The sequence below is a fragment of the Telopea speciosissima genome, chromosome 5 (assembly GCF_018873765.1).
Source record: "Telopea speciosissima isolate NSW1024214 ecotype Mountain lineage chromosome 5, Tspe_v1, whole genome shotgun sequence".
NCBI lineage: Eukaryota > Viridiplantae > Streptophyta > Magnoliopsida > Proteales > Proteaceae > Telopea > Telopea speciosissima.
In genome coordinates this window covers 8779067-8837746 of record NC_057920.1, presented here as the reverse complement: position 1 = coordinate 8837746, position 58680 = coordinate 8779067, and the positions used below count along the sequence as shown (strand labels likewise).

The following is a 58680-nucleotide window of genomic DNA, read 5'->3' as shown; positions in this document are numbered from 1 at the left end:
CAATAACGGATTTAAATACAACATGAGACAACTATCTGCTCTACAATTATTTAAAAGAAGATAATGACATCTTTATCTTGGTCATTAGTCTAGAAACAGCAGATGCAGGTGGTATACAATTAGCAATCAAAACTTTGATTCCAACTATTACCATTTATTAAATCATTGACCATCTAGCCTCTCAGGGCCACAAGGATTGGGGTCTACTGCTGCGTGCGGCTGCCCCAACTGCCCTTCTGTGCAGACACAGCAAGGCACAAAATGACTGCCTTAACCCCACTCGGCAGTTGGGGCAGCACAGTAGACGATCAGGATCCAGTTCACAATGACTGGGAAAGATGGTATCCAGGGGTCAATCCAAATACATGTATCCGGTGGTGACCTGGATTCCTCAAGATTTTGCAAATTAAAGAAGTTGAAACGTGTACTTACTACAGTGAATCCAAGAGGGGTGCCAATCTAATGAAGCTGAGAGACCCTGAGAGAAACGAACAAGCTAATGATCGGATTATCTTGAGCACCCTTTGCTTAATTGATAGATTTTAAGGGTGCGTTTTACCCGAGTTTCATTAAGTGTAGAAAATCCCTTGGGGAAGATCTTAATTCATACGTATGTTCTCCCGTGGAGAGGGAGATTATTGGGATTCCATGCAAAATCAACCGATCCCAGAGATGATACCCCTTGTTCCCCTACACTCTATAGACACCACACAAGCCCATCGCTTGACTCTGGGTGTGAAAAACTCGGTCCTTATCTTTCTGTCTCCCCCCTCCCTCAATCCCTCTGGGGCCATTCGCTGTGGAAGCGCACAGGATTTCTAGTTTGCCACCATATAAGAACTAGGTCCAAAGCTAGGCCGTTTCCTTCTAATTCTGCTTTGAAACATGGCTGCAACCTTTGGATCCTGCTCGAGCATGGATTTGGTTTGAGCCTGTGGTAAGAAGAACTACAGACCAACCAAAGTGACTTAATGATATAATAAAGCTACTGTCAATAATGATAATGTAAGATCAAGACATGCCACAGGTTGTATGCTTGGCAGAATGAAGAGGGGCTATAGTCATAAGGAAATCAATGGCATGAGAGTATATTGTGAATATCATAACTGATTGGAGTTTTTCTTTGGTGGGGGAACGGGGGTTGTGTTGGGCAGGGGTGTCAATCGGTACGGTTCCGGTAATACGGTATGGTTTTGGTACGGTACAGAAACCAGGTATCAGATATCGATACCATACCGCATAATATTTACATTCTAATATTGATACCGTACTAACTCGATAAGGTTTTTATTCGGTACAGTATTGGTATTTAGTATTCGATATGTTATATTTTATATATAAATTAATAAAATTTATATATATATATGAAATATATTATATTTAGTATGTTGTATTGTATACATAAATTAATATATGTATGAAATACATATATATTGTATTTATATATATATGCATTCAATTCGGTACGGTACCATATTCGGTAATTTGGTACGGTATCAGTATGTACCGACGGTTGCAACCTTCATACCGATATCGTACCGTACCGAGTACGGTACCATTTTTCCATATTGATACCGTACCGAATATGTTTGTTATGGTACGGTATTGGTAATATGGTACAGTTTCGATTTTGGTATACGATATCGGTACAAAATTGATTCCCTTAGTTGGGTTATCTCAGAAGACCATTTCTGAAGTGTCTCCAAAACATTCAATGTGTTCCAGTTACCCCGATGAAAAATAACACGATTCCTTTCGAGTCTACAACGCATACAGTACAAGTGTTCCCGTGGATAACAACTGGGTTTTTTCGCCTTTGGAAAGTTGGAAGACAGTAGTAGCAGGCAGTGTCAATGTCCCCTGATTATGTGGTTGAGAAGACCACAATTGAAGAATGTTCTATCAACCCTGTTTGTTTGACGGATAAAAAGGGATGGGAAACTTGTGAGGGTGAGTCCACATGTTGTGGTTGGGTTGACAAGGAAAGGAAATAATAGAATATGCATTTTGTAGTGGGGTGGGATTTAGTGGCAGAGGGAGGAAATGGACAGGGGTGAGATTCCCTGGAAAAGAAAAGAAATAGGAAGAGTATTAAAATCTTCTGCAGTACCGGCGGGGCGACAGTGTACATCCGACGGCATAGCAGAGGCCATATGAATAATGTCAACTTTGAAAATGAATGGGGATGGAAAAAAAAGAGGGATGTCACTTTACCAGACAAGAATAAATGCATTTAATGAGCTTGTCTCAAAGTTTCTCACCCCCATTTAACCAAACAGTCACATTTGTGTTAGTTTGTGGGAAACAAGTACAAGTTTCTCACCCCTTTTCTCTTTTTCCACTTTTCTCCGTCAAACAAACAGGCCGGACACAAGGAATGAATGGTTTAGTGGAAAAGTTGGATCTTCAGAATTTCGGAAATGACATGAGTTAGGAATAGAGACACAAATAGTGAATCGTTCCCCCGACGTTTTTTTTAAGCCATGGATCTGACCAAATATTAATGTCAACCCCATTCCTCCCACCCAACTATCCTGTTTCTATGGGTGGGTTGGACTCTCACCAGACTTCTCTAAACCATGAACAAACCCTATGAGACTTGGCATCTAGAATGGAGTTTCCAGGGAAAACCAATAGGATTGTAGCCCATAAACTTTCAGGCTGTGAGAGTAATCTCCAACCAGGCTTGAGGAGAAGGGCAGTATTATGGTCAGCACTTCTTTGAAACTTAAATACTCCTTTTTGTGTATGCAGATTCTGTTCCAAGCTTTAAGGCTCAGTTCGTTCTCGTTGGTGTTTGAACGCCAACTTTTAGATTTGGGGAGAGGAAAGAAGATTATAGACCTGTCCATAGAAGGAGAAAACGCTTCCCATTTGCTTTGCTGTGAACTAAAGCTCAGTACTTCTGGTTAGCCTGTACTGGTTTCCCTTGAAAACTAGCAAAATCTGGCACTTTGAAACCCCTAGGCAAGGCATATGCAGTATCAATCCATAATGAGTAGAGCCTCCTATATAGCCTACACATGTTTGGGCAATTTTCTTGTTGAGTTTGAACTTCCAGAGCTCTTGAACTAAAGGAACTAAGGAAGGTTTGGAACCCTAGCCAAGGATTAGTCACTGCAACTTATCCTGCATAGGATGAACAGAGTGAGAGAACCAAGTTGTGGACATCCAGTATGTTGCAATGGATAACATGACTGATTTGATAAGGGTGAATCTGCCAGCTGAGGACAGCAATATTATTTCCTAGAAGCCAGTCGGTTCTGGACCTATCAACAATGTGTTTGAACTGGCTCTTTTTAGATCCACTATAGAAAAGTGTCCCAGTAACTTCATGGATGCCTCCATGCGTTTCATACCCAGAAATCTAGATAATGAAGAACACATAGATCTCTTTTGATTGTTAATCCGTTGACCCAAAAGATAATCAAACAACTGTAAGAAACATTTTTTTTTTTCCGGTAATAACTGTAAGAAACATTTGAAACATCCAGTTGTCTAGCTTGTAAGAAAGGAATGATATCGAAATCATTTTATCAAATTTTTGGACTATATACCAACTAAAGCCGCCAAGGGAAGGGACAAAAGCTTTCTTGGCTCAACCATTACATGATCTCATAAATTACATCTAACAAAATAGAACACCACCACTAGAAAGAAAGATGACAACTATAAGGTTCTCCGAGTCTCAGTTTGCCGGTTCTCCAAGAAAAAGAAAAGAAAAAACATGATAAGATAAAAATCAAGACAAATTCCAAAAAAAAATCTTTTCTTTTCTTGACATCCAAACATAGCCTTAGAGAAGCCATGAGCATAAGGACACTATTCTTTGGCATCGAAGAGATTGACACAGGCCCCAGTTTTTTCAGAGAACTGAGATGCACACAACACCAATCCAGCCCCACTCTGAGATCTAAAAAAAAGGATAGATGTCATTAGACTAGAGCTAGTCGCTGATGTAATTAAGCTTAATCAGTATTCATTGGGGGGAAAAATGCAGCTTAGCTAAATTTTGTCGTCACCAGTCCTTTTTGGCCACTCCACTAATGGGCTCGCAAAGCAGTCTACCCCTCCCCCCATCTTTCCCTCGGCCATTCCAACACGACACAATTAATTCACTGCCCACCCAATTCTGCAACCCCCTCCCCACAAAAACTGTCCCATGGAAAATGATTCAAAACAAGGTCATTTTCAGCTCCACATAGAGGCAAATTAAAGCCAAAAAGGATAAAAAAAATAGAGATTAAAGCACATTGATTTACATTACACTGGTACAACAGAAAAAAGATGGCCCCAACAGTTGAAACTCTTGAAGGATCCTTTTTTCTTTTTCTTTCCCCGTTAAAGATATTTCTCCTTCTCCAACTTCTCTTATCTCATGCTATCGTTCAAGGCATTACAGAAGAAAGTGTCATGGGCATGGTTTTTCAAAGATTAGCGGAACACACCTTACTGGACAGTAGAAGGTTCCAATCAAGCAAGGCATTGGAAGAATGAAAATAATGACTGGGAGATTGGCAGAAAAGCATGTCTTCTACAAAATCCAGACTCTTGTAACCTGCTTGCGGCAGGAAAATTCAGACCACTCTCCTATGCCCTCCAAAAGCCCATATCTGCCAACAAAAAACAAATTCATATTTTTTTCTCTGTCTGTTAAAGAACTTAAAAATACCTTAGCCACAGATTGATTGTTCTTTCCAACTAAAAGGCACATGTAAATGCACACAGAGAATAGGAATCCTAGATTTTGAGAGAAACTTTCAACACTTACAAATTATACTTCAGAAAGAAAACTAAGAAATGATTCAAAAAAAAAGTGAGACCATGCGTACCAAATGCTAACATCATCAGTCTGGATGAATAAATATGCATGCACAAGTAATTATACATGAATCTACAAATATGCAAAAAGATGTGCAATAAGTGAGGCTACAGTAAATGATGCACTTCATTCAGCAAAAAAAACTCAAGATGGGTCAAATGCTGACTGTCACATCTACCGGCACCCAGGTTCAAAAGATTGACCTTACACGTCAAGATGTATGGATATCGCCAAGATGTATGGATATCATATCACTTGTTGTGCAAGTGCTAGGCAAGGAATCCATCAAGCCTGGCATGGGTACTAAAAGATTCTCAGGGTGACACTGATTTCTTCATCCAGAATGGATACAACATCAAGCAAGTCTAACAGGATGCCTAACCCCCCCCCCCCCCAACACACACACACAAAAAGAGAAAGGTCCAACAGGATGAAAATTGGGTCATTTACTCTGAAAAAATGGTTTAGTTTATAAAACATTATATAAGATATCTCAGCAGGGTTGTGGAAAACCAAACCTTCAGGTTTCTATCCCAACTTCCTGTACATAAGGCACTCCCATCAGCTGACAAACCTAAACATGTGATCCGGCCCTCATGAGAGTTCTGCAGAGACCCCAGGTTCAGAACTACCTGCGGTGAAGAAAAGAGTTAAGGTTACGACCAGAATCTAGCACACAACCAAATGAAGATCTATTCTGACAAACTAGGAAATTCTACATATTTTCCCCACAGGTTTCTGCCTGGGTGGAGGGTCCTGCATCCAAATATCAAATTTTCTTATAGACAGCAACACTGGTGAAATTTTAACAGCTTTTGTTTTCCACCTTGGGTTTTTTTTTAATTTATTTATTTTAAAAAATATATATTTTAGGTCTCTTGTTTATGCAGTCATGCTGAATCTATAATCTCATATACCCACCTTTGAGGCTTTTCACAGTTGAAGTCTTGATAGATATTTTAAGGGAATTCAATTTAGAACATACAAGGCAAAACAATTTAACCTTCCTACAGGAGGATTGGGATAATTTTTTGGGGAAAAAAAACGACAGAAAAGTGGGATAATCAAAACTTTTATTCAAAAGACAGGAAACTTAACTCCAGGGCAGTTAATTGATGTATTCATAAAGAAAAAAGAAACAAGCTCTTAAAAGGCCCCACAGAATCAACAAATTAAAATTTCTTGGAGGCTTTAGAGTTTATACAAGATTTATCCTTGGGCCTCCAACTCTAGGGTGTGTTTGGATTATGGAATTGCATAGAATTTCAAATCCCATGAAATATGTTATTCAAATAATGGGGATGTTTCTTCCAGATCTATTCCCTCAGGAATTAGGGATTCAACAGAAACTTGACAAATTTTCCCAGAGTCTAACTCTATTCCACTATGCAGGGTGTAAAAAAGCTTCTGTCAGAGCTGATCTATGTAGAATGGATCCAAATACAAGTTGGGTCATGAGAGAGAGGGGGATCCCTCATGGATATAGGATCTCAATCGGGCCTCGATCCAATAAAGATCCAAACTAACAAACCAAATCTCATCCAAATGATAAATCAAATCCAGTCTAAAGATCCAATCCGTACTAATTGTCTTCTCTAACCCACAATTCTTAATTAAGTCAAAACAGTAAACTTCTAAATCTGGATATAAAAAAAAAATATTAATGTAACACAATTTTCAAAATCCCGAATTTTAATTCAGCATTTTAAGAATTGTAACCAAATCAAAATCCAGAATCCAGACACACCCTAAAGTAATTCAAAGGAATCAGTACAGCAAGGACTCTGAGAGAATGCCACTCTTTATGTAAATTAGGGGCTGTATAGCTCTGGTATTTAGTGGATACAGTTGCACTCTTCTCTATAAATCAGTAAAATTTCTGGCTCTATAAATCAGTAAAATTTCTGGCTACCTCCCTCTCCCCCCCCCCCCCCCACACACACACACACATCAACACCATGCAGCTATGAACTCTAATGGGCTGAAAACACTATAGAAGTACCTTAAATGTGCCAGGTTCAGATAGTCATTATTCTAACTGACACACCAGATATGAATGAATGCCACACCTTCACACAAATAAAACTCTAACCCTTTCTCGAACATAGGGCCATGCCACACAAATTGTGCATGATGCATCCAGAAAACATGCCAACACAACACTTTTTGAAGAAAATTGCGGACATATGTCATTTTTATTTGTATTTGAATTATATAAACATTGTTAGACAATTGTGCATGATGCATACCTGGAAACATGCATAGCTTAGACATTGTATCTAGTATGACTTTGCATAGAGCTGATTGGAGGGCAAGGATACATGCAGCCAACCCTATTTAGTTGGGATAAGGCTGAGTTTGTTGTTTTGTTGTAAACATTGTTAGACAAAGGTTTCTCCTAAAAAATACATTAAAAAAATTGGACATCTATCAACAACAGACACTAATATGAGTTGTCAAACATGATAAACTAAAAACCCTGATAAAAGTAATATTATAATAGTTAAATGAAGATATGAATTAGTGTATTACTATTGTAAGATAAAAATCAGTGGTCAGAGCCTTGCAGAATAAGAAGAAAAAAAAAAATATTAAAGACACAACAAATTATGTTGACATACAGAAGAACACCATAAACAGAAATCAAAATGAAAGAATCAAAACATAGTGCACAAAATGCACTATGTTGTGGTGAATCAAAATCAAAGACTAAAAACATAGTGCACAAAATGCTCAACCCCCCCCCCCCCCGGCAGGTACATGTGTGATTTACGTGTAATTCATATTTGCCAAGGCGACTAGGTCCAAGGTGTTGGAGGAGTACCAGCCAGGCCCCCTAGGCATGCACCATATGTAATATAGCAATGATAATTTTATATAATTATGCTTATATGCAACATAGAAACCATATCAATGCAATATGATATAATTATGCTATTAATGACCTAATATGATAAAACCACCATATAATAAACAAGCCATAGGATATAATACAAGCATATTCATCAAAAAACAAAGCAATAAATATAAATTGAAGTAAACTTGTTAAGTGTCAAAATTGACAAGGCTACATGATGAGGATCCAGAGTTCCGAAAGCCCGAATCGGATCGTTTATGGGCCCACCCAAATATCAAATACCAAGTTGCAAGGAAGGAGTGGCAAATTTGTAATAAACCAGAATTTCAAGGATTACTTAGGATAGGACGGTGGATGTGGATTAGAATACAAAGGCCTTATATAGTTTTTGTATGGGGACAGAATTGGAAGAAAAAACAAATAAGGATATGGGGGAATAATTGAAGTAGAGGGGCAAAATGGAAAATAAAGAAGAAAAAAAAGGTTAAAACCCAACAAATCGTGGGAGTCTTCTTCAACCTCTAGCCATCGCACAAACCAGCGACAAAAGGGAGACTTATGGCAGTAGGACTCTCTCGGGAAGGCTCCTAAAGGCCAGGAATTGCAGGGAAAATGCCTGAATAGAGTAGCTCTATCGATTACACACCCTCAACAGTTAAAACAAAAAGGGAAGAAGCCTTCCGATCTCAGTAGTTGATCCAGGCGATAGTTGCAGGTCAGATCTGTTTCAGGTGAGTCTCTCCCAACAAGGTTGCTTGTAGGAGGAGGGGTTTTGGAGTGCAGGTCACCTAGAGTGGAGAGATTCACATCCCAAGACTCAGTGCCTCAGGCCAATCGATTACGGGTTAATGATGCAGCGAAGCTTCTCCTGAATCTGGTAGTACCACCCAGCAAAGAGGACTTCCAAGAGGAAGAACTCAAAGGAGAAGAAAGGTTCAGAATAGAAGAAGAGAGAGAAGAGAAAATCAGGAGAGGAGAGAAGAGCTCACATGACCTTGCTTTGTACCAATCTGGTAACAAAACAACTCAAAACTTTCATTCATTCAATCTGAGTATCGTTTGATTACAATCTGGTATTTAAAGAAAATAATTCAAGATTCCTACCTACACTCTAATCCTATGATAGAATTAAATTCTAAGACTAAAAGATAGAGTTCCAAGCTAATTTGGACTCTCAACCCTACGTAGCTAACACCAATAACAAATAATTCAATTAACTTTAAATTACAAATATCCCATTTAATAGAAAAATATCCCAGATAGCCATACCAAACCACAAAACAAGGTTTGGACCTGACCCGTCTTGCACCAGGTTTCCAGACCGAGTCAAGATGATCCAACCATGGATGTGCACCTGCATCACGATGCCTAGGCCAAGGCATCCAAGGCGGTCACCTAGAACAGGCCAAGGCATCCAAAACGGTGCCTTTCTTGCACCAAGTAAGGTGTGCAGTTGCCTAGGACCAAAGAAGGTGACTGAACACCTAGGCAACACCTTGACAACTATGGTGTCCTTGTCAAACAGTGAATGATATGCTAACTGACTAATACAGTGCAAAACTAATCTCGAACCAGTGAGCAGATAAGCTTGCGATGGGATCACATGTAAGGACAAAATGAGATTTCCAAAAAAAATTAATAACAAAAAATCAAGGGTTTGATTTCAGTATTGAATAACAAACCTAATGATCAGTTCAGAAATCTGAGATCAGAGAAAACAGAATTTGAAAATTGATTAAACTGAAATCTGATTGGGGCTTGTCTCAAGTACGGCCTTGAATAGAGCTGATCCATGTAGCCGACACATTTAGGTGAGATATTCCTAAGTTTTTTTTATATTGTTGTGCTCTTTTCTTTTTACTAGTATGCTTAAGGGTTTTATGTCTTGGTAAGGATCCATGTAGCGGACCCCATTCAGTTGGGAACTTGGGATAAGGCTGTGTTGTTGTTGTTGTTTGTTGTTGTATTAAACCGAAATCAGATTTATAGTAGGAAAACAGGAAATCAGTTTCATATTCGAATTCGATACCGTAAGGTTCAAAACAGAAAACAATTGCTAAGTATGGAAGCAGAATTGAATCCAATGCTTAGATTTGAAGTTTCAGAAAATTCCTAGTTGGAGTAGGAATTCAAGCAATTAGGGGGGAAATTGGATTTTTATACTAAAAAACAGAATCAGGACTAGATATTGATATGAAGAGGAAGAGAATTGCAGAAACTAACCTTGTAATCCATGGAGAAGAAGCAAAGAAGAGAAGAGAAGAAATCAGGTCTAAGATACCAATCCTGTATGCCAACTGCCAATTAAAAAATACTCATATTCTTTACTCAAATCACCTCCAATTGATGGAGGTGTATTACATAATAAAGACCTCCTAAAATTCCCAAATTGACTCATAAAAGGACCCGGTCAATCACTTATACTGACGAAGTAAATAGACTTAAACAGTTAAAAGCTATCAAGTATCCTGATCCAACCCAATTACTTAATTACTAATCCCATGTACTAACTTTACCCCCACTTTATGGCTTATAAATTAGGTCTGTTTCAATGAAATCCAAGAAATTAAAAGGCCCAACCTATAAAGCTTCATTTCAACCCATTGTACTGCCAACTGCTCCTTGGGGCCTTCTAAACTCACACATAGGCATCCATACGGGATTAATATCGAATTGTAACTGCGCATCACAACGCCAGATGAATGAAGAAGCTAATGTGAATGTCAAATCATTTGCAATTATTTATAAGAGGATATGTATTGTCCATATGAAACAGAGTAAGACAGCGGACTTGAAATTTATAATCTACACACCTTTGCCACCAGAGTATCCCATACATAGCAGTCACCATTAGAGTATCCAGCAAATAGAAGCCTCCCTGATATTGAGAAGGCAATTGAGGTCACCAGAGGAATATCATTGCCACCATGCTGCTGTTGATAGACTTGAAGCTCATGGCCAGTCCTCATGTCAAATAACCTGCAAGTTCCATCATCAGAGCCCGTCCCAAATCTGTTGCCGTCTGGGAAAAATTTAACTGTGTTAACATCTCCTGCATGGCCATGATATGTCCGGACTGCTCGACTTGCAATGCGGGTATCCCATAACCGCGCTGTTGCATCACATGAACCAGAGACAAACATCTTTGAGTTTGTTCCGTTTATTGATACACTGCAAGAGAACAAGGCATAAGTAACATGCCAATAATTATCAATTTATAAAGTACATGCCTGACATGCAAACAGAATATAGATAAAACCCCATAATTCTATTCAAGCATCTAGAACTGTCATTAACCACTTAGCATATTTTATGATACAATATCTTCTGCAAAAACCAAAGTTTTAGCCTGTCATAGGCTCCATTGACACTCATTCAAAGAAATGGTTGTGCTACATACCTTCACAAAAGTTACAACAAAAACCCAAATATCACAATGCAACCATGTTGCAGAGGTTCAGGTTTCAAGGTTGGGAACTAGTGTAGTACCAATTGTCAGATGTGATGGATATCAAAATCTAGAAGTTTATTTGATAAGTTTTAAAAATTAAGAACTCGTACTTCAATATTTTATTGAAATAAACATTTTATTGATTGCAAATAAGTAACTACAGAGCAAAGAGATGATACAAAGAGAATACTCCACCCAACCACCTAAAAAAGAGAGCTCAAAGCCCGTTACAATGGTAAAGTCATGGTAAGCACACAAATCTAAAATATCAAATATTAATTGTCTTTAAATCTTCAAATATTGGGTTGATTGTGTTTACTTCCTCAACTGTCGGTTCTTATCGTACAGTGTTTTAGAGCTGGAAACAGAAAAAGAGTTCAGTGTGCTGAATTTAAATAGAATAACAAGTTTGGTATTGGAAGGCAAAGATCATGCATTTATGCATTTACTTGGAGCATATTGATATCTTTCTTGCTGCCCTTGCTGTCAACGAACCACCACTGCTAATATTTGGGATCCATGTTTTGTTCATCACTGTACAAATTGACACAGGTTCTCACGCTCAACAGTATTTATTCTTGTGTACTATTTACTAAGTGTTTCCGTGGATCCATCTGATCTTAGTTCTGAATATTTATACTTGTGTTCTTGGTGGGGGACCAGTAGGGAAGAAGGGAATTTCAGAGGTGCAGGGGAGAGGGGAAATCACATAAGAAGAAAAAGGGGTGGAGGGAGAAGGATATCGCACAAGCCACAGCCACACAGGCACTTCAAACTCAACTTTCAATTCGTTCTCAAATCTGAGTTGTAATTGCACGGTTACATGTACTTAAATAAAAAAGAAACCCAACGTGAAAAGGAAACCTACTCTAATTTGGAAACTCAAATTAATTAGGAAAATAAATCCTAGTAGCTATCTCCTACATAAGCTATCAAAATAAAATATGCATGTTAATCCCAAAATAGAAGTAAATAAAAATCCTATCCTACTAGCCAAAGACCCAGATTGGATCCAGTTCATCTTCATTTGGATACCCAAATGGGTTAGGATCGGTCCAAGGTAGTGCACCTGCATCAATTCCCCCGGTGTTGAGAAAAACTGGACCTCAAGTTTTGTAAAATGAGAGAATCAGCACCACTCGATCAGCATCCACAAACATCAGTTTTGATGGGACGATGATCCAGCGATCTCATGATCCACCGTCAAGATCTTCTGATGTTCGTTAATAAACAACATCTCTTCGATGGGAATCTGATTGTGGGATTTCACAACTGAAATTGGACCATCAATCAATTCTTCAACTACAACCTTGATTGGACAATTCACTTTAATCTGATCGTTGTCCACCTCCGATCTGCCTTCTGAAGATTCAATCATGCTTGACATCTTTGTTAACTAGTTGCCTTATATTGTAATTGCCCTTTTTTTTAATCTTTTACCTCCCTAGGGAGGTGTATGTAATTTCTTTCATATTATTAATGAACTAATTTAGGTGTGAAGGAGTAACTCTCCAACATACAACTTTCCACCGAATTCTCTTCCTCTCCATTTCCTTGTCTTCTTCTTCTCTCATCTTCTTTCTTCTTCCTTACATCCATTACCTAAATTCCAACTTGGTATCAGAGCTCTACAGTTTGAGAGTCGTTTTTCTTTTCTTGTCTTTCCTCCCCTTGGAATCCTAGGGCACAAAGGATTCCAAGGGGAAGGTTTCTATGTGAATCGATTGAAGTAATATGAGATAGGCCTTCTATAAAGCCTACATGAAGATTTAAAGTTCTCTTCTGAGTTTTTTTGAAGTCTACATGAAGTTTTTAAGCCCCTAGAGTTACCACCAGCTTCTGGTTGCAGTGCTTCTCTCTCTCTCTCTCGGCAAGTGTTTGTGTTGTGGTATGGCTCATTAGAATCGTCCAGGGATCCTCTTCATTTCCCATATGGTCTCCTTGGTTGAAAGAAGGAGCTGTTAGTTCACAACTCTTCTTCGTGTTGACTGCCAGATACAGCCAGTTTCAATTTTTTCTCTTTGTTTGCATATGGAATGCAATGTATGGTGCCTCTCAGCTATGAAATGGTTGTGGAATGCCTCATATAGTTGTTTGAGTTGTTATGAGATGGTGTAACCCTTCGGAGGGTTTGTTTGAGTGAAGTTCTTCACATTTGGAGCTTTTTTTTTTTCTTGCTGGAATTTTTCATTTTCGAAGATAGATTGTGTATTTGGGTTGAGTATGATCTCCCCATTTGATTTGGATATTGTTTTTTCGAAGTGGGACTGCTTGGGGTTAGTGAGGAATGTTATTTGAGCTTCTAGTGGTGTGTGATGAAGCTATACTTTCAAGAATATCATGATGTTTGCCTTGTTTGGTTGCTAGACTATGTTCACCAGTGTTTGAAAACCTTTTTTGGGTTGAGAATACTCCCCATTTGTCTTTGGGTATTACCCCCATCTTGTAAGTGTGTTTCTTCAGCCTGTCTAGATCAGTGCATCGACAGAGGTTGTTTGGAGAAGTCTTACCTGAGAAGAACTATCTCTGTTTGGGTAGAGTGTGTACTCCCCATTGGATTTGGATATCATCCCCACTTTTTTGTGTATTCCTACATTATGTCAGCTATTGGAGGAAGAGGCCAGGTTCCACCCCAAGGAAATGACAGGGATAGATTCAGTTGTGATCACTGTGGGAAATCTGGACACACTAGAGAGAGATGTTGGACACTTTATGGTTGTTCCCCTAGTATGCAAGGCAGCATGAGAGGGGGAGCCAAAGCACGCACCTTGATGACTAAGGTTGCACCTATGGGATCTCCATATGGACTACAGACAAACACCAGATCTCTCACTCAGGATGATATTGTAGCATTTCGTAGGGTTTTGTCATATTTGAATAGCTCCATTTCTACACCTGCAATGCCAGATTCTTCAGCTTCCACTTTACAGGGCTCTACATCTGCTATTTCCACTACCTCTACGTGGGTCATTGACTCTGGAGCCACTGACCATATGACCGGCATATCTCAATGTTATGACTCCTACTCTATGTGTTCTGGTATGGGAAAGGTTAGGATTGTTGATGGTTCCCTTTCTTCTAGTTTTGGTAAGGATAGTATCTGTCACTTCTTCTATCTCCCTTGATTATGTTCTTCATGTTCCTCAGTTTAACACTAACCTCCTATCAAGAGACATTTACTCCTGTGGCTAAGCATAATTCTATAAGGGTCCTCTTATCATTGGCAGCAAATAGAGTGTTAACAAAACACAATTGGACTGAATGTTGGAACCGCTTCCTCTAAAAGACTGACCTTGTAGGAAAGGGAGGAATCAATATGTATATTATACAGGAGCTCTAACACGACGGACTATCCAAAGGGGGACATGGGTGGATAAATAATTCAACACCTGCCCGCTCCCAGGGGGACTCGATACCGTGATCCCTGCCTGCTCTGATACCATGTTAACAAAACACAATTGGACTGAATGGCTTGAATGATCAATGAGATGAGTCAAGCTCTCTATTTATAATAATAATGAAAGAGATTACAAAGGGAAACTGTTGAAATAGGTTACTTATCCCCTATCCGATTGGGGTAAGCAGTCCTAATTCTATTAGGACTGCTTCCTAACCGATTGGGGAAGTACCCCTAGTTAGATTAGGATGTTTCCTTATTATTCCCTTTTATTTTTCTCTTTTATTTTTCTCCTTTTTTATTGTTTATCTCCCTCAACCGAATCCTAGTTTGGTATTCCTAGTTGTACTAGGAATCCCTAATATGATTAGGACTGAGGTTGATTCCTATTTGTACTTGGATCCTTATCATTCTACTTAATATAAATACAAGGCCTGTGTGATCTAAGGATCTACAGAGTCTTACCCTAATTCAATTATCTCAACATGGTATCAGAGCTAATCTCGAATTAGGGACCATCTCCCACGATATTTCAGTTTTTTTTCTTTTTTTTTCTCTCTTTGTCTCTCGGTCTCTCCTTTCTCTTCTCCCTTGTTCTCTATTGTCACATAGGGCAGCACTGATGAGGTGATCTTTCGATCCAGTTGCTGCCCCCATGATGTAGCCTAGGTGAAATAAATCTCACTTAGGACCAGGTTCTGTTTTAGGGTTGGCCGAATGGGCAGTTTAGGGTAACTAGGGCAAAATTAGGGTTAGGAATGGGAGATTGAGTTAGGGTTTTATTGGGTAATGGTCTGCAGAATTTTAGGAGTCTATTAGAATAGGTTTTAATGAGGTTTGAATAAGAAATAGAAATTCAGAAATATTAGGGTTAGGGTTTTGGGTTTTCAGATTTAGGATCTAAGCTGAAACTAGGGTTTAGGAGCAGATTTAGGGGCTGGGCTTTAGGTCGAGTTTTCCTAGCAGGGAGGGGGTGGTTCGGCTGGACTTTGGTGGGGTTTTGATGGCTGGTTAGGTCTAGGCAGATCTTAGGGTTTCTGGGTTTTTATGTTGAGGGAGGGATTTAGGGTTTGTAGTGGATAGGTGAGGCTGCAACTGAGATCGAGTGGGAGGGTTACTGTGATGGACCTGTGGTTAGGTTTTGAGTGTAATCTGATGAGGGAATAGGGCTGTGATGAATGTAGATGAAGCTAGGGTTTGGGGAAGTCGATTAGGTTAGATGGAAATAAGAAGAAGAGATGATAAAGTTGCAGGAAATTGTAACTCTTACTGGAATTGCAGAATTTCAGCAGCAGCAACCTTGAAGAACTTGAAGGAAGAAGAAGACGAACCTCCCGATCTGCAAGATGCAAGGAGTCGCCGGATTACTCCAGCCCTAGCCCTTGATATTACTCACAAGGGGTCTTGATATGACACACAAGACAGACAAGCAGCAGCAGTCATGGCGGCAGCAGCAAGAAGAAACAAAATTTCAAACATAATAGGTGGGGGAGCCTCCCACGATTCTACTATTTATAATAATAAAGGGGGGCCTAAAGGCCTTACAAATAATCAATCTAAAGCAATCCTAATCAGATTAGGAGTTGGGATTCCTAATCTGAATCCTAATTATAAAACATAGAATAGACTTATACTCTAAATAGGAGTATAAGTGTAAACAACTAAAACAAATCAAATAAAATACTAATCCCTCTAAAATCCTGGAGGGGAACTAAGAAGATAAACCATGAAAAAGACTGTTTTAACCCTAGGCTAAAAAGAACAAACAAATAAAAAGGCTCCAACGAAAAATCAACGAACAGCCAAATTAATCATGGTTTCGGCTTCTGCATCACCCCATTACCTCATGGATGCTACTACATAATTCTGCTCGATAGGAACCAGCACTTCCAGCTTGCGCAAATTGGAGCTTCAGTTCTTTGAGGATTGCTTCTACTTCTAATACAAGGCATCATCTTCTTTTTTTGAAGACCAGAAACTGCAGCAGGAATATCTTATTATTGCTTCATGTTCCTATCTCAGATCTGATCATAGTTTCAAGACCTCCTTGAGATTGATATTTACCAAATCAGGGTTTTTTTCCAAACCCTGACAATTGTCGATCTAGGAGTTTGAGCTCACTACTGTATCTGATTTTTTGAAGGCTTCTTCTCCACCTATTTGGACCCACTCGACAGCAATTTGGGCTCCCACAGTTCAGTTTTATTGAAGAGGACCTCCTTGAGATCGATATTAGCAAAATTAGGGTTTTTTTAACACCCTACCTCTATCGGATTTAGAGCTACTGCAGTTTTTGGAATCTGATTTCAGGAAGATTTTTCTCCCATTCTCAAGGGCTCCTTATCCTCAGTTCAAATCCATTCACTGCAGGTTTTTTTCAGCCCCTTGGATCCTTCATCGATTTCATCAAATTCAGGGTTTTTTCAAAACCCTGACCATATCGATATAGGGTTCTTATTGGCTGCTGGTTCTCATATTTGGGATATCACTTGAAGATATTTTTTGGCATTCTCTGCTGCCGGTATGGGTGACTCTACCAACTCTACAGCTACCTCGGATCATGATAGCAACCACAAGACAGATTATCACAGTTTTTCACCTAACCCTATCAAACTGGATGGCTCTAATTACCTTCTATGGTCCAGATCAGCCTCCTTTGCCATTGCTGGCCGTGGTCTCACAGACCATATTGATGGCACTAGTGTGAAGCCCAGTGATAAAGGCCCTGCTCAGACTAAGTGGCTTGCCAATAATGGTGTTCTCATGTCATACCTCATAGGCTCTATGACTTCAGAACTACAGCATAATTTTCTTCTTTTGAATACTGCCAACCAGATTTGGGCTGCTTGCAAGGAAACCTACGGGCAACTTGGTAATGATGCCCAAGTTTATGAACTTCGACAAAAGGTACTTCACACTACTCAGGGAGACCTTTCTGTTTCGAAATACTATGCTACTCTCCGCAGCCTATGGCAACAGTTGGACCACTTCTCTGATTTTCACCCTACTACAATTGATGACATTGCTTCCTATAAAAAGCATGTGGACAAGATTAGGGTCTATGACTTCTTGGCTGGCTTAAATGTGGAATATGATCAGATTCGTGTTCAAGTGTTGGGCCATAAACCTTTTCCCACACTTGAACAATCTTATGCCCTGGTGTCCTCTGAGGAAAACCGTAGGGCTGCCATGTTGCACCCTCCTACTACAGATAGATCCGCTCTCAGGGCTACTGCCCCAGCCTCTTATGCACCTAGTGGCACTGCTTCTCTTGGTGATTCTACTACAGGGAATGTTGTTTGTGAGCATTGTCACAAACCCTATCACACCAAAGAGAGGTGCTGGAAACTTCATGGGAAACCGGCAGATTTTGAAGCTAAGCAGGCTGCCAAGACAAAGATAAAGACAAAGCCCAAGGCACATCAGACTGCGACTGTTACTGCAGCCCCTGCTACTGAAACTGGTCTATCCCAGGATGATATACAGGCACTCCTACGTATGCTCAGGTCTTCTGCTGCCCCTGCCTCTACTACATCAGCGACTGCCAATTCTTCGGCCCCTTCAGGTTCACACTTTGCCCGGTCAGGTATTCCTTTTGGAGGTCATTGTGCTTCTGTGGCTTCCCATCCTTGGATCATAGATTCTGGAGCCACAGATCATATGACTGGTTCCTCTAGTCTGTTTAACAGATATTCTCCCACTTCTGGGAAAGATAAGGTCAAAGTGGCTGATGGTTCCCTTTCCTCCATATCTGGAACAGGAATCATACAATGCACTTCTTCTCTTCCCTTGACTTCTGTTTTGCACATACCTAATTTTACTACTAACCTCCTTTCCATTAGTAGTATTACTCGTGATCTTAATCAAAAGTCACTTTTTTCCTTCTCATTGTGTATTTCGGATCCGGACTCGGGAAGACGATTGGATTGGGTAAAGTGCATGGTGGCTCAGACGCTTGATGACGGTCGCTTCTCTCCATCACCACTACCATCTCCGCCGCATCGAACTCCTTGGTCTCTTCTGAACTCTACCAGTGGCACTCTCGGTTAGGTCACCCCCCATTAGGCATTTTAGCTCATTTATTTCCTAGTTTGGTCACCCTACGTACTAAGGATGACTTTTTTTGTGAGGCCTGTGTTCTGGCCAAACAGACACGTTCCAATTATCCTATTTCAAATAAAAGAAGTTCTACTTGTTTTAATTTGGTACACTCTGATGTTTGGGGCCCTAGTCGTAAACCATCTATTTCTGGTCATCGTTGGTTTGTGTCTTTCATTGATTGCCATTCTAGGAACACTTGGGTTTATCTTTTGCACACTAAAAATCAGGTTTTCTCCTGTTTTCAACATTTTCATAAAATGATACAAACTCAGTTCCAGGCTACTCTCCAAATATTGAGAAGTGATAATGGAACTGAGTATACTGAGTCCCAATTTCAAAAGTATTTGGCTGACCATGGCATTATTCACCAGACTAGCTGTGTTGATACCCCTGCCCAGAATGGCGTGGCAGAAAGAAAAAATCGTCACCTCCTGGAAATGGCCAGGGCTTTGATGTTTGCGAGGACTGTTCCCTCTCAATATTGGGGGATGCGAGTCCTCACTCTTACTATCTTATCAATAGGTTACCTTCTCGGGTTCTTGGTTCCGTACTCCCTTTGATATTTTATTGGGCCATTCCTCCTTTATTGTGCTTCCCAAAGTCTTTGGGTGTGTGTGCTATGCTAGGAATACTAGCTCCCCTGGCAAACTTGAGCCTAGGGGGCTACGTTGTATTTTCTTGGGTTTTCTCCGACCCAGAAAGGTTATAAGTGTTACCATCCCCCTTCCCGCCGTACCTTGGTTAGTATGGATGTGGTTTTTCATGAGACGCTTTCTTTCTATTCTTCACCACCTCTTCAGGGGGAGAGTACATGTGAAGATGTGCCTTTTGAGATTCCTCCACTGGAGGTTCCTCTAGCTGCTGCCCAGCCCCCTTTGGCTACTGCCCAACCTCCCACAGCTGCTGCCCAGCTTCCTTTGACTGCTGCCCAGCCTCCCACGGCTGCTGCCCAGTCACCTTTGGACATTGCCCCACCTTCTCTGACTGTTCCTCCCTCACCTACTGGGAATCCTTTACAGGGGGAGACCATAGAAAATAGTGATGTTAATGTTCCTATTCAGGGGGAGCTGACTCCAATGCAGAGAACTATTGGTGAATTTCAGAAGAGAATTGACAACTCCAACATACTCACCTACACAAGGGGCAGAACCAACAGAGGGCAGATGCAATCCACTTTAGCACCAATACCCATTCAATTGCCGGCTCCAGATCCAGATCCTCCATCTCTTGGTAATCCCTCCTCCTCCGACCTACCTATTGCTCATCGCAAAGGTACTAGGACTTGTACTTTACATCCTATATCTCGGGTTGTCTCTTATAGTTCTCTTTCTCCTTCTTTTCGTGCATTTGTATCTTCTCTCTCTTCTGTTTCGATTCCTAAAAATTGGCAGGAAGCTTCTACAGATGGAAAGTGGCAGGCAGCGATGTTGGAAGAAATGGGAGCACTGAATAAAAATAATACATGGGAACTTGTGAATCTTCCTCCAGGAAAAAAACCAGTTGGATGTAAATGGGTCTTTGTGGTTAAACAGAAGGCTGATGGTTCTGTGGATCGATATAAGGCATGTCTGGTTGCAAAGGGGTTCACTCAGACTTATGGAGTTGATTATCAGGAGACCTTTGCACCCGTGGCAAAGCTCAACACCGTCAGGGTGCTATTATCCTGTGCTGCAAATCTTGGGTGGGATCTTCAGCAGTTAGATGTCAAAAATGCCTTCCTCCATGGAGAGCTTGAGGAGGAGGTATACATGGACATTCCACCAGGATTCTCTAATGACAGGACTAAGGGCAGGGTTTGTAAATTGAAGCGTGCTCTTTATGGTTTAAAGCAGTCACCTAGGGCTTGGTTTGGCAGATTTCATAAGGCCATGATCTTAGCAGGTTACAAGCAAAGCAATGCTGATCACACGTTGTTTATCAGACGACTTGGTAACAAGGTTACTCTTCTCATAGTCTATGTGGATGATATTGTGGTCACTGGTAATGATGATGCTGCAATCAGGGATTTGAAAATTCTTCTTGGCCGTGAGTTTGAGGTCAAAGATCTTGGTTCCCTAAAATATTTTCTAGGGATAGAAGTTGCTCGATCTTGAAAGGGCATCTTTCTTTCCCAAAGGAAATATGTCCTTGATCTATTGACGAGACAGGCTGCTTGGTTGTCATCCTTGGATACTCCTATGGAAGCTACTACAAAACTTAGGGAGAAAGAGGGTGAACTGTGTGACAAGGGTGCTTATCCGGTTAGTGGGCAAACTAATCTACCTTTCTCACACACATCCCGACATTGCGATTCTTGTAAGTTTGGTGAGTCGGTTCATGCATGATCCCTATTCCTCTCATCCGGATGCGATCAGTCGTATTTTGAGGTATTTGAAGTTGGCTCCGGAAAGGGAATTCTTCTATCTTCCAATGGTCACTGAAGATTGAAGCCTATCTCGATGCCGATTGGGCTGGTTCCCCTAACAGAAATCTATCTCCGCTCTTGTTCCTTTGTGGGTGGGAACCTTGTCACATGGCGTAGCAAAAGCGAATGTTGTGGCAAGGTCTAGTGCTGAATCCGAGTTCCGTGCGATGGCACAAGGCATTTGTGAACTTCGTGGCTTAGAAGATTATTGCGGGATATCGGTGTTGCTGTCCATCTTCCTATGATGCTTTATTGTCACAATAAAGCAGCCATTAGCATTGCTCATAACCCTGTCCAGCATGATCGTACTAAACACGTGGAGGTTGACCGACATTTCATCAAGGAGAAGCTTGAAGCTGGCCTCATTTGTGTTCCCTTTGTGAAGTCTCTTGATCAACTAGATGATGTGTTCACTAAGGCATCGAGTAGCAAGTTGTTTCATCCTATATTAGTCAAGTTGGGCATGCATGATATATATGCTCCAACTTGAGGGGGAGTGTTGAAATAGGTTACTTATCCCCTATCCGATTGGGGTAAGCAGTCCTAATTCTATTAGGACTGCTTCCTAACCGATTGGGGAAGTACCCCTAGTTAGATTAGGATGTTTCCTTATTATTCCCTTTTATTTTTCTCTTTTATTTTTCTCCTTTTTTATTGTTTATCTCCCTCAACCGAATCCTAGTTTGGTATTCCTAGTTGTACTAGGAATCCCTAATATGATTAGGACTGAGGTTGATTCCTATTTGTACTTGGACCCTTATCATTCTACTTAATATAAATACAAGGCCAGTGTGATCTAAGGATCTACAGAGTCTTACCCTAATTCAATTATCTCAACAGAAATACTATTCACGACACTGGTCACGTGAACAATGTCACAGCCCTAATTACAATTCTACCCTTGTTCAAAAGTACATAAATATAACATAAATAAAATACCAAAAATACCAGAATACCCCCACGGTATTCTGGTATACATTATTCAACATAGAGATTGGCCACTATACCAGTTGTATGTAAAAAATGCTTCCCTCCATGGTAACTTACAAGTGGAAGTGTACATACAGCCCCCTCTTGGCTTCAAGTTTCCTTTAGCTAAAAGGAAGGTGTGTCTCCTTAAGAAGGCTTTATATGGTCTAATACAGTCTCCAAAAGCTTGGTTTGAGAGGTTTAGGCAGGCTATTCTGAAGAATGGATATTCCCAGAGTCAAGCTGATCACACCTTATTTACCTGACGAAGTAGTGGTACTATTACATCCCTTATTGTCTATGTTGATGACATTGTAGTGACTAGAGATGACAGAGCTGAGATAGCTAGGCTGAAGACCTACCTGGCTCAACAATTTGAGATTAAAGATTTGGGTACCTTGAAGTACTTCTTAGGAATTGAAGTCTCAAGGTCCAAAAGAGGAATCAACATATGTCAAAAGAAGTTTGTTCTTGATCTGTTGAAAGAGACAGGGATGTTGGGTTGCAAACCAGCAAGTTCTACTATTGAGCAGAATCATAAGCTAGGAGAAGATTGTGGTCCTTCTCTTGTTGATGCAGGTAAGTACTAGAGGCTAGTTGGGAAGCTCATCTATCTGTCTATGACTCGCCTATATATTTCTTATTTTGTGGAGTGGTGAGTCATTTTATGCATGCTCCCAAGAGTGGGCACTAGGATGTTGTATACCACATTCTTAGATACTTGAAGTCCTCTCCCGGGAAAGGACTATTAATGCCACGAACAATCACTTGAGAGTCAAAGGCTTCACAGATGCCGATTGGGCTAGATCCATCTCAGACAGAAGGTCTACATCTGGCTATTGCACATTTGTGGGTGGTAATTTGGTCACATGGAGAAGCAAAAAAACAGCCTGTTGTAGCTAGATCCAATGTAGAGGCAGAGTTTAGGGCAATAACTCATGGAGTTTGTGAACTCATATGGTTGAGACGATTGGTTCAGGAGTTGGGGTTTGATACTGAAGAACCTATGCGGCTCTACTGTGATAACAAAGCAGCTGTAAGCATTGCTCACAATCCGGTGCAACACGATAGAACAAAGCACATCAAAGTGGACCGGCACTTCATCAAGGAGAAGATTGACTGTGACTGCATTTGCACTCCTTTTGTGAAGACTGGTGATCAATTGGCAGACATATTCACCAGAGGACTTACTTCTCTACAGTTTGGTACTCTATTATGCAAGCTGGGAATGCATGACATTTATTCTCCAGCTTGAGGGGGAGTGTCAGAGTGATGTAGATCAAAACCTGAAGAAAAAGAGGTCAAAACACTATTCACGTTACTGTTCACATGAACGGTGTCACAGCCCCTTATTTTGCCTTACTAGAATATTATTAGAAGATCTTGTGGGGCCCTAGACCAGATCATGTGAAGACTTTTTAGAAGGGTCAATTTTGTCTATGTGTGGGGAATTAGAAGTTTAGTTTAGTTTCTATTTTTATGCAATATTTAGTTTCTATCTATTTCCAAGTAGTTTCTATTTTTGTAAAAGCTTGAGATGCAAGCTATGCTTTATTTATGTGTAACAGCCCTTAGAGGCTCCCCACGATTTGAATGAAGAGTTAAGATTGCTTGTGCAAGTTTTATTGTCCCAATTGTGAAGACGAAGGGCAGAGGGCCTGGCTGAGAGAGCCGAAACCTTAGAGCCAAATCTCCTCATCGCTTACCTTCTATTTTCCTATCCTCTTCTTCTCACTGTCTTCTACACCCAACCGAACCATATTACTACTGTGTTCTGTGACTTCTATTGTAAGCAAACAACTGTAGCTGTTAATCATCACCAGAAGAAGAATAGAGGTGGAGTTGGGAGATATGGGGATAGCACTAAAATAGAAGGTTAGGTTCTGCAGATCAAACCAGCCAGCAAACTGGGCTGGAATTGGGATCGAGTGGGCCTCTTGTATGGTTTATTCAACCCTCCAAAGTTCTACTGGATCAAGGCTCAAGCTTCAGAGAAAAGCTAGTTCGATTGTTGCAGGCAGCAGGACAGAAAACAGATCTGCAGAGGTGAGCCTCGATTCTTCCTCTAGTGATATGATTAGCAGCAGCAGTTGTTTGCTCACAATAGAAGTCACAAAACACAGCAATAATATGATTCGGTTGGGTGTAGAACACAATGAGAAGAAGAGGATAGGAAAATAGAAGGTAAGGGATGAGGAGATTTGGCTCTCACCAGCTAGGCTCTCAGCAGCTCTAAGGTTTCGACTCTCTCAGCCAGGCCCTCTGCCCTTCATCTTCACAATTGGGACAATAAAACTTGCATAAGCAATCTTAACTCTTCATTCAAATCGTGGGGAGCCTCTAAGGGCTGTTACACATAAATAAAAGCATAGCTTGCCTCTCAAGCTTTTACAAAAATAGAAACTACTTGGAAATAGATAGAAACTAAATATTGCATAAAAATAGAAACTAAACTAAACTTCTAATTCCCCAAATAGACAAAATTGACCCTTCTAAAAAGTCTTCACATGATCTGGTCTTAGGCCCCACAAGATCTTCTAATAATATTCCACTAAGGCAAAATAAGGGGTGGTGACACTGTTCACGTGAACAGTAATGTGAACAGTGTTTTGGCCTCTTCTTCTTCAAGTTTTGATCTACATCATAGAGTTTGTGTGGTAAGGGTATTTTAGGAACTAGTTTGTTTACTAGTTGCCTTATATTGTAATTTCCCTTTTTATCTTTTACCTCCCTAGGGAGGTGTATGTAATTTCTTTCATATTATTAATGAAGTAATTTAGGTGTGGAGGAGTAATCTCTCCAACACACAACTTCCACCGAATTCTCTTCCTCTCCATTTCCTTGTGTTCTTCTCCTTCTTATCTTCTTCTTCTCTCATCTTCTTTCTTCTTCCTTACTTACATCCATTACCTAAATTCCAACTACCTTATCATAGAAGCGGTTATTATTATTGCCAAGCTCCTGAAAACCTACCTGTCTTCAAATTAAAAAGTTATGTGTGCAATTTAAGGAACCCATCTCTAATCGAAAGAGCTGAATGTAGTCCTAGATTGGTAGAAGACCCAACTAGGAGCCAGTAAACCAGGATCTGTTATGAACACGTGAATCGGCTACGTCAAAAATAGGTTTTTAGAGAAATTAGGGTTAGGGTTGGATGTATGGGGTACATCAAGTTGAGGTAGGGGGAGTCTATCAATGAAGGTCCTGGGATGTTTTGATGGATGGAAGCTTGTAAACTTGAATATACAGCAACTTAGGTTTAGTGTTTCAGATTTTGGAAAAGAGGTAAAGAGGGGAATTTAGGGTTTATGATGGACAGATAGGGCAGGGGTTTGGATCGAGCTCTTCTTATGGTGAGAGGAGCACTCGGTCAGAATTGGAAGGGATTTTTATGGTTGGAATTTGCTGGGCAGAAATTTAGGGTTTTGGGAAATGAAAAGAGATGGAGGATTTTAGTGTTTGAGTGGGTGAATGTGGCTAGGGTTAGGATCGAGTGTTCCAATGGGTGGGAGGAATAACCGATCCAATTTTGGAATTGGCTGGTTAGGTCTGTGGGGATTTTAGGTTATGGAAAAGTGAAACTACAAAGGGGGAAATCTTTTGTTGTTCTTCTAAGTTTGCTATAACACATCAATTATTTCCCCTCTACTTTTATTTCATCAATTTGAGTTTTACCGCAAATCCTGCACAATGAACCCTAGTAACCATTCATGATCTTGATTTCTCAGGCCACAAGCAGGATGAATCATAATAGATTGGCCACAAAATCCAAAGCCCCTTTAGCCTCACTCCTATCCAATCCCAGCCTTCACTCTTTTTCAACCTTTTATCCTATTTCTATTATAAGTCAAAACAATAGTTTTCTGTACTCTTCTTCCAAGTTATAGTTCTTCACCCACAGGAAATTAAAGACGTAAGACCTACCAGCATCTTGATCCCAAGTATTAATTCTCATTTTCAGAGTCTCTTAATTTTACCATGTATTTTTTCATAAATTATAAAACTGATTTCCAATAAAACAGTATCCAAATTCACTCAATTCCCAATTCCAATAACATCCTATCCGATTTCAGACAATTACCCACTGCTTTGATTGCTAGCATGAAATTCGCAGCTATAACCAACTGTGAAGTTTCCTATGGAAACACCAAAGTGAGTTTTGTCTCTTCTATCTTACATCAAATCCCCAACATGGACCAAATTTTCATGACATTAATCTGAATGTGGCTCCTGTTACTCATGGCACTCGTTCAAATTTCCCCCTCCTCGTTGAATAAAATACCCTGCTTAATTACATGGTTTCTTATACTGAGCAGCTCCAACTATGCAAAAAGTAAGGAGGCGTCCAAGCTTATGAGAACTTTATGAAGCTCTGGTGTCAATTCAATATCATGTTCCATTAGGTTGCCAAGTCAAACAACAACTAGTTTAAAGCATATCTAGATGTCAGCCAATAATTTAAACACAAACTTTAATATCAAGCAAATGTAAAAAAGAAGACTTCCTACAAGAAGAAGATTTAATTTTCTTGGGGGTGGGGGAAGAGTATATAACCTAGGAAATTGATGTTCTACACATGTACCTCAAAACATCAGCTGTGTGCCCCGACGGAAATTCACCTCCAAAAACAGAAATTCTCTGGCCAGTAGTGACATCCCACAAAACACATGTCTGATCACCAGAACTGGTTATTAGGTGAGTGTCCTCATCAGGAACAAACTGGCATGAGGATACATAACCCTTGTGCCCACTGAGCATCCTGGATACTGGTAGGTACCCATCCTTGTCACTGGGAGAATTCAGATTAAAGATAGAACATACACTATCAAGTCCACCGCAGGCAACAGACTGACCACTTCGAGAGAAGGCACATGTCATAACCCATGCACAAGGTAGCTTTATAGCATGAGTTTTCTGGCTTGTTAGAGCATTCCACACAATTAGCCTCCCATCTTGAGATGCACTGACAATTCGATTCTTTTCAGGAGTCCAGTCCAATGAATACACCTGGCAGATTTTTCGGGGGGGGAAAAAAACAGCTCCAAAGTTCAGTTTAAGCTTAGAAGCTAAGAACTTTCCAGTTTATTCCACTACAATATCATTCAGGAATATGGGGAAAAAATGTTTTTAAAGTGTCAAAAAATAGTTCAGTATAGTAAATTAGCTGTATGTCGCTGGAAACAAATAACTTATATGGTAGACACTGTCAAAACATTACCGATTTCTAAACAGATGGTCCACACAGTCTAACAGAATCAAATAAAAGCCATAGCAAAACCCCAAAGAAAAATTGTACAGGAAGATGATTTTCACAAGAAGCAACAAAAAGGCAATATCAGCAACAAAAGCACCGCAGCCAGTTACCATCATTCCTTAGCAATTAAAACGGCAGGTATAGAAGAGCGAGTTATTAGAAAAGCTGATTTAGACAAATCCCTTTTTCCCCCCCTCTCTCAAGCAATTTTAGAGAGCACAACCTTCCAGACACTTGTAGGTAATCCAACCATGCATCGAAATTTAGAGATGCACAACCTTCCAGACACTTGTAGGTAATTAAACCATGCATCAATTAAAACACCTGATAGAATCGAGATTCCTATATTGAAATCTCAATTAGAATGGCATCTTCCTCTTTTTCATTTCTTCTTTTCCTTTAGGAGAATAGAAACCAATTGTTGGCATGGCAACAACAACTATCACAATAAGATAAGGTATTCCATAGATTTAAACAAATATAGGAGGAAAAGAATGTCCAGTGTAGCAAAAAAGTACTTTAGCAACACAGAAACAATTAATAAAAGAAAATTACTCCAATAAAACGAAAATTCATGCAACAGCACTCAACACGAACAAAATCAGATATTAATAGTACCTTTCCGGTGTGTCCTTGTAAGGTCCTACAGCAAACAAGATCCGTAGGGCCAAAGCTAACAGCCGTTCGCCCCTGCGACCTTGAATACTCAGCAACTGCAAAATCAAAGGAGAGATAGCAGATGTAACAAACCAAGACATAGGGAAACAAAAAAAAATGAAAATTCCCATCTGGAAAGTAATAAAGTTCAAGTACCATCAGTGTCAAGAAGAAGACGCCGTTTCTGCTTCAAACGTTCTCTAAGAGCATTCACGGTCGCTGTGGCAGCTAGATGCCGCTCCTTCAGCTCCGCAACAGACATCTTAAAACCCTAGAACGCCTCCAACAAGTAAATCAACAGTTCTCTGTCATTACAACTTCGTTTCAAGATCGATGTATGCCCTAAATTCCATTTCTGAAAGAGAAATTGAAGAAAGAAACGAAAACCAAACGTGAGATGAAGTGAATACTGAGTAACTCAGAACTTGTAAGAACAACCAGAGAGTTGTAGAGTGAAGATTAAGCAAATGGACTGTACAGGAAGGCATAAAAAAGAAGAAGAAGGGAAGAAGGACAGCGGTGATCGATGGAGCGGAAAATTATTAGATACTTTTAATGTGAGTGTGAGAACTGTGAAAACTGAAAAAGAGCGTGTCAAAGAAGGGGAAGCGAAGCCTTCAGACACGGTTCAGACTTCAACCGGCACTCGTTAAGTGGTAGGACCCGTAGGGTCTACCTTTAGTCCCATTCCACCCCATTCCACCCCATTCCACCCTTAGCCAACTGCAGTCCCACATGGGGTTCTACGTGGCAGAACTAGTAATCAGAGTTTTAAGTGGGCCCCACTCAGAAATATAGGGGGCAGTTGATTCACCCCTGTCCCACATGACTCGAATTCGAAGTTGAAAGTTTGAAACGTCACTTTTAAAGCTTTTTAGCCGTTACACTGCGGTAAGAGGGGTTATTCACCCAGCTATTATTATTTATTTTTTTTTGGGGGGTAATTCACCCAGCTAATTTCATTGGCTGGAAAAGCATATTATTGTAATAATTAAATTCATTTACTATGTGCACGTTCAAAAATATCCTGCATTCTTTTTTGCTGCCACACATTCTCACCTCAATCAATGTGACACTAATTTATTCATAAAAAATGGATCTGTCACTAAAAGTGTGAAGCAGCTCATTATATCATTCTTTTAATCTATTTTTCTTAGAGATTAAATAACTTGTTAGTGTATTTATTCTCAAGAGCTCTTTAAATTAAAGATAAAAAGAGAATTTCGAAATAATTCCAAAGTGATTAAAAAAATGGGTAAGAGATCGCTGTTTTGTTGTGCAGCCCGTGCATCAAGATGGGAGCCAATGAGACTTGAGAGTGTGCACAGGGGCTTGAACACGGTTGGGAATTTTTATTTAAGGGGGTTGGACGGTAATTTCACATGCTCATGTGTCTAAGCATAGGAACCACACGATCTAGCAACATTCTTTTCTCTAAAAAAATATAGGTAAAAAGGTTGGACACATCGTCAGTATATTGCAAACTAGCATCCGTTGTGTCTATCTCTTTATTCCCTCCCTCTTTGAAATGACTTCCTTGCCTCTCTTGTATGATGCCATGTCTCTTGCCCTCATTTGTGCCGTCTGCTAGCTTATCGCACATGGACGGTGTGTCTATTCCTCTTAAAAAATCTAATTCAAAAGTGACTTTATTATTATGTCATTCAAAATACGTCATTGTTTTGTAGATTTTTCGAGTACACAAGTGGAATGACAAGAGCGACCCTTGTTGGAAAAAATATACATATGTAATATTAAAAAGACAAAAAATAAGGTTATAAATTAGGGAAAAAGCTAGAGACATACTGCTAGAATACCCAGACCTCTCCCTATAAATTATTTGACACCTTAAGGGGTGTCAATACAAAAATCTTTTGTTTTTCCTTTGAAGTCATCTTTGTGAGTTGATATAAAATTTATAAAATTCAACATCAAAACATAGCTTCCTCACATATCTCTCTCTCTCTCTCTCTCTCTCCCTTTCTCTCTCTCTCTCTCAGCCCTTTCTTCCATCTCTAGGTGCATCGGACGTTTCTTGGCCAAAGGTGGGGAAATTTGTCTTCTACAATCGGCATGTTATTGTTATGTGCTTCTGAGGCCTGATTTGGTATGATTTCTATTTCAATTTCAAATTGATTTCATGAAATAGTCAACAAATAGATTTTTGATCAAAAAATTGAAATTGTTTTGATTGTATCAATATGAAATATTTAACGAATAAAAAATCCATTTGTTAGTTCAATTTTTTAGAATAAATTCTCTATATTTCTTTGGGAAGGTGGTGGTGATGGTGGCATGGTAGTGGTGAGACCATTAGGAGAAGAAGAAGGCAGTTGGTGTTTTATTTTTAACATGAAAATATTACTTGGCCCATCAAATTAAGTATGTGCTCATTAAAGAGCAAGGGTGAAATCAAATGAAATAGAATAAATTCTTAAACAACTCCTCAGTTATTTCAGAATTTATATTCCACTTGATTCTATTTCATTGAAATAAGGAGCAAAAATAAACCAAACAATTTCCTCAAAAACATCACCCCTGAAATTGAAATATAAATCATACCACTCAGACCTTAAGTTTTTGTAGTAGCCGGTACGGTTGCAAAAGGCGCAATGGGGGCTGCAAGTGCTAATATTTATGTAGACCAGAACATTCTTAATGGAACCAACTCAAGTTAATAGTGGCAAATGCAAACTGCATCATTTTCCTGGCCATTGAAGGCAGCTTTTATTGTTTACCCAAAAAAACAAGAAAACCTTTTTTTTGGTTATTGGGCCCAATTTGCTTTTCTATGAAGACAAACTATTGTGCATTGGAATTACTAGAAAAATATCAACTTGTTCTGGTATTTGATAGGTTCATTCTCCTTAATACCAACAACAATAATGTTAAGATCAACTCCTCAAATAAGAGGTCATGAGTTCAAATCATCTTGGGGCCTATCCCCATTCCCTACAGGGATCTTTATCACCTCCAGTTCTCTGCCCGGCCCAGTTCTCCAATTCCTCTAACAAGGGGTACTGGAATGACCACCCTAGCCCTGCCCAAACATTTTGCCTTGATGGGGTCCACCACCCACTATTAGAGGAACTGGGAACTGGGAACTGGGCCGGGCAGGGAACTGGAGGAGATAATTTTCCTATTCCCCCCCCCCTTCCTATTAAAGCTCTCCAATTCCAAAGAAACAATAATGTTCCTTTGAAGAGTGTCACATCTGCTTTTGCTATCGCAAAAAGAACAACTATTGCAATCAAGAATTCTTTCTCCATGATTAACGCTACCCCTCCTATGAAGAATAGCACTTGGGGGGTTTAGTGCCAACTATGGGAGTCATCCTACTTTGACAGAAACAATAGTAACATCAATGGAAGAAGTCGCAGGGTTTGCTGGGAGAGGCAGACACAGAGGGCGGGGGAGCGGGAAGGGAAGCCATAGCCAAAGAGGGAGAAGGAGGAGCAGCAAAGGGAACATGTAGAGATTTCTTTAAGTGAATTTTCAAGAATTATCCTCCACTTAAAAAGGGCGAAGGGCGAAGGGCGTTATCCGTAAATGAGGCTCTCGAGTTCTACCACCACGAGGTTTGGGGAAGGTCATAAAGTCTTACACCCCACTTCACGAAGAGACTGTATTCTGACTCAAACCTGTGACCATTAGGTCGCAATGGAGCACCCGTACCATTGCATCAAGGCCCGCCTTCTAAGAACTATCCTTCCACTCAAATTCATAAATTAAAAAAAAAAAAGATAAATAAAATGATAGTGAAGGGAACTCATTCCCTATTCATGGTGATGTAGAAGAAAACCCATAAATATAATAGTAATATATTTGACCCAAAAAAAAAAAAGATGCTCAAGTGAGGCCTTCTTTTACTAACATTAAGGGTGTCAATTTATCTACAATTAAAAAAAAAGTGTCAATTTTGGACCAAAATAAAAAACCGCACTCTAATCGACCTGTTATTAATTGAAACCGATCGACCCAATAGCTTATTGGTCCGGTCCCGCATCTACCATTTAGGAACTGTTGGAACTAGTAGAATTGGAACAAATTCACACTAACCCTATATAATATATAATTCTTAAGACTCAAGGTTATGAGAGCCAAGGTCAAACCCTTTATTTTTTTAGTCTTTCAATTTTGACTCGTATGGAGGAGGTACTGGTTTTGTCTTTTGCAACTTTCATGGAGAGTTGTTGAGAGCATTCTTGGAGCTTATAACCCTCACTGAAGCTATCGAAGGCGAAGCTTGTGCAATCAGAGCAGGTTTGGTCCAGGCGATGAATCGAGGTTTTCCTAACCTGGTGGTGGAACCCGACTGCGAGGCTTTGATTAGGATCTTACTAAACTCATCTGATCAGGCTCCTCCATCTCTGATCTTTGGATTGACTTATGATATTCGTTTGTTAGCTTCATCTTTCGATTTCTATTGTTTTTCCTTTATTCCTAGGGAGTTAAATGACTTAGCCCACTCCCTAGATCATAAGGTACTCTCTTTGGCAAGTAAGATTGAGTGGCCAATTTCCAATCCTTGGCTTCAGGATTATTGTAATTAAGAAGCTTCGAGCTCCTCTTGCCTTTTTAAATAAATTTACTTCTTACTCAAAAAACAAATTTTTTGGCTGGTATCACTGGTCTCGTATACTATTTTACTAAAGATTTGGGGAAAATTATCACCACAATTTGTCTGCCCGTCAATTTCCTCAATTCTACTCTAATAGAGGGAGGTGGACCCCACCAGGGCAATGTGGTAGGATGTTCATTTCCATCCCCTCCTCCCCTCTATTAGATGGAGTTGAGGAAATTGAAGGACAGGTAAATTGAGGGGAAAAAGATCCAAAGATTTTGTTATAAATTTAAAAGTCCATTCGGGAATGCTAACTTAAGAACATACCTTAAAATAATTATAACTTATGAGGGTGGTGGTGTTCTTACTTATTAATTAATACAAAACAAGAGGTGATATAAACTAACTCTATGATTTGGAAAAAAAAAATGAAACATATATTATGTGATTGAAATTAATGTCTTATTATAATATTATTAAATATATACAAATGTGTTAGGATTTTTTTTGTTTTTTTGTCGCGTACATCCCATGAGGTATCACGTAATTACAAAAACACCGATCAATGTTGAAAAATTCTATGTACCCCCTAAAGTATCACGTAATTACAAAAACATCGATCAATTTTGAAAAAGTTCATCTGTTGTAATTGAGGACGCCATTGCCTTGGGGGTTTCAAAATTCAATGTCTCAAAGGCATGGTACTATGGTGGTTTCTACAAAAAAAATAAAAATTGGCATGGACCATGGTGGCTACAACCCCCCCTAGTTTTCTTTTTGTTATTTATAAAGTTTGTAACGGCCTAAAGTCTCATTGTTTCTTGTTTACCAAAAAAAAAAATTGATCTTTCATGCTTGAAATATAAAACGAGTAAATGGTCGCTGGTGATGTCATCACAAGACATATTCTTAATTCATCTTTAGAAGTTTATTGCGAAAAAAATCCTCTCCAACATGCCAGTGAATGCAATGCGCATTCGACGGTTGGAGCTGTCCTTCAAGCGTGTGCTAAACAGGTCAAACTATTCAATGTATGCTAAAGAGGATCCGGACTTGAAACTTCCCGAAATGACCCATCCAAGTCTTCTTAATATAATTTTATTTATTTTAGTTGTACTTTTTATTAAAAATATCATTAACTGTCAATTGATTACTATTTTGTTTTAGGTTTCCTTCTTTCTATGAGAATAATAAAAATTAAGCATACTATAAGAGATCGGGTAGAGAGAGAGAGAGACTCTGTTAGGCCCATGTATATTTAATATTTAAACTTTAAAAGGTCTATCTATTTTACCCCACAAACATTAGAATACTAATGGGCATTCTCTTCGTAAGTGTTAATTAATATTGATATTATAATTTATTCCTTCTCCCCCCCCCCCTCTCTCTCTCTCTCTCTCTCCTTGCTTTTGTTTTCTTTTATTATTATCTTTTGTGATCTAGATTTTTAAGACAATGACACAAATATTTAATAATATAATAGACAAAAATATAATTTGTATACTACCTTGGAGAATAATTTTGAGTGCGAATGAACTATTTACTGAAATATGCAATATGAGAACCTACAAGAGACCTCTAGACGACGTGTCTTTTACTCCAATGTTGCCTTTATGCAATGACACGATTTATGTTGTTTCTGTTTTTTTAGGGGGAGGGGGGAGAGGGAGTTGGGTGGAGATATTTCATAAAGGGAGAATGTTATCTGTGCCGCAGGACAGGCTGTGCCTAGACACATGGGTCTGCCACTTAGGGGGGCAGGGTGGTCCTTGCACCCACCCCATGTGCCTGGGCGCAGCCTGCGCTGCGGCACAGAGAGTAGCGCCCCTTCATAAAATTAGGCGTGTCAAAAAAATCCGGCCAACCTGAGCCCGCCTAACCCGTCCTGGGGCCGGGCCTGGGGTTAACACAGGGTCATGTTGGGTTAGTCATTTCTCTATCACTTGGCAGGGCCTGGGTTAAGGCCTCAAGCTGAGCCCAACCCTATATATATTATATATTACAAACTCTTATTGGGCCTTGTTAAGATAATATCTTTACCCAATTATAATATTATATTACAAGGCCCAGCCCATCTATTATTCAGGGCCAATCAGAGATGGGTCGGGCTTGACTAAAATCTAGTAGGGTCGGGCTGGGTTGAGGGTATGCTGGGCCCTAGCAAGGTCGCGCTAGGGTTTAGGGCAAGCCCCGCCCGTTGACACCCCTACATAAAATACCTATACTAAATATAACTATAGGGAAAAAGGACTCAGTTCGAGAGCATGACTCTTGAGCCTAGATATAGGATGGGGCAAAATGACCGCCATGCCCCTGTGGAAGGTGAAAATCCCACCTATATTGATGCTTCTGCGTACTCTCCCATTAGCAAAAGGACCATGCTCCCAAACAAAAAACTCTTTCCCATGACTATAATACCAATAACTTCAACTATTCATACCCCCCCCCCCCCCAAAAAAAAAAAAAAAAAAAAAAATCAACTATTGTGCATACGATCTTCAATTGTTTCAATAACATAGTTATTCATCATGTATATAGCAGATATATGTGCTAAAATAAATCTTACAATTTTTTTTAATAAAAAGGCTACAAAGGACAAAAAGGTTTATGGGACATGTTGTTTTGGCACTAGAGACTTTGCATGCAATTAATAACTGAAACATTGGATTATAGATACAATTTCCAAATGTCAAGACCTGTAGTGTACTTTATATTATTTTTAAATAAAAATATTAATCTATCATAAGAAACAAAAAAGGAAAAGAGAGGTTTTTTTTTTTAAATTTATCTTTGAATATGCATAAAAAAGGGATAAATTTGATACCAATAGCTACGCAATGATCGCGTTATTCTCCTCTCAAATCCATCGAATTCATTGTCAAAGTAAAAAGGAACATGTGGGATCTTCTAGCTTATGACCATAAAATATGTATAGGGTTCATAAATGATTGTACCTCTCATATCACAAATTTATACAATTGTTGGATGACCTATAAATCTTGTTAGAAGTTGTTAGGTAAGTATAAAGTAACAATCAAATGGTTAAGAATCATTCTATAATGCTAATTGTTTAGGTGAGATTAATTTAATAGTTGTGTTAACCTATTGAAAACATGGGGTGTGGCTATTTTTTGGGGCATTTGGCTCATTTTGTTTAAAAAATAAAATAAAATCAATTCGCATATTTTAAAAGTTGATGATGGGTCAGGTTGAAGTTAATGTAAAGTGTTAAATAACATGTTTATCTCATTATTTTTTGGATAATTTACACATACCACCCCTGAGATTTGATGAAAGGATTATTTTACCCTCCAGTTTTGAAAAATTTTGCATATCCCCTTGAGGTTTGCAAATGGTAACAAATAAGCACATTCCATTAGTTCATGACTAACAGTGTTAAAAATATGTTATGCACTGACAGAATTGCCCTTACAAAAAAAAAAAAAAAAAAAAAACCTTGCAACTCATCTTCCCCAAATCGATTGGGGAAGATGAGTTGCAAGTTTTATGTAGAAACCAATTCCAATCTCTTCACTTCTCCTCGAAATCGAATTTGCAGAAGAAGAAGATGGATTATTAGGGATTGTAGCCATTAGATCAGGTTGATCGGCTTTTCGACAACAAGCAATAAACAGAGACATCAACGAAATATCATCCCCCAAAGCATGATGGATTCTCAATACACAACACTTTCGTTCTCTTACCACATGAAACTCCCAAAGCGGAAGAAACCATCAACGATGAACATCTAACAAGGTGCATTCCTGCAAATAGATTACTGCATTTGACTTGCAGCTCTAGTGACTTAGACTTTAAGAGTCTATTATGTGATGAGCTAGGGCTTTTACCAATTCAACAAAGAGGCACAATTGGTTAATCTAATCTCATCTTTAAACTCTTGTTATCTGTCCAATGGGATCTGTTGGAGGGAGGGAAGCATCTTTGATGTAGCAGAAGCCAAACCAAGAACAATGGATAAGAAGCAGCTCAGAAAGAAATTAGAAGAGTGCGCATGGCCAATAAGGACATAGATCCTCCGGCTTCCAAACCCATCATCTTCATCCTCATATGGGTTCTTGCGGCAGTTGACCACTCCAAAAAACCCAGATTTGGAATTCCAGCTATCGATCTTCACTGCCCCATAGGCCTGTATCTCTTCTGTCTTCTTGTTGCTTCTGTCGATTCCTCCAATAAACTATTCAGCTCTATGCGGCTTCTCCGTACTCATCTATTTTAGGGCTTCCAGATCGATTGGATTCTTCATCCCAACCACAAAACTATTCACCTGATTCATTTCTGGTGAAGGAAGAATCTTACCGCAGGTGTTAGAGGTTCGTCGTCTTCTCTGCGAGCTCCAACCTCTCTCTTCCTTGCAAATTTCTCTGCTTCCATGTCAAAATCGTTAGATTTGTCGCCATTAAATTATAATTGACTACTTCCATGGACTTCAAATTCATGAAAGTCTCCTCCATCTCCATCCAATTGTACTAACCCACAAGCTTCCTTGTCCCCACTTAATTAATTAGAACCCTTTTACTATAAATTTTTGGGTATCCAATGTGTGATGTTAGATTCTTATTTAAAACTTGTTTGATCGTGAAACCCTAGAAACATGTGAAATGGATATTTAATCTCGATAAAAAAAAAGGGTTTTTGCAATAAGAAGATTAACTTATTTATCCATGAAATAAAAGATCTTTTTAAACTTATGCTGCATAAAACCTGCGATTTGGGGAAGATGAGTTGCAGGTTTTTTTTTTTTTTTTTTTGGTAAGGGCAATTCTGTCAGTTCATAACATATTTTTAACATTGTTAGTCATGAACTGACGGAATGGGCTTATTTGTTACCATTTGCAAACCTCAGGGGGGTACGCAGAATTTTCCAAAACTGAGGGGTAAAATTATCCTTTCGTCAAACCTCAGGGGTGGTATGTGTAAATTACCCCTATTTTTTTAACTAAAAGTTTGTACACGATCGTATACACGCATAATTGTTACTTCAACTGCAATATAGTCATGAAATGACTTTTGTGTAATACAATAATATGGGGTGTTTCGTTACAACATCAATCTCATAATAGTGTATTGTCTTATTATGCGAAATTTTTTTTTTGTTTTTTAGTGTGCCACGTAAGATGGTAACAACTTATTGTAATCATGCTTGGTTATAGCAAGATTAATCTAATATAGAAAAGTTTACATTTTACTTGGTTAGTGATATCGATTTTTGTATTTGATGGCAATGATGTGAGTAAAGGAAACTTCATAAAATTCTTTATCCTTTCTTTTTTCTTTGTTTTAATTCTATGTGGTGACCAGTTTTTTTTCTTTTTTACTTGAATATGCAATTGATCACACATTTCAAAATGTTCGGCAATGAGCATATCTTTCCAATTTTTCATAACAAAACAACTAAAAAACACTAGATCTAGCTTCCATGCATGGTTATGATATAAGCGATGATGTGGCCTACATTGCTACATTAGCATCAACTGCAAATAGCAATTGAGTGGTAGTTTAGTACCCACCTCGATAGGAGGTGATTACAAGATAGATGCATTAGGTTTTGGAGTTGGTCCTTGGTTCTAGTGGCGTGCAATGGTATTCATTCCTCTCTGTGTTTGGGGTAACATGGAACCAAAAGTACCATACTCATTGTTGTCGTTGTCGTCGTCGTCAATTATGACAAACTATCGTTGGACAAAAACACAAGGGGATGTCGATCCTAAAGAAGTATGTTCCCAATTCCATTATGGTTTTAGTTGTTACTAGGACTTCGACTTTCATTTGGTATCAGTGTAGAATCCTAACTTGTTGCCCACATTATGGTTTTGTCAAATATGGGTACAACCATATGTTGTAAGCAATGCATGCACGCAACCACACACATGGATGCAGCAACATGCATGCACGCAAGGGGGCTGACCAACCAACCCATGCACAAGCACCTGTGTATGGGAAAGTCGATAGGCCAATAGTGAAGCCAGCAATAGTCGGCCAACAGTGAAACCAGTAGTAGTCGGTCAATAGTAAGGCTACACGACCCGCAAGTAGGCCATGCAACCCATAAGCCTTTGCAGTCATAAGCTGTGTTCGAGGTCAATTGGGACCAATTTTGGTTAGGTTTTATCGGTTTCGATGTGAGATTGGAGGAATTTGAAACCAAACCAATGAGGAGTAGTACAATTTATGTGCGGTTTGGTTCTGATTTGAGTTCGATTTTCACTTAACATGGCTTTTTCGGTTCGAAATCGGTTTTGAATCAAAACCAATAAGAAATGTGTCGAAATTTTTTAAGGGTAATTTACACATACCACCCCTGAGGTTTGACGAAAGGATATTTTTACTCCCCAGTTTTGGAAAATTCTACGTACCTCCCTGAGGTTTGCAAACAGTAACAAATAAGCCCATTCCGTCAGTTCATGACTAACACCGTTAAAACTATAAGGTAAAATGACAAAATTGCCCTTGTAGGACCCAATAAAAAAAGCCTACAACTCATGAAGATGAGTTGCAGGTATCATGCCCTCTATCTATCTCTCTCTCAAGCTTTCTAACTTCTAAGTTCTGACTGCTTTTCAAGAACACAAAGCTGATACTCTCTGCTTGTTCTCATGAACCCAAATCAAATCAGATGATTCCAAACTTTTCAATTTAATCAGACTCTCAGAATTCTTCGACATCGTAGAAGAAACGACTATTTTCCAGTTCTCCTCCTAAAGATCTGTTCCTTCCCAGGTAAGAGAAAAGCACAAGGAAAGTGAAAGAGAAAGAAATTACAATTAGCTTCTCATTTGATTTGATTTGATTTCTTTTCTTTCTTGAATTCTGGAATCCATTGCATCATATTACTCATTTCCTAATCCTTCAACCTGAAAGGGAACCCAAAAAGAAAACACAAAAGGGCAACTAACTGAGCAAAACATAGAAATCTTGTTGTTTAAAGCAGCAGAAGAACCGAAACATGAAACAGCTCCACAAGCAATCAAGCGTGAACCACAGACAAGATGAAGAGATCCCAACCAAGGTTCGAAAACTCGGGTCTCGGAGCCATCTCACCCCAGCAAAAAACCGAGTTGGGCTGAGATCTCGGCGAGTTTGTGCATTTTTTTTCCCCGACTCGGAAGCCCATCTCGGTGGGTTTTAGACCTCTTTTGGGTCTGAAAATCGGTATACAACCTATTTTAGGCCATTTAAACACAATGACATTATTAGATTTTGCAAAAACAAAGTCCAAATAGGAGTTTCAATTAGTGAGAAAGCAGGACAGACACTTACTTATTCTATAAACCTGGACAGACACAGGACAAACAGTCTTATTTATGCCTAATATCATTTAAGTAAATGCTTTTGTATTTGTATTTCATTTACTTAAGATATTATTCATAAATAATCAAATACCCCCTATTTGAATCCAATAAAAATAGTTAAAAAATCAAATTCCATAAGGAAAAAAAGTCAACCCCCCAGTTCAAAAACAAAAACTGGGTTTTCGGTGGTTGGTGCAATTTTCAACTTTTTAATGCTGATATTTTTTTCAAATCTAAAAATTCTATAAATCTTAATATGGTAAAACATTGCTAAAAACAAAAAATGCGGTAAAATATTCATTTGTTTTGATGTCCAAAAATATATTTTCATTCATAACGATTTTCACAGCATTCGTGCTCACCGAATTAAGTTTGGCCGGTAAATAACTCATTCAATATAAATCAGATTTAAGCAATCTTGGACTTGTTAGAAAGCTTTCAAAACATAGCTTTCCAACAAGTCTAAGATTGCTAAAATCTGATTTATATTGAAAGAGTTATGAACCGGTCAAACTTGATTCGGTGTGCGCAAATGCTGTCAAAATCGCTCTAAATGAAAATAATTTTTTGGACATCAAAATAAATGAATATTTTACCGCACTTTTGGTTTTTAGCAATGTTTTACCATAATAAGATTTATGGAATTTTTAGATTTGAGAAAAACCCCAGCATTAGAAAGTTGAAAATTACACCTATCGCCGAAAATCCAGTTTTTGTTCTTGAACTGGAGGGTTGATTTTTTTTCCTTTTGGAATTTGATTTTTTAACTATTTTTATTGGATTCAAATGGGAGGGGTATTTGCAAATTTATAAATAATATCTTAAGTAAATGAAATACAAATAGGCATAAATAAGTGTCTGTCTTCTCTGTCTTGGTTCCTGGCATAGACATGTGTCTGTATACCAAGAATTTTCAGCAAGATCTCGAGGGATCTCGAGATCTGGCACTCATATAAAGGACCTAGATGGGCATTTTCCTATGTTAAACCGAGATCTTGGAGAGATATTGACATTTTAAGTTTCGTAGGCCATCTCGACTCGGGAAATTGATAAACCGAGAATCTCGGCGAGATCTCGCGAGATTTCGGACTGTGATCCCAACAACATCATCCCACACAGATCCTTATTCTCTCAAAGCCCTAAAACACCCTAGGTCATTACCTATATCTATCAATTACCTCTTCAAAGAACATCGTCTCCTCTTCATTCTTGTAGGCATTCTGATCGCCTCCACCTTCTTCATCCTCCAGCCCACCTTATTGAGGCTTGGCCCTTTTGACACCACACACGCTGCCATCCTCAGAGAGTTTCCTGCTAGCGTTACCAATCACGAGCAAGTTGCGTATCCGTTTCCGAATTAGATGATCTGGCTCTTGGAAGGCAGATCATGATATCAAGGTTGAAGATATTGGTGTTTTGCATCTCATTAAAGATTGTAAGTAAGATTGAAGTAGGTGAAAGATTTGTTGGGTATGTTGTGGTTCCTATGTGGCCAGAAGGTATTCCAGAAGATGATTCAGTCCAAGCGATTTTACAAGGGCATTGCGAAGCTCTTTTGCAAATCCATGGTTTCTTCAGTGGCAATGGCTTGGGCTTCGTCTTTGATTCTTCTTTCAAGACCTGTGCAATTTATAACCCAGTTATTGAAGATACGAAAAACGACAGAATTGGAAAGGACGTTGAACAGAGTATGTCCACAGTTAAAATCGATATTGATATTGCCCTAGAATTAACGGAGACTGCAAGATTTCCATAAAATTCGATTTTGAGGAGAAGTGAAGAGATTGGAATTGGTTTCTGCGTAAAACCTGCAACCCATCTTCCCCAATCGATTTGGGGAAGATGATTGAAGAAGATGAGTTGCAAGTTTTTTTTTTTTGTCTTGCAAGGGCAATTTTGTCATTTCACCTTACATTTTTAATGGTGTTAGTCATGAACTGATGGAATGGGCTTATTTGTTACCGTTTACAAACCTTAGGGGGGTACGCAGAATTTTTCAAAACTGGGGGGTAAAAATATCCTTTCGTCAAACCTCAGGGGTGGTATGTGGAAATTACCCTTTTTTTAATAAACCATTAAAAATGACATCAATTCTATTGAATAAACATACTATCTTTGAATATTTTAATGAACGCGTAGACATAGTGTAAGTAAACCATTAAAATAACATTAGTTATTTATCATAGCTTGTTTATTAAGTGATAATATATGATGGAGTATGACAAAACCTATAAAACGAAGAATACAAAGAATGAGCGTCCATGTAAAGATTTCCTATCTATTTGGGTGTCCCACATGACCAATACCTTCAAAATAACTCATAAGATTTGATTTGATTCTGCCATGTTGTTTGGATTCAATTATAGCATATTCTATTTTAGATACTGTAAATACGATAATGTAATCCTATCAATTATGTTGCCTAACTTAACGGGAGGAAGGCCTAATGTTATTTATAAGACTCTGGTCTTCCCTCCATCAGACCGTCACTTGTTAGTCCCATTGAGTGAAGTGTATTAAGTGGTGACAACAAGGGAGAAATTGGAGATCCGTTGGTGTTGTTTCTAAAATAGCATCGTGAACGGTAGAAGTTAAGGTATTTGCTCTCAAAATACGATGGTGAATAGTATGCAATACCTCCTCTTTGTTGGTGTTTCATTAATGAATAGGCAAGATCCTAATTTTATGTTTGTATGAGAAGATAAAATCCCACAAGTGAACATATTGTTCAAAACGAGCTCATCATAAATGAACAAATAGGTTTAAGGTGATTCACAATAGTCAGAAAAAATATTTTAAAAAAATATTCCTTGCGATTCATCATCATATTAGTTGCACATTTTGATCTCATTTTACAACAAGTAGGTGTAAAAGCATTCCAAAATGATGACCTGATAGAAGAATATCCTTTATGTATTTGTTGTAGACTAGGGGTGTCAATGAGTCAGGTTGAACCGAACATCTTCAAACCCCATCCCAACTCTAGGGGTCTTAAAGTCTGTCCAAGCCTAGCCCAGTCCTGCCAGGGCCTAACAAATCCTCGACCCAAGCCCAATCTTGCCAGTGTTTATCTTAGCCTAACTCTTTTGCTTTTTAGCATAAATATACTTATTTTTTTCTTTAATAAGGGTAAATCCTGTCATTTCATATGTGAACACGAAAAATATGCAAGACAATAACAACTTTTATAATGACATAATGAAAAATCACTTTTAAATTATTTTTGAAAACCCTTGCTTACCATTGATTCAAATAAATCTATGGAATAAGACAGAAGTTACACAAAGGCGGATGTTAAGTTATAAACACACCTATAATGGTGTCATTCTTTAGACAATCCCTTCTTTTTTTTTTTTTTTGCATTACATTAAAATAAACATTAAAAAAATATATTGTTTTTCTGCTTATAAATTATAATTTATATTTCCCCATCTTATGTGTCCAAACAAGTGTAGCCTAATTTTAAATCAAACATTTCAGATAACGGTACAACTACAGCCGGGCTGGGTTGGGGAACCGGTGAACTTTGATATCTGGGCTTAGCCCCAGTCCTTTCCTAGCCCTACGATTTACAAAACTCCAAAGTTGAGCACTTGAGCCTGAGTTCCTCAGTGGCTGGCCCCACTTGTACCCCAGATTTCAGTCTCGTTGACCGCACGCTTGATACAGGTGGCATGAGTGCATGACATGATTGGATAGCCCAATATTTGTCATTATCCCGAGAATTCTTTATTATTATCGCCATAACTCCAACAGAAAGAGATTTTTCCGCTTAAAAGAAACTTTATAGTTTTCGGAAAGAATAGTGTGTGACTTAAGAGCTACTTGTCTATTGTTGTTTCTGGAATTTAAACCGTTAGATCAGATGGCCATTGACTTTGTATTACAGATCATTGCAAGAAGATTCCTATCCAACGTTCAAACACTCGCCAGTATATAGACACGCGACCATACTCCAATTTTTTGAAAGCATTAAACCTTTCCCAACTGCCTTTAATAAGGAAGACTTAATTTTCCCGCCCAAAAGAGCCACTGTACTAGGCCACTAATCGCTCAAATCAGTCCTCACTCCTGTCACACTAGTCACTTCCCTCCTTCAACATCGCTGAGGCCTGAGGGTCCATTTTTGCCCTGTTCAGACTCTTCCTAGTGTTCTCTCTCACTATTTCGGCGGATCGTCGAGCTTCTGGTGACACAGGTATCTATTTCTGCAACTCTTCAGTTACTTTTTTGTACAATCTTATGTGAAAAGAACATCGATTGAGTCTCCTTTCCACTCTCTCGGTCTCTCACGTTTGAGCTTGCCGGAATGGAGACTTCAAAACCCTAAGGTTGCTCAGAGGTTTTTTTTTTTTTTTTTTTTTCTGTTCACCTGGTTTCATGATTTTCATCTTACCTCATTTCTTATTTGTTGTTTGAGTGTCGATTGATTGTTTTAAATTTCAGGGTTCCTTTTAGGCTTCGTGAGAAATGGAGGCTGAGAATGATACGAAGAGCGACAAAGCTGCTGATTCTCCAACTTCCGTTCTTGTAGAAGAGGTTTTGCACTGTTCCCTACTGTGGCATCCCCCCCTCCCAAAAAAAAAAAAAAACCCCCTGCTCCATATGGTTTCTTTGTTGTATGAAACTGCTCTGTAGCTACATCCTGCATCTCGGAATATTCTCCTGTGCTCTGTTTAGGACGTTAATCATGTCTTGTTGTGAATACTGGTGTTGGTGGTAATGTTTATACCAAGAGTTATGTGTTCTTATCTGCTCGAGGGCTTAAGTTCATGTTTGGTGCTTCTTCTTCCTGTTACCTGATTTCATGGTGGTTGTGATGTTGGGTCATTCTTAAACTTTGTTTACCCTATTTCTCTCTCTCTCTCTCTCTCCCTCCCTCCCCCTCTATCCATTCTCTTGTTTCAAGTTTTGTATCTCTAATATCTGCTACCATCTTTTATGAGATTACATTTGCTGCAAATGTAGGTTCCATATTCTACATACACTGCACCCCGCTCCCCCTCCCCACACGCACGGTAATTAGTGTGCTGGTGTGTGTGTTGTTTCATTGTCCTTTTTTTCTTCTCCTTCAAAGCAATAGACTAGAAAAGAGAAAAAGAATACAAAGACAACAAAACATCAACAATGCCAGACTCATAAGTATATGGTATTCACAGAGCACAATCCTGGTCTAACCACTTATTGTTTAGCTAATAATTTGCCAACATTGGAATGGAGATTTCGTTGTGGATGCCAAGGAAATAATGTGCCAAACAATGTATATGAATCTCTACAGTGGTCCCCTGCAAATCCAAGTTATGATGGTACAGAAGTTCTATTTTCCTATTTTTTCTAGCTAAGACCTTCTTTCTTCTCCCGACTCCCTTTGCTTTTCCTTTTTTACCTATTATGTGAACCGTTTGTTTATTTTCCATATTTGATTTGTGCTGTACTCTCTGCCCCCGCAAGAAAATTTTATCATATTATTGAATGAATAGGAAATTTGTAAGGAGGAAGGCAGAGTTGAAATTGAGGACGGTGGAAGCTTGACTGGTGCGAAAAATGGAGACTCTTTTCTAATATCAGGAACAATGGCCGAGGAGGAAGGGAAACTAGAAGAAGCCCGAGTGAAGCAAGAGGATGCTGAAAGGGAAAAGGATAATGGGAGGGAAACTGTCATGGATGATACCCAATTCACCAAATTGGACGAGCTCCTGACACAGACCCAGCTCTACTCAGAATTCCTCTTGGAAAAAATGGAGGATATCACATTGGTAATCTCTCGTGCTCTTGTTTCCAATGTCGTTTACTCATTTTATGTTTCTATATATCCTTAGTTCTTTATACTTAAGGCATGGTATGGCTTTGGTTTTTTAGAATGGAGTAAAGGGTCAAAATGAAGAGAATGCTGATGGGAAGAAAAGAGGTCGTGGTGCAAAGAGGAAGGCTGCCGTTGACCACAACAATGTATGATGCTATGCCCTTGAATATGAATTAACTTCCATTTTGTGTTATTTTGTTTACGTGTTGAAGTGTACATTAGACATTGGTATATGTTTCTCCTCAAAGTTTTTAACCATTGTGCTGTATACATATTTGATTTTTCCCTTCATAAGTTTTTCGTTTAACCATGGTACTGTAAATTGGAAAAGAAGAAAACATAAATATATTTCATCTGCTGCCATAATGACAGTTTGTTGAGCCGATTACCTCTTATAAGATGATGTTACTGGTTTATCAAAGCTCCTGTAAGATCAGCCTATTGTCAAGGCTAAGAGGAGAATAAAATATTGTATGTAAATTGTAAATGAAAGTTTATAATTTTTGAAAATTGGACATGAACTGCTGTTAGAGGAAGCTCTATATCTTTTGTTTTTGTTCCATTGTTTCCTTTTGGGAAAACACCATTTGACTCACATATATTTCATTCCCGCTCTTTCGGCAATGGTTATTTGGGTTGGATGCTTTATTGCTAACCTTTATTGCATGCTTATGATGCTGATGTTGGTAACAATCTTAAATCATGGCTTGGTAAGAATTTGTTGAACTTCTAGATTGAACTGATTTAGAAAATTCCAAGGTCATTGTGAATGGGACTGCTAAGATCAATGCATACTAGTGGAGAGTGTGTAAGGGTGTGAATTAGGTTATTGTAAGGTTATTTATAATTTCATTTGTTTCTGTCATGGCAGACACTTATAAATGCCATGACAGCCATGTCCTTGCTGTATCTCAGTTACATAGTTTTGAGTCTTCATTGTTTGGTTCTGTGAGTTTCTCTTTGTTTTGTCTTGTCATGTATTGCCCTTTCCCTTACTCCATAAAAATTGTACATTAGCGGTATGCTTCATGTTATTTTAAGGATGCAGTTTCTGGCTAGTCTATGTATTGGTTTGAGTTTCAGATATGTTTTTCCTCCCTGTGCTATAACTTGAAAATTGCACAATTTTCTATTGGAGTATAGGCAGCACAATGAATGGGTTAGTTGGTACAGATGGGTTTATGGTATTGATTTTGCTTTTGTTAATCCAGGCTGAATATAGTGGAAATATTATCTTACACTGTTGCTGGAATGATTGAACATTTCAATAAAACATTTGGTATCATCAAATCCAGTTTCGAGGCATTTTGTCGATCAATGATTCTTTATGGCTGTGCACTTGTGCCCCATTATTGTCTTGTGATTAATTTTCTTATATGCAAGATTACAACATCTACTGAGCTTATCCCAATTAAATGAGATCGGCTACGTGGATCATAGTGCTCTAATCAGCTCTATTCGATATCATACATGAAACAAGGCCTAAACTATGCATGTCCTTCCTCATAACTATTCCTATGGTCATTTTAGGTATGTCTCTAGCTCTTTTAGATCCATCAATCTGAATCAAATCACTCCTCCATACTGGTAGATCCTAACATCCCAAGGCCCCGGTTTAACATGGTCATGCCACCTCAAGCGACTTTCATGGTGCTTATCTTGTATCGAGGCAACTCCTAAATCCACTCTAATATGGTCATTCCTTTATCCTTCCTAGTTTTGCTGCACATCTATCTCAACATCCTCATCTATGCCACACTTAGTTTATGTATATGATGCTTCTTAACTGTCCAACATTCCGCCCCATATAGCAATGCTGGATGTACGACAATCCTATATAAATTTCCTTGAAGCTTTAGAGGAATACGCCTATCATGCGCACTCCGGACACACCTCTCCTTTTACCCATCCTATTTTAATTCTCTGGGCAACATCATCTTCTATATCGTCTTTCATTTACGATAGAGCATCTTCTATATCGCCTTTCATTTACTATAGAGCATAGAAATCTAAAATAATCACTTTGAGGAATCTCCCTCTCGTCAATATTGACCACTTCCTTAACCGTCATCGTATGACCAAAGTTACACCATATACTTCGTCATTGTTCTACTTAACCTAAGACCTTTTCATTCCAAGGTTGATCTCCATAACCCCAACTTGGTGTTAATCCATGGTTTTATCTTGTTTATCAAAACACAATATCGTTAGCAACAAGCATGCACCAAGGAACATCGTCTTGTATGTCTCTGGTTAAATCATCCATGATCAACACAATCAGATAAGGGCTTAAGGCTGAACCTTGATGTAGCCCAATAGTAATTGGGAACTCACTATCTTGGCCCCCATAGTTCTTACGCTAGTCACCACACACCATCATACATATCTTTAATTATGTCCACATATGTACATGACACTCTTCTCTTCTCCAGTATATGCCAAATTAACTATCTTGGGACTCTGTCGTAGGCTTTTTCTAGGTCAATAAAGACCACATGGAGACCTTTTTTGCCCTCTCTAAACCTTTTCATGAGTCTCCTAAGTAAGTATATATCTTCCATCGTGGATCTTGTATGCAAGATTATGCTCATATATTTGTGCCTCTGGCTCAAAATGTTGCTCTAATGAATTTTTAAGTTTGTGTTTATTAATTACGTATATATTTTATTTTGGGCGAAGTTTTCCTGAATGGGCCATCAGGAGAGGCTTATCTGAACAACGCATCATTTTTGAGTCAAGTGGAGGTCTTTTCTGATTAATTTGACCATTGAGTAGAGAGCGTCCTTTGGTTGTCTGCATGTGAAATTCTGTGATATATCTCAAACATATGGTCTGGAGGATTTTTCATTATTTATTTTCAACCATCAATTCATTGTCAGGCTGATGTGGAAAATTCTAACCATTGGATAGATAAAGAACCATGTGGAGGCCATTTGTAAAGTTGCAAAATAAACTCAAGCATATGGCCCACCAGCCACCAACCATTGTGCCTTTTCCCTGTCAAAATCTTCACCAAAGACCTGTTGATTATGCTGCATGTTGAAATTTTAAGGCTGAAATTTATTCACATAATCATACCCACAAAAAGTTAAGAGTTAAAAAAAAAAGCTGCATTGTGGTAGACATTTTGGGCCATCAGGAGAAGCCTTCCTGATGGGGTTGTCAAAAAGAACTTTTCCCTTGTATTTTTATTTAGTTTCAGTTACAGAACTGTTTACTTTATATGTATTGCCTTTTTTATGTATGCACTGTATGCGGTTTACATGCCCTTTTATTAAAGGAGAAGGATCTAAGCTGAATGCCCATTCATTTGTATTCAGAACCGTTTCTTATCTATAATGACTTGTGCCCATGTGGTAACACTCTTTAGAGGAAAGCCAAGAAAGCAGTTGCAGCCATGATAACGAGATCCCAGGAAGGAACAGCTCCTGAAGATGCAAACCTGACTGTGGAGGAGAAAGCTGAAAAAGAACAAGCTGAACTTGTGCCATTGTTGACTGGAGGGAAATTAAAGTCTTATCAAATCAAAGGTGTTAAGTGGTTGATTTCATTGTGGCAAAATGGGCTAAATGGGATCTTAGCAGATCAAATGGGGCTTGGCAAGACAATTCAAACTATTGCATTTCTTGCCCATTTGAAAGACAAGGGCTTGCACGGACCATACTTAATAATAGCTCCTCTTTCTACACTCTCAAATTGGGTAAATGAGGTTTCAAGGTAAATTTATGTCATATCTTCCTTTTAAATCCTCTAATTGCAATATTTATTTACTTTGAAAGCATATTTTTAGGTTTGTTCCTTCAATAAGTGCAATTATTTACCATGGAGATAAGAAAGAAAGGCAGGAGATCAGAAACAAGTACATGCCCAAAGTAGTTGGTCCTGAATTTCCCATCATAGTGACCTCCTATGAGGTGGCAATGAATGATGCAAGAAAAGTTCTCAGGCACTACAGTTGGAAATATCTTGTGGTAGATGAGGTTAGTGGTAAAAAATCATGTCAGTAACATTTGTTTTCTACTTCTGTGATGTTAGATTTCTGCAACTATTAATTAATGTTTCTGCTAGCTTACCAATATTTTTGTTCTTGAAGGGGCATCGGCTGAAGAATACAAAATGCAAATTACTGAGAGAATTGAATTTATTGCCGGTTGAAAATAAGCTCCTATTAACTGGAACCCCTCTCCAGAACAGTTTGGTGGAGCTTTGGTCATTGTTGCACTTCATTTTGCCCGATATTTTTTCATCCCTGGAAGAATTTGAGTCATGGTAAATAGGCAGTGCTTATTGCATATTGCTTTTGTATTGTTTTTTCGTAATTTTGATTCATTTGTTCTTTCATACTTGCAATTTATTGATTAAATTTGTGAAATTTACTTTTACGTCTGTAAGCTGCAAATACTTTTTCATCCATGAAACAATTAAAAATAAATACAAGTACACTAACTTATCATTCACAGTTATTTTATGCTCTGTTTGTTGTAAAATTGTGCATCTATTTTCATTCTTTGACTACCTACAAATAGTGATGATCATAGAAAAGAAAATGCTTCAGCATTCATGTTTTTTGGCTTTTTCTTCTCTAGCTGGGCCAAGTGCTCAATGGTATACTTCCAGTGCTTTTCAACTAATTTTAATTGTTATTAAGCTATCTTCTCTGCTGTGGTTGGATCCATTTCTCTGCAGTGTATCTCTATTTTCTCTGTCTGTAAGAATATCTTGACTCTTGCTCAAGCTAATTAAAATTTATTTTAATTTGCGGTGTAGAATGTTCTAATTCAGATGAAATTACATTTATTATGTCGATGGTTTTGTTTGACTTAGAATTTCATATTCAGGTTTGATCTGTCAGGAAAGTGCAACAGTGAAGCCCGGCAGGATGAGTTGGAGGAGAAGAGAAGGCTTCAAGTATGTAATCTTCTGGGGTCAGTTGAATTTCTTTCTCGTGCTTTAACATCCTGTATGTATTGATAATAGAAGTTGATTGTATGCAGGTGATATCAAAACTTCATGCAATATTGAGACCTTTTCTCCTTCGAAGAATGAAATTGGATGTTGAGAAGATGCTTCCCCGGAAAAAAGAAATTGTTTTATACGCTACCATGACTGAGCACCAAAAGAACATTCAGGATCATTTGGTTAATAAGACATTGGGAAACTACTTACAGGAGAAATCAAATTACAGTAAGAAAATTACTATAATTTATAGCAATACATAGAAGATAAGTGAGGGGGTACCCAAGGGTAGTTTATACAGGCAACCTCTACAAACTTGAGGTACCCACTTAAAGTAGCTATGGGACTAAGACTTTAAAGCACTATTTCATACTGTTACCTAGTGGCAGGTATGCTGGCGAAGAGACCTAAGATTATTAGCCCATCCATTGGGGTCTTAAGACTCCAATCAGCACCATCTATTTGTGGCCCTCTGCCTAGGATTATTGATCCTTTTTGGTCTCAAAATATGTACTGTATACGTGCCAAATTAAAATGTCATTTAAGCTTAAACAGGCATAAAAATGATACAATGGACTTGGATTCCTATTTCATGTCTGTCAATGATTCCTGTAAAGTTTGCTGTCACATGATAAGAGTGTATAAATCCTTGTGATAGAGGACCTCAAACCCATTTTGCTGGTGAAGTTTCAGTCTAAAATGAGCATTCCATGTGGTTCAAACATGAGTTTAAAGTTAAAAATCACCATTGTCTTAAACCCCTTATGTACACCCTTTGTATGGTCCCATATTACCTCTCATACCAAACAGGTGCCTTGAATATTTCTTCTCCATGCTCTGCTTTCTTTTTCCATTTTATTTTGCGGAGGGTGTTATTAAGCCTTACAGTGTTTTCTACTCCCGATGCTTAACATGCGATAATACAGTGTCTGGTATGAAAGGAAAGCTGAATAATTTGTTTCTTCAACTTCGGAAGAATTGCAACCATCCTGACCTCTTGGAATCAGTTTTTGATGGATCAGGTGTGCACTTTGCTAACCCTGCACTAATATGTATCCTCTCTATGTACTCTAGATTTTCAACCTAACATTGTTTCCCTTTCTCGTATTCCATTGTAGGCACATATCCGCCAGTTGAACAGTTGGTGGAGCAGTGTGGCAAATTCCGCTTGCTGGACAGACTACTGTCACAACTATTTGCTCGCAAGCACAAGGTATCCTTAAGAATCCTTTGATTCAGGGCTTCCATTCCAACCCCAATTTCTTGTCCAACCATTAACTCATCTTCACGAATGTGTGCTACATCAGGTTCTGATATTTTCACAGTGGACTAAGATATTGGACATAATGGATTATTATTTTAGTGAGAAGGGGTTTGAAGTTTGTAGGATAGATGGCCATGTGAGGCTGCAAGAAAGGAAAAGACAGGTATGATTTATTGATAGTTAGAAGTTTGTTGGGTTTATGAGGAGAGTTGTTTCTATTGTCTTACCCCAACTATTTTGGTCATCTTAAAACACATTTGGTCGTCACATTCTTTCTTGATTATAAACCTTCTCAAGCTTGCAGACTTTTATTTCTTCTTCAATTGGCTTCTCACAGTTGCTATAAGTGTTCTTTGTGCATGTGATTGAATCATCTCGTTAGACTTCCTTTTCTTCCATCATCTTTGTGTTTTGATAAAGGGAGAACGACCTGTTAGTAAAGCCAAGGACATTTGCATGCCGGTAAAGTTAGCATTAAGAGCAAAAGATGATGAGATACTTCCAATCAATTTCAGTTGAGCTTTCTAGACAGGTCTCCCCTGAAAAGAGTTGACTTGGATGGGAATTTGAAGTTTTCAGTTTTTTTAATGATTTACGATCAGAGAAACCGTCATGAAAGGCCTAGATATAAGCTGTCAAATAATGGACAGGATTCTCATTCAATCTAGCATTTGTGAATTGAGGTTTTTGAAGGTTTATTCAATTAAGTAATTGGTTTTGTTTTTTTTCCATGTGCAATATTACGTATTTCATATATGGAGATAATATAATGCCCTTTGGATCTACATGACTGGGGAAGAAGCCAGAAAAGAACGGCAACTGAGTGCTTTCCTTCCTTTTCTATGGTTCTGATTGACCTTATATTGCAAGAGACAAATGATTCACCTGTAGTATAATTATCAACCTTTTATGTTTATAATCAGATTCAGGAGTTTAATGACATAAACAGCAATGTTAGAATATTTCTTCTCAGCACCAGGGCTGGTGGTCTGGGTATCAATCTCACTGCAGCTGATACCTGCATACTTTATGACAGTGATTGGGTAAGTGTTTTTCAGGCTTCATATTTTCAGGCATCAAATGTCTGGGACCAGTGGACTGACATTTTATATTGAATTTGCAACCCAGAATCCTCAAATGGATTTGCAGGCAATGGATAGATGCCACAGGATTGGGCAGACTAGGCCTGTTCATGTTTACCGGCTTGCAACAGCCCAATCTGTAGAGGTGCGTCATGAATTGCCTTGTTCTTTATGGATTTGATATTTATGTTACTTTTGGGACTGTGAGAAAGCCATTGAGGACTCGTTCTTGATATCAGGGTCGCATATTAAAGAGAGCTTTCAGTAAGCTGAAGCTTGAGCATGTTGTGATTGGAAAAGGTCAATTCCAGCAAGAAAGAACCAAAGCGAACACTTCGGAGGTCCTTGAGGTCTGTATAGTCTGCTTAGATTTCTCTTCCGTTTTATTGCTGGCGTTCATGGTGTCTGAGAATTGAGCTGGGGAATTTGTGTTGTTCTGTTAGTCCAGAATGGTCCCATATATCTTACTCATGTCAAATCTCCTGTCTTTTAAGCTTTCTTAAACTGATCTCGTTCACATGGGGATAGCTCTTCTGTGTTCTCATAGCTGAATGAGAAGCTCTAAAATTCCATGCTCAACCAATACAGGCAAAGCTTTTTTGCTGGCATTTTTGTAACTCTTCTGCTTCAACACCTTTAGCACTTGACACTTTGTTGTTTGCTTCTTGCTTCCTTTCCAGGATTTAGATAACTCATCATATGTCGAATTATGTTTCCTGTGATAGACATCCACCAATTTGTGGGAACCTATTCGCATCTCATTGACAAACTAAGAAACTAGTAATTGATGAGCTAGGAAATAAGACACTAAACTGAGTATAGGGTACCTTACATTTCTAAGTTATAGAACTACCTATAGTCAGTTCCCAAATTGTGTGTATCAGTGGACCCAGCTATACTCTAACCCAAATGTAATCTGCTGCCAAATCACACGTGTTTTCAAACTACATAATTGTATCTTGCTATATGACCAACAAGTGGTTTTTTCTATCCTTGAAAATACCTTTGACTGTTGTCCTGGTTTGGTAACATATTTTGTTTCAGGAAGAGGGTTTGTTGGCTCTCCTTCGAGATGAAGAAGATGCTGAAGACAAGCTGATTCAGACAGATATCAGTGATGAAGATCTTCACAAAGTTTTGGACCGCAGTGATCTGATTGCTAACCCTTCTAGTGATGGTAAAATAGCAGTTGATGCTATTCCCCTTAAAGGTCCTGGTTGGGAGGTGATAACACCAACTTCAAGTGGAGGCATGTTGTCTGAACTGAATAGCTGACACGGGATTTGTTTTTGGTGGTGGGGGGGGGGGGGGAGGTTATGCGTCTGCGTCCATGTGAAGGATTTCAAGGAATTGGGGATATGCAGGTGCAGTTTTGGTCGACCCTCAGAACTTTTAGTATCCTCCAGTAGTTTTGTTTTGAACGGGAAAAGGGGGAAAAAGGCTTACCCATGTGTTCCTTTTCAGGTTTTGTAAATTTTGTGGAAGATTGAATTACAGATGGAACTTTTTGTGGGGCTTTTATTTTTCAGGTTAGGTTGGGGAGGTTGTAAAATCCAATTGATATAGAATAGCTATTTGAAATGTCATCAGCTCAATATAGAGTCGGTTAATATTGTTACATACAGTTAATGATGTCTAAAGCTTTCAACATTCGATCATCTAGTGAATGCGTTTATTATAGTTTTCATTTGGTTTTCTCTGATATTATTGTTTGCCATATCATCTGAACATTTATTATTTTCCAATATATTTTTTAAAGTTGATTGTTTTTTGATAAAAATATTTTTTAGGGAAAATTTTACAGTATTCAATATGTCACGGACTTGCCAAACTTGATCAAAATGATAATCTTTCCCCTGACGTTTATTAGTACCCAAAAGTGAAATATCCATTTCACCTCTTAATTGGTTAAATAAAAATACTGTCATTTCATCTTCTTCCCTCTTCTTCCATACTCTTACCGTCACCTGCTCCGGCTTCGGCGACCATTACCAGTGGCTTTCCTCAGCTTCCTCAGCGACGTTGATTCCATCCCAAACCCATATGCCTTCCATTTTTCTAATCCAATCTATTATTCAGACTTTTGCAGAGGAATATAGATACAAGTTAAGTTAGTAGATATGGTGGGGAAGGGAAGTTGAGACTGTTACGAAACCCTACCTCAACACAAACTGTTCGGATTTAGATTTGAGAGGGACAGAGGATTGTGTGCAACAGAGGAGATAGAAAAAATTACAGATAAAAGAGGAGAAAGAGAATGAAGAGACCATTTGGTGGTGGAGGAATGGGTGGAAGGGGTATGATTAGGACTGCAATTCGTTCTAGGGTTGGAGGAATTCAAGATACTCTCTCCAAATTTATCTCCTCCACCCACACGAATAAGCCTACCTCTCACATCCTCTCTCTATCCTCCTCTTCGTCTTCTTCTACTTCTACTTCACTCAACATTCCCGTGTCGGAAACTTCTTCTACCGTATCCAACTGGGCTTCTTGTGCTTCTTCATATTTCTTTGATAGTGAGGAATGGGAATGGGAATCTGTGAATGGAGACGACGACCAAGACGGAGCAAACATGGTTTTTGATAATTATTATGTTTTTGGTGCCGTTCCTTCTCAAGACGAAGTTGAAGATGTTGTCTCCTCTCTTAAACAGTATGTTTGCTTTCTTTTTTCTCCAGTTTTCTTCCCTTTACTTCTGAATTGTGGTAGAGTAAGAATAAAATAGGGTTGGAGTTTGTTGTTTTTGTCAGTATTGATAGATGTGAAAATTTGCTTCTCTGAGTGCGATTGTGTGTATTTATTTGGTTTGGAGAACAGCGATGGAGTGTTTGGAAGGGGTCATTTTCTGATAAGAGGATAAAGGCAAAATTTTGTCTTGATATGATACTAAGATGGGTTATATGGATAAATGTTAGATTTTCTAAAAAGAGGAATCCCACAAAGCTTGTGAATTATCACTGAGGCTTGGCATAATTGTCATAAAAATAAAATTTTATTAGGGTTGCATAGCCAGCTTTTGATATTACTTTTTTCCTCTGTTTCTGTCTCTCTATATTAATTCAGAAAAGAACAAAAAAGAGGGTAGGAAAAGAGTAATCTCTTGTAATCTTATAACGAGCTGGTTTTCATTCAATTTCCCAGTTTGTAGCGTATGGATGTGGGTATTAAATGATTTCCGGTCAAACAATTAACATATTGCTCATTGAGAAAGGAAAGAGAGGAATAAGCTAAACTCATAACAGATCAAGATAGAAGGAACAAATACAAACAACCTTGGTTGCAGACGAAGGCTCCATAGAAATCTGGTAAAAAAAAAAAACCAAATCCTAACCCTAGATCGAGAGATCGATAAACAGCAAGAAGGATTTGAGAATGAGTTTTTTTCATTTACAAGTTCTTGGCTAAAGCTCCTCGAGGATGATGTCGAGTTCGAGGCTGAGAAGCTCGAGAAGATCTGAATCTGTTTCTGACATGAACATGATGGAGCCGAAACCCAATTTGGTCGCCGGTGAAGCTTTCCAGTGTTGGATGCCGCCGGTGATGGATAGATGTAGGCCATAATAAACAATTCTTTTTTTTGGGGAAATTCGGGGTTTTAGTCCTTAAGGGCATTATAGGAAGTTCATAATAGGTTAATTTCATCATTATAAAAGAGTTAACAGAGACTTAACTCCATAGTGGACTAAGTTGAAATATAATCATAAAATGAGAGTAGTCTGTGATATTTTGACCTAGTGTGGTATGGCCGTGACATATTAAATACTTACAGGGGTGTCTGTGAAATTTTCCCTATTTTTTAAAGTTGATTTATCAATTATCATGACTTTCATAGGGATTACTCTCTCAAAAAAACAAAACACAGGAGAAATGGTGAATTAGGAAAGGTTTAACTTCTGTAATGTGACAGGGAAGACTGACCACCCTAAAAACAGAAAATTTGAATTCACACTTGTGCAGGGACATGCACATACTTGCGTACACAAATCACACAAGAAACAGATAAGACACATTGAGGAGGTGAATTGAAAAACTAATATTGCCAAAGCGAATTTTTGTAATGTGATGGTGAAGAAGACTTTCACCAGCCAAAAAATAGGAAATTTGAATGGGAAAAAGCGTTTCTACACTCTATGTTTTGGGCATTCATTCTTGAATAAGTATCACCTCCAATTTGTAGGCACCTCCAATTCCTCTAATAGGGGGGGAGTGGACCCCACCTTGGGCAGTGTTTTCGGGTAGAGGATAGAATGGTTATTTCCGCCCCATGTGAGGAGTTGAAGGAATTGGAACACTTCCAATTCCTCTAATAGGGGGAGTGGACCCCACCTCCTCCTCCCTACCCCCTCGTTTTTCTGACATGTGGGTAAGACTGATTTGGCATTCTCACTGTTTATGTTACATGTCTAATTTAGTGGTTCATGTAATGCCATGTGGGGGCTTTCCTCCTCTCTCTTAATGGTCATTATTACTACATTCCCAATCAAGCATTTTATAGGCAAGGAATAGTCATTTCGGTATGCAATTGTAACATAACAGATGCTATGGATGTCATGTGCTTTTCTCTCAACCCAACAATCCCATTCCCAATCAAGCATTTTAATGACATTTTATTGTTTATAGGAGTTCTTGTAGTGGCAATTTAAGGTTCCATATTTTCGATACTTATTTTAGATTGAAGACTTGAGGTGTAATGGTGTGTTTTGGAGAACTATCCTTTCTCCAATATTTTCAGCAGCTGGTAACATTAAATTCTTTAAGGAATAAATTGTGAAAACATTGTCTAGTTGTGCTAATGTATTTTCATGAAGAGATGTATTTTTGGGGAAGGTATTCATACATGGGAGATTCTCCCAACAACTCCATCAAATGAGGAGTGTGAGGGTTTTTATATCATTTTAGATTGGCATTTATTCCAATTTGACTGCATTAAATGCAGGTGCCTGAAAACTTTTGCATATATTTTTTGAAAAAATAAGTAGTGCCAAAACTGATTGTTTTTTACTGGATCCGTGAAAGCCTGTCAATTAGATGCCTTTTTTTTTTTTCTGGAAAAGTGTTTTTGAGCCTACAGCATACACGATGCTCAGAGACTTTTGATTTTTTTTTGAGACAGACATTTGATTTTTGGCCAAATATTCTCCGTGCTGGGGGCGCAGGTTGCACCAGACACATTGTGGTGGGTGAAATGACTACCTTGCCCCTTGAATGATAGAAATTTCCATCCCATGTGTCTGGGCGGCAGCCTGCACGTACTGCGGCACAGAGAACATCAGCCCTTGATTTTTTTACTTGTTTTATTTTAAAGAGAAATAAAGAAAGGGAAAGAGATCGATGCCTGGGCTTCTAGAGCCTGCACATGCGCTGGCCAATGGGAGCGATAGACAAATTTTGCCCTGTGTAGGATTTCCACCTTTCCATGGGGGCAACACAGTACTTTTGCATGCTTTTGTGTTTAGCCATAGGAGCCACATAGGCCACGCGACTAGGTAGTATTCTTTTTCCCATAAATAAAATACTGAATGTGGGGGGGGGGGGAGTGTTGGTATCATGGTTTGCGGTATCGATATTGGTATTATAAGCCACCGATTCCAATATTATAATGCTATATCATATAGGTGAACAATATGCACCAAGGATAAAATAGTAAAAAAAAGGGTAAATTACATGTCACCCCCTGGTTTTCAAACGAAACTTAGATAACCCCCTAGTTTTTGAAAAAACTCAAATCACCCCCTCTATAGTAACGGTGTTAGTCTGCTGTTAGTTATTGGAATGAAAGGACTATTTTA

General features: G+C 38.7%; 2 protein-coding genes and 1 long non-coding RNA gene across 4 annotated transcripts; 2 read left to right on the top strand and 1 right to left on the bottom strand.

The window, feature by feature from the left end:
* Positions 1 to 4149: 4149 nt before the first annotated feature.
* On the bottom strand, positions 4150 to 28419 carry LOC122662600 (guanine nucleotide-binding protein subunit beta). Its single transcript, XM_043858278.1, has 6 exons — positions 28069 to 28419; positions 27874 to 27968; positions 26584 to 27008; positions 10493 to 10850; positions 5341 to 5454; positions 4150 to 4613 (listed from the first exon to the last, which is right to left on the bottom strand). Exons 1-6 carry the CDS (start codon positions 28172 to 28174, stop codon positions 4578 to 4580), a joined length of 1134 nt encoding a protein of 377 aa, XP_043714213.1. The 5' UTR covers positions 28175 to 28419; the 3' UTR covers positions 4150 to 4577.
* On the top strand, positions 26367 to 39495 carry LOC122662601. The gene is made up of 3 exons (XR_006333060.1): positions 26367 to 26378; positions 27202 to 27206; positions 39069 to 39495. It is a non-coding gene; the product is annotated as an uncharacterized LOC122662601 (long non-coding RNA).
* A 4451-nt stretch (positions 39496 to 43946) lies between these two features.
* LOC122663426 (ATP-dependent DNA helicase DDM1) lies at positions 43947 to 54199 on the top strand. 2 transcript variants are annotated; one of them, XM_043859136.1, is made up of 16 exons: positions 43947 to 43984; positions 44233 to 44325; positions 45267 to 45542; positions 45646 to 45735; positions 48960 to 49306; positions 49380 to 49569; positions 49683 to 49858; positions 50428 to 50497; positions 50584 to 50773; positions 51472 to 51567; positions 51664 to 51758; positions 51853 to 51972; positions 52733 to 52852; positions 52938 to 53036; positions 53131 to 53241; positions 53936 to 54199. In XM_043859136.1, exons 2-16 carry the CDS (start codon positions 44257 to 44259, stop codon positions 54164 to 54166), a joined length of 2280 nt encoding a protein of 759 aa, XP_043715071.1. In that variant the 5' UTR covers positions 43947 to 43984; positions 44233 to 44256; the 3' UTR covers positions 54167 to 54199. The 2 variants fall into 2 exon arrangements, with proteins under 2 accessions (XP_043715071.1, XP_043715072.1); XM_043859137.1 differs by lacking the exons at positions 52733 to 52852; positions 52938 to 53036; positions 53131 to 53241 and having other exon boundaries at positions 43963 to 43984.
* The last annotated feature ends 4481 nt before the right edge of the window (positions 54200 to 58680 follow it).

Bases quoted from the DNA above. Each gene is read 5' to 3' on its own strand.
- LOC122662600 (XM_043858278.1), bottom strand. From the start codon at position 28,174: ATGTCTGTTGCGGAGCTGAAGGAGCGGCATCTAGCTGCCACAGCGACC. The intron at 10,851-26,583 runs GTACATGTGTAG...GTTCTCTTGCAG, and splicing joins CACACAGCTGATGTTTTGAG to TGTATCAATAAACGGAACAA. The intron at 4,614-5,340 runs GTTTGGTTTTCC...TTTTGTTGGCAG, and splicing joins GTTGGGATAGAAACCTGAAG to ATATGGGCTTTTGGAGGGCA.
- LOC122663426 (XM_043859136.1), top strand. From the start codon at position 44,257: ATGGAGGCTGAGAATGATACGAAGAGCGACAAAGCTGCTGATTCTCCA. The intron at 51,973-52,732 runs GTATGATTTATT...GTTTATAATCAG, and splicing joins TGCAAGAAAGGAAAAGACAG to ATTCAGGAGTTTAATGACAT. The intron at 52,853-52,937 runs GTAAGTGTTTTT...TTTGCAACCCAG, and splicing joins TACTTTATGACAGTGATTGG to AATCCTCAAATGGATTTGCA.